This window comes from Schistocerca nitens, chromosome 1, assembly GCF_023898315.1.
Source record: "Schistocerca nitens isolate TAMUIC-IGC-003100 chromosome 1, iqSchNite1.1, whole genome shotgun sequence".
NCBI lineage: Eukaryota > Metazoa > Arthropoda > Insecta > Orthoptera > Acrididae > Schistocerca > Schistocerca nitens.
The window spans coordinates 952,487,259-952,559,347 of record NC_064614.1 but is presented as its reverse complement, the minus strand read 5'-3'; the positions used below and the strand labels follow the sequence as shown (position 1 = coordinate 952,559,347).

Here is a 72,089-nt window from a genome sequence, read left to right as displayed (position 1 = left end):
AACTTTATGGAAACATTTGTAAGGATGTGCACAAGAGAGATGACGAAGAACTCATTGAAAGAAACACATCTTAATTTGACATGAGAGGGCACCATTTCTTAATTGCGTACCGTGTGTACGTTCTAGATTACAAGCGTTGCTCCTACTGACGACCATCTGCATAGACGATAGCATGGAATCGTACAAGAGATACCATTTCACAATTTATTGTTCGCAGCGGTTTTCGAACGGCGGACCATGGAACGTTCAGTTGTCGTGACGCAGATCGTGCACTGCTTGAAGATAGCACATTGCATTCAGTATTGTCAGCCATGGCAACACTAACTTCTCCAATAATTCCTGTAGCAATTGGCTGTCGGCCCCTTCCGGGAGCAATCCCAAATCGCCAATTAATTCGAACTTCCGAATCACGTTCTTCAACCCCTGTGTGGGAAGGGGGCCTCTCCGTATCCAATTAATGCGTCGATACTCGCGAAGACCATCCACACTATTGCTGTAGTTTTGATAAAAGGGCTTTACCAGTAAGGCCCTGCTCTCGTGGTCCAGAGCCGTGTTAGATTGTCTGCAGCTGTAATAATACACAGTGATGCTTGTGTTTCATCTCTACTTCGCCGTAACAGTAACGACAAGTCATCAAAAAACACTGCAAATTCTGCAACACACAGTCTGATCAGCATTCCTGTCAAGTTGGGTATCCATACGGTAAACAATTTTCCGCCTGCACGGTTGGCGGCTATCGCTGAATCAGCCACTTTTCTATTACATCGGTTTTTTGTCCCATACCAGTTTAAACTCAGTGTTAAAACCATTAAAAATAACCAGTCTCTGAAATAACCAATTTTCCACTAATAAACGTATAAATCCAACGAATACGGAAAAGTTATGACTTCCTCAGTTTGAAGACACATAGAATGAAGTATTAAGTTAAATAGGCAAATAAAATAAAATTTAGTCCGACCACCATTCGCTGCTTTTCTCGAAAAGTGCTAAACACAAAAAGTCACAGGTATTCTCGAATTGATTCTGATTTTATAAAACTCTGCTCAAACATAATGTTGCAATCTGGTATCATACCAATATTTGGGCATTATGAACGGTCAGAGCAAAAAGGTGAAAACTGAGGTTGAAGAACGCTGTTTTTCGTGTTAATTCGTCCGTTTTCAAGGGCTACGAGCAGATAAGGGCATGTTATGTAGATGCAGGCAGAAGATCAGCTACTTTCTATTGTTATCTTATATTTTGAATGAATTCTTGTTGCATTACTGTTGCTGTAATAATTCGACGTCTTGTTTTTATTTCTTAGAAATGGCAGACAAATCTTTAATCTTTTAAAGTAAATGGAGCATTGTGCTTCATTGCTACACCACTTCATAAAAATGTATCCAGGCTAGGGTTGGTACCATTCTGCAATACAACGACGACAGCGAGAAATTACCGTATAGACCAGGCGACACCAAGTCTTGCACACTGCAGTGCACGCGTACCTTAAGCCACGGCACACGGCAACACCTCATCAATGTCTCAGAAATGCCGCACCACACTACTGGCCATTCAAATTGCTACACCAAGAAGAAATGCAGATGATAAACTGGTATTCATTGCACAAATATATTATATTAGAACTGACATGTGATTACATTTTCACACAATTTGGGTGCATAGATCCTGAGAAATCAGTACGCAGAACAACCACCTCTGCCCGTAATAACGGCCTTGATACGCCTGGGCATTGAGTCAAACAGAGCTTGGATGGCGTGTACAGGTACAACTGCACATGCAGCCTCAACACGATACCACAGTTCATCAAGAATAGTTCAAATGGCTCTGAGCACTATGGGACTCAACTGCTGTGGTTATCAGTCCCCTAGAACTTAGAACTACTTAAACCTAACTAACCTAAGGACATCACACACATCCATGCCCGAGGCAGGAATCGAACCTGCGACCGTAGCAGTCCCACGGTTCCGGACTGCGCGCCTAGAACCGCGAGACCACCGCGGCCGGCATCAAGAATAGTGACTGGCGTATTGTGACGAGCCAGTTGCTCGGCCACCGTTGACCAGACGTTTTCAGTTGGTGAGAGATCTGGAGAATGTGCTGGCCAGGACAGCAGTCGAACATTTTCTGTATCCAGAAAGGTCCCTACAGGACCTGCAACATGCGGTCGTGCATTATCCTGCTGAAATGTAGGGTTTCGCAGGGATCGAATGAAGGGTAGAGCCACGGGTCGTAACACATCTGAAATGTAATGTCCACTGTTCAAAGTGCCGTCAATGCGAACAAGAGGTGACCGAGACGTATAACCAATGGCACCCCATACCATTACGCCGGGTGATACGCCAGTATGGCGATGACGAATACACGCTTCCAATGTGCGTTCACCGCGATGTCGCCAAACACCGATGCGACCATCATGATGCTGTACACAGAACCTGGATTCATCCGAAAAGATGACGTTTTGCCATTCGTACACACAGGTCCGTCTTTGAGTACACCATCGCAGGCGCTCCTGTCTGTGATGCAGCGTCAAGTGTAACCGCAGCCATGTTCTCCGAGCTGATAGTCCATGCTGCCTCAAACGTCGTAGAACTGTTCGTGCAGATGGTTGTTGTCTTGCAAACGTTCCCATCTGTTGACTCAGGGATCGAGACGTGGCTGTACGACCCGTTACAGCCATGCGGATAAGATGCCTGTCATCTCGATCGCTAGTGATAGGAGGCCGTTGGGATGCAGCACGGCGTTCCGTATTACCCTCTTGAACCCACCGATTCCATATTCTGCTAACAGTCATTGGATCTCGACCAACGCGAGCAGCAATGTCGCGATACGATAAACCGCAATCGCAATAGGCTACAATCCGACCTTTATCAAAGTCGGAAACGTGATGGTACGCGCTTCTCCTCCTTACACGAGGCATCACAACAACGTTTCACCAGGCAACGCCGGTCAGCTGTTGCTTGTGTATGAGAAATCGGTTGGAAACTTCCATGTCAGCACGTTGCAGATGTCGGCACCTGCGCCAACCTTGTGTGATTGCTCTGAAAAGCTAATCATTTGTATATCACAGCATCTTCTTCCTGTCGGCTAAATTTCGCGTCTGTAGCGCGTCATCTTCGTGGTGTAGCAATTTTAATGGCCAGTAATGAAATTCTTCTGCCATGTGCTAGTTCCTAGTTTCTCTCGGCGTTGTTATTTAAATAGTTCCGGTCGCTTATCCCATTTTAAAATTTCAACCAATGCAAAATTTTCAATTAAAACTTGCCTCTTTTTTAAGGAGTGGATCGGTAGAGTGACAACTTCAAGGTGGTTCATTGAACCGTTTGCCAGACACTTTACTGTGAATTGCAGAGTAATCACGTAGATGTAGATGTAAAAAAAGAAAAATTTTAGCACTGCTGCTATGGCTAATTGATATCTCTGTTTTTCTACTGGTTTATTAGTAAAAAATAAAAAAACACCAGCTATAACCAAGACCAACCGGTTATTCAGAACTAAAATACCGATACCGGTTTAAACCGGTCGGTTTTTCCCATACCTACTCTAATTGCTCAAGTAGCAATGCATCAGTACACTCTTTACTTCGGCGAATCCATATAACGTCGCTTATAAGCTCAATTACTACCATGGAATAATTAATTCCCATGGACTTAAAGTAGCTTGCGCACACCTTTTATCACACCCTCAGTAACGAGTTGAAAAACAATATATACGAGGATAGGAACTTTAATAGTGGCAACTATTTATTTACAGATCGTACAGAATAGATACGTGTTTCAAAGTTTTACCGACCTTCGAAGTAGTCCCCAGCATTGTGTATAACCCGTTGCCAGCGATGTGGAAGTCGTTAGGTACTGTTGGCAGTGCCAGTTCTGTTGACAGTTTGAGCAGCGCGGTCAATTGCCTGACGAATTTGTAGCAATTCTGAAGCGAATGCCGTGAAGTGTTTCCTTCAGTTTAGAAATCGTTGAACTCACGAGGGCTTAAGTCAGGGGAGTGCAGTAGGTGGTATAGCCCTTAGCAGCCCCAACAGTCAAACAAATCAGTAACACCTTGCACTGTACGTGCTTCAGCATTGTCCTGCAAAGTGATGGTCAGGTCCTGCAGAAAGTGTCATCACTTCCGTCTCTGGTCATAGGTTGTGTTCCAAAAATGAGCAGCATAGAGACAGAAGTGATGACACGTTCTGCAGGACCTGACCATCATTTTGCAGGACAATCCTCAACCATGTTCAGTGCAAGCTGTTACTGATTTGTTTGACTGATGGGGCTGCTAAGTGCTATAGTCTATACCATCTACAGCACTTCCCTGACTTAAGCCCTCGTAAGTTCAACTCGATTTCTAAACTGAAGGAAATACTTCACGGCATTCGCTTCAGAACTGCTACAAATTCGTCGGACAATAGACCGCACCGCTCGAACTGTCAACACAACTGGCACTGCTAAGAGCTACCCTACGACTTCCACATAGCTGGCAACGGGTCATACACAATGCTGGTGACTACTATGAAGATCAGTAAAATTTTTAACACGTATCTATTTTGCACGAACTGTAAATAAATATGATTAACTTCTCATTGTTGGGATTCACGGTCATAAGATATTTCTTACAAGACGTCATAGTCGCCATTGACTGTATAAAATATTTATTGTTACTATTGCCATAAGGCCGAAATTGCAATCAGGCATATGGGATGTTACTGCACTAATTACTGAAGACTAAAGAGTGCATAATATACACCCTGTGCTTCACTTTTGTATTTTCGTATTTAGGTAACTTTTGCAGTGTGACTAGAAAATGGCCATAAGGCCGAAATTGCAATAGTAACAATAAATATTTTATACAGTGAACGGCGACTATGGTGTGTTTTAAGAAATGTAAATAAATAGTTGCCACTATTAAAGTTCAAAATGGTTCAAATGGCTCTAAGCACTATGGGGCTTAACATCTGAGGTCATCAGACCCCTAGACTTAGAACTACTTAAACCTAACTAACCTAAGGACACCACACACATCCGTGCCCGAGGCAGGATTCGAACCTACGACCGTAGCAGCAGCGCGGTTCCGGACTGAAGCGCCTAGAACCGCTCGGCCACAGCGGCCGGCTATTAAAGTTTTAAAGTTTTATAAAGTATTAAAGTGTCTAGCACAGTATCGAATAAGAACAAAAAAGACGCTCAAAGTCACCTTCAATAATTGATTAACATAGGATTTCCCACTGGGAGGTACCTACCACAGAATTTAAGACAGATGTCTGTAATATTATCACTGATATCATTTTCCCGCGTGCAATTTGGGAATCAAACAAGCTATGTTTGTGAAAAGTGATTCGGGTGCTGGGAAACTACTACCATTTATGATAATGTGCTTTCGGTACATTCGAAAAGTCGATTATCTTCGCGAATTTTCATAGTTCCTCGGTTCCACTGATTCTTGTTTAAGAGTAACTATAGGGAGCAATCCAACGAAAACGAGACAGATGGAAAAAATTAAGTAAACTGTTTATTATTTCAAAAGTAATTGCTATAACTGTTAATGCAAGTGTCCCACTGTGAGACAAGACAGTCATTCATTGTCTTCATGGAAAAATGTTTGCGGTTGCCTACAAAAATATGATGGTACCCGGGCGTGTACCTCTTCGTCCGAGGTAAATTGACGGCCGCAAATGTCTTCTTCAGCGCTCCAAAAATATGAAAATCTCGTGGGAAGAGATCACGATTGCATGGAGGATGTGTAAGGGCTTGCTAGAGAAACTTCTACAGCGCAGCCGAAACAACAGGCTCGCCAGCTCCGGAAGTGCAAGAGCCCGCTGCTAATTGACTTTCTGAAACACGGCGCCAGAATTAACGCTAGGCGGTACGTGGACGCTTTGGAAAAACTAAAGCGCGTCATCAAGTCCAATCGCCCAGGACAGTTGACGGACGGCATAATTCTGTTGGAGCATGATGCGTACCCACATGTTTTTGCCGGGAAGCCCTTACACACCCTCGATGCCGCTCGGGTCTCTCCCCATTCGACTGCCATATTTTTGGAGCCCTGAAGAAAGATATTGGTGACCATCGATTTGCTACGGACGGAGAAGTGCATGTCTGAGTACAATCATGGTTCCGTAGGCTAGCTCAAACGTTTTTCCCCGAAGGCATTGACCGTCTTGTCTCACATTGGGATATGTGTATTAACAATTTTGGCGATTACTTTTGCAATAATAAACAGTTAATTTATTTTTTCTGACTGTCTCGTTTTCGTTTGACTGCCCTTATAAGAATCACTGTAAAGAAGTTTCTACTACGACAAAACTTATTCATATATGTCACGGTTTCTCATTTTTTCACATTTTATCCATTTATTTATTTGTTTTTAACGTACAGAAACGTTCTCAGTATTCTACCACGACTCCATTAGTCCCAGCGGTAATGTTCACTACCACACAAATTTGTAGTTTACTTTCTATTTGAATGAGGAACAGTTCGTTATCAAGTTCGCCACTTTTTAAGATTCAGTTTTCACGGGTCTGTTCTAGTTTATCAGTTGGACAGACTATGATTTAACAGTAAGTATAACAAGAGTGGTTGTGTATGAACATATGGGAGTTATATATTTGTGGTTCAAATGGTTCAAATGGCTCTGAGCACTATGGGACGTAACATCTATGGTCATCAGTCCCCTAGAACTTAGAACTACTTAAACCTAACTAACCTAAGGACAGCACACAACACCCAGCCATCACGAGGCAGAGAAAATCCCTGACCCCGCCGGGAATCGAACCCGGGAACCCGGACGTGGGAAGCGAGAACTATATATTTGTGGGTAATGCAAACAAGTGGCATAAATAAGTCGCTGGGAGTGAGTGAATCATTATCATTTTGTATGCTTCCACCTCCTCTATGACAACAATTTTAGTCATTTTTCCCATATTCTTCTCTTTAAATATCTGTAAGTGTGCTGATAACCTCGGTGATGAGTGGCCGTAAGCCATTTAAATTTAAGCTGCAGCTCTGTTTCTGGATGAATGTTACAAAAAAATTAGTCAGCCCTTGCGAACAGCCAGGAAACATTTGTAACACAATCTCGGAAGACAGGAGTGTCTGCAGTATACTCGCCATAAGGATGTAAAAGAAAGGTCAACACTTGGTCACCGAGAATGTCGCAATAAACATCCTAGTTCATGTTCAAGGTAACCTGTATGAGTGGTTCCAACTCATGGCACGAAAAACATCCACAAAACATCACAGAACCACCTTCAGCCCGTATTATACTGTCTGCACATTGCAGGTTAAACGCTCGATGGGACTGTCGGTGTGGTCAACACCTTACCGACAATTCATGATCACACTACACGCATCTAGTCAGCTGCTGTTTTATTGGGGCACTGCAGACATACAGCTTTAAGCGTAGCTGTGAGCAATGGACTTTTGTGAGATGCCTGACTTCAAATGTACATTGGATGCAATTCCTCTGCAGCGTTCGTCGACAGCTAGTTGAAATGGCGTCGCATTCACTTACAGCAGGAACTCCCGTGAGGCTTGAAACCAACTGTCCTCGATACGTAAGATGTGACACCCGTCTCCAGTCCCTGTCGGTTAGGACCTTTTTCAACCTCCGTTCTCAGGCGTTTAAGTATTACACCATTTCTTGTACACACATTGTACAATCTGCTTTTGTGCAACACCAAATTGGACAACTCAATCCACGGTGTCGTCATTGGCATGTCCGAACACGATAGCTTCTTTCTGCTATACCATCTCGTCTCCATGTCTATCCGTCTTTAGGCGCTGATTCCATTCAATGGACTGTCAAATACACACTAGCTGACTGTAATGTCTCGGAAGGACGACGGTTCAATCCCACGTCCGGCCATCCTGATTTAGGTCTTCCGTGATTTCCCTAAATCGCTCCAGGCAAATGCCGGGATGGTTCCTTTGAAAGGGCACGGCCGACTTCCTTCCCTAATCCTAAGAGACCGATAACCTCGCTGTTTGGTCTCTTCTCTCAAACAACCAACCAACCAACCTGTAATGTCTTACGTCCGCAGTGGAACGTCACATGGCTGCCTGGTACCGGTTCTACCCCACCTACAGCGCTCCAAAGCAACTAGAGTGCTGTTTTAAAGAGGAGGGGGGGGGGAGGGGGACTTAAGTTTTGTCCTGTGAGCTTACATTCATATAAACTCAATATCTCTCCATCTTATCCACCCCAGCAAAATGACACCCCTCAAACTCTGAACCACAAGTACGTTTCTGCTCCCATTTCCAGCTCTTTAGAAGGTCTCCTCCTCACCATACTGGATAAGTTCTCCTGGCAGATTGAATATGGAGAAGTATGTTTCACTTTTGGAAAAATTTTTATTTGAAAGGCTGTGGATGTTTTGAGATCCACTCCACGGTATATACTTTTCAGACAAATTTCAGCGATCTGGCAGCGGAGGTGAACAGTTCTGGCGTTTCCCTTAACACTGTACTGAAAACCTTGCAGGAAACTGGTGTACTGACCTGATTTTAACTTTTGTCTGGGTCAATATGTCCTATAATATGAAAAATTTGGGGAACTAGTGTGTGTGTGTGTGTGTGTGTGTGTGTGTGTGTGTGTGTGTGTGTGTGTGGCGAATGAAGGGAGAGACGATAGATATTAGAGTTTGCTGTCCTTTTCTTAAGCCCTTTAGAGATACAACGAAAAACCTAAACCTGGGTAGCTGGACAGTGATTTGAACTGCCATCACTCCCAAGGAAAGTCCAGTATCTCATCAATGGTTCATATTACTCGGAGTGCAATGAACCAATATATGTACAAAACACTCTCTGTAAATTATTATTACATTATTTCATATATTTTTTCTTTGCTTTGTTAATCTTTTCCATTTTTCTTTCTGTGGTTATCTATGCATTTTTATTATCATCTTCTAAACGCTGAGACCAGTTTGGGAGGTCGTACGAGCAAGAAGTGTGACGAGAGTTTCCTGAGAAAGCTCTAGAGTCATGTCAGATTCTGCTATTGGGCTTTATTCTGTTAGAAGAGCTTCATAGCAGTGTACCTTTCCTGGAAACAGAAATAATGCACTGACAGTGGATAAACCATATACATACACACACTCACTCACAGACACACACACACACACACACACACACACATATCCACTGTCAGTGTATTACTTCCAAAATAAAAGTTTCTATTTCAAGAGAAAATACTTTGCTATGAAACTTTTCTAACAGAATAAAATCCAACAGCAGACTGTGATATGAATTTAGAGCTATCCCTCTTCAGGAAACCTCCGTTATACTTCTTACAACTATGACCTCCCAAACTGCAGCCATCCTGATCTAGGTTTTCCGTGATTTCCCTAAATCGTTTCAGGCAAATGCCGGGATGGTTCCTTTGAAAGGGCACGGCCGATTTCCTTCCCAATCCTTCCCTAACCCGAGCTTGCGCTCCGTCTCTAATGACCTCGTTGTCGACGGGACGTTAAACACTAACCACCACCACCACCACCTCCCAAACTGGGCTCAGTAGAAGATGATAGTAAAAATGCAGAGATAGCCACAGAAAGAAAGAAATGGAAAAGATTACCAAGGAAAGAGAAAAATATATGACAACGTAATAATAATTTACAGAAAGTGTTTTCTTCATGGGACATATGAAGAGCCACTGCTAAGTTTTTTTATGAAGATATCATCGATTGTTAAAGACTAATTACGTTAATGTGGCCGGCCGTTGGTGGCCGAGCGGTTCTAGGCGCTTCAGTCTGGAGCCGCGCGACCGCTACGGTCGCAGGTTCGAATCCTGCCTCGGGCATGGATGTGTGTAATGTCCTTAGGTTAGTTAGGTTTAAGTAGTTCTAAGTTCTAGGGGACTGATGACCTGAGATGTTAAGTCCCATAGTGCTCAGAGCCATTTGAACCATTTGAACGTTAATGTGATTTAAAGAAGGTTACTGTACAGTACCATACTGTCTTACAGAATTGAGAATGAAGGAAGCTATCAACATCACAGCGATGACAACATTGTGATAGCCCCTTCACAAAGTACGAAAACTTACTGTGTTTCTGCTTTGTCCTTATCTCCTTCCAGGACAATTTCTTAATTGAATCTGCACACAATTTCTTGTGCTTAGCATTAATCTCATGGCGTAAAGTCCATGTTTCAGCAATACTGATCTAATCTGCAACATTGACTTGTTGGACTTCAACGAGTTTTATGTTGTTTTTGATGTCATTCCTTCCTCATTTCTTCAGTCATCCTCAAGTTTAACTACCCTTAGCACTGAGGTTGGGTGCCCACTTTGCACAGATTCCTTATCAGCTGAGTTTATATCTCTTGTTCTGAACAATGACAACTGTTTTTCTTACAGTTTCGTCGATGATATAGAATGTCTGAAGTTTACAAAGTATTAGGCACATCCTCTTCAACCTTACCAATATATGAATTTAATGTGCCTCGCCATGTGCTTTTAATGTATGCATGTGAATGTACATGGAGATGGAGATAGCAGAGAAGACAGTTAGGGTAACCAATTTCTCCCAGTGATGTCAAGACATTACCTACTCTAGGAAATGCATGGGAATGACATTTACAGAACATAGATGACGGAGACTCAGGCAAATACAAGAAGATTATTTTATATTTGTGATTCTGTTGTTAAAAACTGTAGCAGTTCCCAGTCAAGTACTGAGCAAGCCAATGAGCAATGACTTTCAGGAACACGACAACAAGCCTAACAGTTTCAGCATCTGTCCATTTTGCAGCCACTGGATGGGTAATATCATCAAGTACTTAGAAAATAATCTTTGTTTAAGGCATTATTTAAACGAGTTTGCTAGTCTTGTATTTATAAAACTTTGCCTGTCGTAGCAGTGAGCAATTTAGTGGTCATACTGTTTCTATGCTTGGTTGTAGAACAATAGAGCTTTGTTCCATCACCAATAAACACAGTTAATTCACGGCCATTTCTATTTCAGTGTTATAAATATTTAAATTTCTATGAGAATAATTCTACTTGTGTTAAGACAATGATTTAAGGAACAAGTACCCAATAGACAAATTGGCGCTTCTAGCACTACAAAATGTGAATCTGTTCCTGTAATTTACATAATTTGATTCATATTTCCCATCTCATCATTGTTAAAATTATGAAAAATATTTTATGAACTCATTGTAAATGTGAAAATATATGTAAAATATACAACAATATTTTAATGTAAATCTTTAGTAGAAAAGTGGAAATTTTAATAAAAGTTTAATAGATGACATTTCTTGTAGTTTAAACAGCTGAATATTATGAAAACAGAGACGGGAAAAAATAAAATTAAGATTTATTGTCCTATTGATGAGCAGCTCATTAAAAACAGACCATAAGATAAGGAAGCAAATAGACATTAGTGTGTCCTTTTCAAAGGATCCAGTCTATCTTAAGCTTTACTTTGTTTATAAAATCCAAATGGTGTAATTCTGGATCACCAAATGTTAATCTGAACCTTTTTCCCTCCAAAATGCAGGTCTATTGCCTTCTTCACTCTACAACTTTGTTCCTCATTTTATAATTCACAAAAACTTGCATACTATAATAGTATATTTAACATATTACAATATAAAAGTGACAATATTTTTGGAAATAATTAATATTGGTTACATTTTATTTACCAATATTTTCAAACAATTATCTTATAATAAAAACTAAATATCATTTCTAATGAAAATTTAGGTAATATGGAAGGTGAACTACTATCTAATATTTTTAATGGGACACTTTTACTTTGTCAAAGTAGAACAAACTTCCTACATGTGATTTGAATGTGGAACTAATGCAGAGTCACTTACATTTCAGTAACATATTCCAACAATAGTGGTTAAATAGTAATGGCCATAGTACTTTTTAGTTGTTTTATTAAATAACAGATCATTACATGGATATTTTATGTCTTTTCTCTTAAAGAACAGAAATCATCAAAATTTTGCTGAACTATTTCCAGTACTCTAAAGTTCCTACAAATTTAGCACCTAGCCCTTTTTAGTTGTATGATCTTTATCTGCCAGTGGCAAAACTGTTCTGATAAGTAGGATTTTTTACATTATCGCTATTGTTTTGAATGAAGTTTTCATTTAGGAACTTCATGGTTCTGTCTTTTATCATTGCGATATTTTGTACCTTTTATAAATTTCTAGACATTATTTTGTTAACATGTTTCAGTAACTCATAGTTCAAATGAACAAAAATAAAGATGAGCAGTATGCTACAGCAACCAGCTATTGACAGGCTATTAAGAAATCATTGTACCTTCTTACTGGTGTCAAATTTCAAATATAAACTAAAAAATCCACTTAAGGTCTACAGTTCAATGAGATCCAGAAGGGCATACATAAACTTTATTGATAGTAGATTCTCAACTAATACACTTCACCTGGTGTAATCAGCTAATGATCTTGTCGTTACCTATCTTTGAGTGTAATTCATGTTACGACCTTTCACTACTTGTCCTACATTTTTGTAGTCTCATGTTGTGACAAACAACGACTAATCTGTTCTTTGAGAGCAACATGAAATACTATTTATTAAAATCACCTTCTCAGTTACCAAATATATTACACCATAATTGTGACCAACACCATTGCATACTATTAAATGTTATTAAACTGAACAACTAATTGTTTCTTTGTTAAGAGCTTACAAATTCTCTATAATGATCATCAGTTAAACATTCTTACTAAAATTGTGGACAATAGCTTTCATCTATTATTTGTATTTGCTACTGTGTATGAAGGGTAATATTGCTGTATCCATCTTCCAGAGAAATAGTTTACTCTGCCACTGTTGTAATCACTGAAAATTAGATGCAACATATGAGTGTCATTACCCATGCTCACAAAAAATCCTTTACAGAGTTTTAGAACAGAAAGTAGGCACTCTACACAGTAGAACTAGTGTACTTCACAAAAGAAGTTTAAAAAATGAGAAGATTTGATCACTATAAACCAAAAATCTTATTTGACTCCTGATACGGTATGCAGTTTTCATAAAGCTTCAGTTTACATTGTACCAAATAAATTAACAATTCTTCCTGGAACATACAGTATGTTGTCAACCATCATACTAGAAAGCGAATATAACAGTAAGATACAGAAACTGAAAAGATTGTGTAAAATTAAATCATGTGATACTGAGGGAATTAAACTTGTAAATGGGACACCAAAAGTGCTAAATGAGTTTTGCTATTTAGGCAGCAAAATAAATTACCACTGGCAGAAAAGGACAATATAAAATACAGACTGGCAATAGCAAAAAAAAAAAAAAGAAGAAAGGGTAAGTTCTGAAAAAGAGAATTTTGTTAAGTGATAGTAGAGAAGAATGCTGAAGATTACATGAGTAGATCGAACAACTAATGAAGAGGTATTGAATCAAATGAAGTAGTAAAATAGTAATGGAACAACTTGAATGAAAGAAGGGATTGACTGATAGGACATATCGTGAGGCATGAAGTATGTAAAAACAGAATACTAATCAAGAGAAAAATGTGTGCAACATTATTATCATTATTGCGAATTTGATGTCTTATATTGTAATATATAGGCTAAATGTTGTAAGATATTAAGGTAAACTGACTTGTCCTATATTGCAAGTACACAATTTGTACTTAATGTTATCAAATGGAACAAAATAAAAATCAGACGATCAATCAAGTCAATGATTGTCAATTCAGCGATAGAAGAAAGTATGAGGGTTAAAATTACAGTGGCACCTCATGGCTTGAATACAGTAAGCAGATTCACAAATCTAGGATGCAGTACTTATGCAAAGAGAATCGGCTTGCACAGGGTCAACCAGTGTGGAGAGCTGCAAAGAACCAGTCTTCTGCCTGAAGACCATAATAACACAGGCTTAATGAAGGTAACCTAATTGCACTGAGGGTCATGGAACATAGTACAGAAAGTGGTAAGTTATGTGTGATGTCTTCTCCATAAGGTAAAGGGTGGGATAGAAGGAAAGCTATAATTTTTATATACAATCTGCAGCTGTGTGGTATGTCCCATCCAGAAAATTAATCGAAGAAGCATACAGAAAGCAAAGCACCAAGAGAAATTTTATTTTGTGTTTCATTTCACAAACATGCTTCAACACTACAATTCGCAAAATGGCTTACAAATTAAGTAAGTGCTTTCTCATTTTTAAATGATTAAAACAGAATCCTGCATTTAAATTTCTAATAAGCTATAAGAAAAATAATAAACATACCTAAATGAACATATTTACTGGATACATAACGAAAAAGATTAAATGCCTCGCAAATGGTTCCTGAGGTCCCATACTTGAGTATTTAGTGAATACTTCCACTAGAAAAATCGCAATTTAACTGATAGACGTCACTTTCACCATAAGAGTCCTGTTAATTGTCATCATACTGATACAAATGTGCTTGATGTAATTAATATTCTCAGATTATCGTTACAATAATGACCCACAAGATCCTTACATTGCAAAGAACTAGTACACACTTGTAATATTTTCTAAAATTTCTACCTTAAGATATGTATATGACGGCAGCAGCTGCAAGTATTCCACACTGAAAAATAGCTACATTTATGGTTATTCCTCTCTTCAGTTATCAGTTTCTGCCTATTTTGCATGAACCTGCTTAGCTTTCCACTTAGGCTATACAGGATGGAGAAGAACAACTTGATAATCAGGTAAAAGCAGGGTAGGAGACATTAAATCAGCCAAAACCTGCCATTCATCAGCAATCAGAAATGCACCATTCTGGCCATAAAACGACAGTCAGTTAGTGATGAGTGAATGGAGATAACTGACCATCCATGGAGAGTTGATAACAAGAATTTTTGAGGCCATCACTATCATCCACAACCACCTTCAAAGTTTCTAAAGGGTGTTTCATTCTTTTCTTAGTTGATATCAACTTTGTAGCGATGATGAAGTCTAAAATTTGGAGTGTTTGCTGTAAAAATGTATTTTGAAAAAGAAAGACTTCAAAATTTAAATTTCTATTTTGTTCTTTACCATCACATTAGTCTGTGAGAAGTGCTATCGAGGCACTTATTTGTAGTCAAGCTTTGAAGGCTTAAGACCAATTTCATGTTCCTCAGACTACTCTGGAAAGATATGTTAAAAAAAGAAGTGAAACTTCTAACAACACTATTGTTAAAATAGCTGCAAATTTTGGAAATGTATTTGGAAATGTATTCATCAAAAAGAGGAACTTGGTCTCATTAACTAATAAAAACTGTGGAGGCCAGATTCCTTGGTCTAACAATAAAGACTTAGATAGCATAGCTTAACAGTTGTCACATTGGACATAGACTTGAAAATGAAATCACAGGCAAAAGTTGGGTCAAAAGATTTCCTCAGAGACTTCCCACTTTATCTTCTGTTCGCAAACCTAAAGCAATATCTGGTGCAAGAGCTATGGGCCTTAATGTAGTAGCTGTTGATTCGTTACTAACGAGTTTGCTTGTCAAGCACAAACTAATGGCTTCTTGGATATTTAATTGAGATGTAAAAGGCGATTCATGAAACCCCAAAAACTAATAAAAATCATAACTTGCAAGGGTTACTAACATCTTCAGAAAGAGTTGAAACTGTAATCTGCCTTATTTGTACAGTGACAAGTGGAGATTCTATGCCTGCAGAAGCTGTAAGAGTTGTGTTAGTATTGGTACCAGTTGGTTGGGCTTAGGTCCATAACAGTGGATGGATAACTGCAGGGTTCTTTTCTGCATGGCTGATAAAATTTGCGGTATTTTCTAAGCCATCAGAAGACTTCTTAGTTCTTCTTATATTAGATCGCCACTCAGCATATATCAGGAACTTCGAAGTTACAGACTACATGAAGGAGAGTTGTCTTTCGTTTCTATGTCTACAACAAATTGCTGTCACAGACTTCAGCCAGTTCATATTTCTTTTATGAAGCCATCAAGTCCTCATTATAGCAATGAGCTTCAAAAATAGTTCTGAAGCAACCGAGTGAATGTTTCAAATTTCAGCGCTGTTTGGATAAGCTTTTTTCAAAAGTGCAACAATTAAAACTGTTACTGAAAGTTTCAAAGCTACTGGGATATTGCCTACTAACCAATCTATATTAACTGATGCCAATTTCCTCCCAGCAGGCAAGATAACATCAGACTTGGCAGGCCTTCAAGTAAAGATGTGTTCATATATGGAGCTGAGCAACAGAAATTTCCTTCAGGTAGCACATTTGTGACAAAAAAGGATGTACCTAGCAGGAGGGATGATAAAGCTGGCGAAGTTTGAGACAACTGTAAGTACGCCACACTGGCTTATAAGGTCTGATATATTGAGGCTAATTATTTCAGTCCTGGGTGCTCTTGGGCGACAATTGACAACAGGTACACTTCATTTCAAGATATACTTGAAATTCAAATTCCTTTGTCAAAAGTTAATGAAAGTTCGAAAAGAATGAATTAGAAGTGGCGAAGATAGCTATCTTAGCTGATTCGGTAAACAAAAGAATAGTTAGAAGCCACTATTAAGGAAAAAGATGAAAAGAACTTTGCCACAGACTACAAATTAGTTAGAAAACTATCAAAGAAATGATATTAAGATTGGAAAAAATAAAGAAAGTGCTTAGAGATAAATGGAAAAAACAAGAAGGAAGAACCTAACACTAACAAAAGTGATTCTCAGGAGTGTTCTGACTGCAAATGTTTATATTGGGAGAAATTTACTCAGTCACTTGAAACTTGGGTTGTTTGTTCCATGTGCAAAGAATAGGCATACAAATCATCCATGTTACATTAATAATGGATTACGTTACTTATATAAGATGCAATTTGAGGCAGATAAACTTTGAGGCTGATAGCAAATACGATGAGGCTGGCTTAGAAAGTGAACTTTGAGAAGAGGCTTAAGAAAAGGGTACAACGTGCAAAAATCGAGCACAGACTTTATGTGTGGGATCCGATAGTAAATATGATAGGGTGGTGTGGCAATGAATTTTGAGAATAGGCTTAAGAAAAGGACACAATCAAGTTTTATATGCTTTTATAATTACTTATCTTTACCGCTGCATTCCGCCCCAAGCCTGGGGCAGCATGGCAAATGACGTACTCGTAATTTTCGTTTTTGAAAAAATCATTCTTTTGTTTTCTTATAATACTGTTCTATTTTTGGTATCGTTACATTATAATGAGGTCACTGAAAAATTATCAGGTCTCTTAATAAACCCTTTTCTATTTAGAAAAAAAAACATTTTCACATTATTATGTTCAAAAATTAATGTTATTTCGATACTTTTAGCCTAGTTTATTTAATACTTATGTTTTACCCAGTAAACATCACAGTAAGTTTGCATCTAAAGCAACAATCAATGGATACAATTTTAAGGTTCGATTATCAGTGACTCGGCTAAAATCATTGTCTTGAGATAAGTTACCTAATAACTATACTTTTAAACACAAAGAGTATTATCTGGAAGAAGTTACTTTAAATACACACACTTCTCTAAACTCATCACTTATTGGCTGTTGTTTTGTGGCCATAGTTCCATAATGGTGTATTTACGACTACTGGTCACTGCGAAAATTTTGTTCAATTCGTCATACCCACCCTGCTCTGACTTTATGATTAGGTTAATTGTCTATCACAACTGGTGGAGAATATATATATATATATATATATATATATATATATATATATATATATATATACACTCCTGGAAATTGAAATAAGAACACCGTGAATTCATTGTCCCAGTAAGGGGAAACTTTATTGACACATTCCTGGGGTCAGATACAGCACATGATCACACTGACAGAACCACAAGCACATACACACAGGCAACAGAGCATGCACAATGTCGGCACTAGTACAGTGTATATCCACCTTTCGCAGCAATGCAGGCTGCTATTCTCCCATGGAGACGATCGTAGAGATGCTGGATGTAGTCCTGTGGAACGGCTTGCCATGCCATTTCCACCTGGCGCCTCAGTTGGATCAGCGTTCGTGCTGGACGTGCAGACCGCGTGAGACGACGCTTCATCCAGTCCCAAACATGCTCAATGGGGGACAGATCCGGAGATCTTGCTGGCCAGGGTAGTTGACTTACACCTTCTAGAGCACGTTGGGTGGCACAGGATACATGCGGACGTGCATTGTCCTGTTGGAACAGCAAGTTCCCTTGCCGGTCTAGGAATGGTAGCACGATGGGTTCGATGACGGTTTGGATGTACCGTGCACTATTCAGTGTCCCCTCGACGATCACCAGTGGTGTACGGCCAGTGTAGGAGATCGCTCCCCACACCATGATGCCGGGTGTTGGCCCTGTGTGCCTCGGTCGTATGCAGTCCTGATTGTGGCGCTCACCTGCACGGCGCCAAACACGCATACGACCATCATTGGCACCAAGACAGAAGCGACTCTCATCGCTGAAGACGACACGTCTCCATTCGTCCCTCCATTCACGCCTGTCGCGACACCACTGGAGGCGGGCTGCACGATGTTGGGGCGTGAGCGGAAGACGGCCTAACGGTGTGCGGGACCGTAGCCCAGCTTCATGGAGACGGTTGCGAATGGTCCTCGCCGATACCCCAGGAGCAACAGTGTCCCTAATTTGCTGGGAAGTGGCGGTGCGGTCCCCTACGGCACTGCGTAGGATCCTACGGTCTTGGCGTGCATCCGTGCGTCGCTGCGGTCCGGTCCCAGGTCGACGGGCACGTGCACCTTCCGCCGACCACTGGCGACAACATCGATGTACTGTGGAGACCTCACGCCCCACGTGTTGAGCAATTCGGCGGTACGTCCACCCGGCCTCCCGCATGCCCACTATACGCCCTCGCTCAAAGTCCGTCAACTGCACATACGGTTCACGTCCACGCTGTCGCGGCATGCTACCAGTGTTAAAGACTGCGATGGAGCTCCGTATGCCACGGCAAACTGGCTGACACTGACGGCGGCGGTGCACAAATGCTGCGCAGCTAGCGCCATTCGACGGCCAACACCGCGGTTCCTGGTGTGTCCGCTGTGCCGTGCGTGTAATCATTGCTTGTACAGCCCTCTCGCAGTGTCCGGAGCAAGTATGGTGGGTCTGACACACCGGTGTCAATGTGTTCTTTTTTCCATTTCCAGGAGTATATATATATATATATATATATATATATATATATATATATATATATATATATACCGGGTGATCGAAAGTCAGTAACAATTTTGAAAACTTAATAAACCACGGAATAATGTAGATAGAGAGGTAAAAATTGACACACATGCTTGGAATGACATGAGGTGTTATTAGAATAAAACAAAGTTTACAAGATGTCCGACAGATGGCGCTGGACAGCAAAACGTCAGTGACTGCGCATGACAATCGTGTATAAAAGGAGCTGTAATGAGGGAGAGAATCAGATGTGGTAGTGAAGCGGAGGGCATTTGCGATGGGGCGTTTCAAAAGATGGCGGAAGATGACGCTTAGTTGAGTAACGTGTTGTGGACCGATGAAGCTCATTTCACGCCCCGAGGGTCTGTCAACGCCTCCAACTGCAGACTTTGGGCTAACGAAAATCATAGAACTGTCGTGGAAACTCCATTGCACGACGAGAAAGTCACGGTATGGGTCGGATTTACCACATCTACCGTTATCATGCCTTTTTTCTGCAAGGAAATGCGTGATTCTGGTTTTGTAACTTGCAGCGTGACGGGTGAGAGGTACGCCCATATGTTACAGAATCGCATCATCCCCAGCCTGGCTGATAAACACCTGCTGGAACGTACGATGTTTATGCAGGATGGCGCACCACCCCATATTGCTAGATGGGTGAAAGATCTCTTGCGCGCGTCGTTTGGTGATGATCGCGTGCCACTTTCGTCATGCTTGGCCTCCCAGGTCCCCAGGCCTCAGTCCATGTGATTACTGGCTATGCGGTTACCTGAAGTCGCAAGCGTATCGTGATCGGCCGACATCTCTAGGGATGCTGAAAGACAACATCCGACGCCAATGCCTCGCCATAACTCCGGACATGCTTTACAGTGCTGTTCACAACATTATTCCTCGACTAGAGCTATTGTTGAGGAATGATGGTGGACATATTGAGCATTTCCTGTAAAGAACGTCATCTGTGCTTTGTCTTACTTTGTTATGCTAATTATTGTTATTCTGATCAGATGAAGCGCCATCTGTCGGAAATTTTTTGAGCTTTACTATTTTTTTGATTCTGATAAAACCCCATGTCATTCCAAGTGTGTGTGTGAATTTGTACCTCTCTATCTACATTATTCCGTGATTTATTCAGTTTTCAAATTTATACTGACTTTTTGATCACCCGGTATATATATTACAGAATGGATTTATAAGGGGGGCCAAGGCTCATTGCTGCGTTTTAGTCAAGGAGCAAAGAAATCACTGCAGTATTAGTTCTCTTAAAATCTGATCAGATACAAAGTAAGGTAATTAACATTTCTGCTCATTACATTAATACACTACTGGCCATTAAAATTGCTGCACTAAGAAGAAATGCAGATGATAAACAGGTATTCATTGGACAAATATATTATACTAGAATTGACATGTGATTACATTTTCACGCAATTTGGGTGCATAGATCCTGAGAAATCAGTACCCAGAACAACCACCTCTGCCCGTAATAACGGCCTTGATACGCCTGGGCATTGAGTCAAACAGAGCTTGGAGGGCGTGTACAGATACAGCTGCCCATGCAGCGTCAACACGATACCACAGTTCATCAAGAGTAGTGACTGGCATATTGTGCCGAGCCAGTTGCTCGGCCACCGTTGACCAGACGTTTTCAATTGGTGAGAGATCTGAAGAATGTGCTAGCCAGGGCAGCAGTCGAACATTTTCTGTATCCAGAAAGGTCCGTACAGGACCTGCAACAAGCATTCGTGCATTATCCTGCTGAAATATAGGGTTTCGCAGGGATCGAATGAAGGGTAGAGCCACGGGTCATAACACATCTGATATCTAACGTCCACTGTTCAAAGTACCGTCAATGTAAACAACGGGTGACTGAGACGTGTAACCGATGCCACCCCATACCATCACGCCGGGTGATACGCCAGTATGGCGATGACGAATAGACGCTTCCAATGTGCGTTCACCATGATGTCGCCAAACACGGATGCGACCAGCACGATGCTGCAAACAGAACCTGGATTAATCCGAAAAAATGACGTTTTTGCCATTCGTGCACCCAGGTTCGTCGTTGAGTTCACCTTCGCAGGCGCTTCTGTCTGTGATGCAGTGTCGAGGGTAACCGCAGCCATGGTCTCTGAGTTGATAGTCCATGCTGCTGGAAACGTCGTCGAACTGTTCGTGCAGATGGTTGTTGTCTTGCAAACATCTCCATCTGTGGACTCAGGGATCGAGACGTGGCTGCACGATCCGTTACAGCCATGTGAATAAAATGCCTGTCATCTCGACTGTTAGTGATAGGAGGCCGTTGGGATCCAGCACAGCGTTCCGTATTACCCTCCTGAACCCACCGATTCCATATTCTGTTAACAGTTATTGGATCTCGACCAACGTGAGCACCTATGTCGCGATACGATAAACCGCAATCGCGATAGGCTACAATGCGGCCTTTATCAAAGTCGGAAACGTGATGTTACGCATTTCTCTTCCTTACACGAGGCATCACAACAACGTTTCACCAGGCAACGCCGGTCAACTGCTGTTTGTGTATGAGAAATCGGTTGGAAACTTTCCTCATGTCAGCACGTTGTAGGTGTAGCCACCGGCGCCCACCATGTGTGAATGCTCTGAAAAGCTAATCATTTGCATTTCACAGCATCTTCTTCCTGTCGGTTGAATTTCACGTCTGTAGTACGACATCTTCGTGGTGTAGCGGTTTTAATGGCCAGTAATGTAATAGATTACGTTACTCATGTAAGATACCCTTTGAGGCAGACATACTTTGAGGCAGTTGTTTTTTCATGCAGTCATAAATACTCAGTGCTAATCTATCCCTCTCTAAATGTGTGATATATTGAAGTCAAACTTTCTTTCATTAAAACTTCTTTGGGTGACCTTTCATAAGGAAAGAATGTTTCCAGTACTTCCATATTATTAATACAGTGGCAGTTTGGCCTCAGGAATGGCTAATAAGTTGCCAAGCTAATTTCTTTCTGTTCTTTGTAATAATATTTGGTTTAGATGAAAAATTCTGTTATTGTGTACCTCTTATAAGTTAACGAATATTTTGACTCTGTGAAAAATTGTTTATTGCAAAATAAATTACTGAATGATTTTTGTAGGTAAGAAACTAACACATTACACAGTATAAATAAAGCTTCACACTGTTGTGTAACAATATATATATATATATACTTTTATTTGGTACTTCCCTTAGGGTTCCTTATTTGCCCCATCCCTATCCCTGAGATATATCATTTACTTTGTACTTAGTGTACTGGGTAAACTCAAAAGCTAGTTTATCTAATGAAACTTGAAACGAAGTAGATAATTAATCCCTTGGAATCGGTTTGTCATCCATATATAGTTAGTTAACTTATAATTATAATAAAAGGAAAGATGCCCATGAATCAGAAATTCCATAAGGAAATCTATAATGTTAAAGTGCTACGTGGCGTCGATGTTGATTCAGACCACAGCATTTCAAAAATTAACATCAAACTGACACCTAAAAGAAAAAACAAACTTCAAAAGTTAAATACGTAGAGAACATATGGCCATAGTTATATTATTAGTAATCAGCTATATTACGAGAGATTAAGATTACCTTTATGTGACAATTTAGAAGCCACTGTCAATCGATTGAAAGCCTTAGCTGAAGAAGTAGCTCCGGTACGGAAACACATGGAACATGCTTGGTGGAATGAGGAATGTGATGTAGCAATTCAATGTAGACATGAGGCTTGGTTAAGTGACCAACAAAAGAGAAATGAAAGCTCCAGGGAGGAATTAATAATTGCTAGACAATCAACCTCCAAAGAAATTGGAAGGGTCAAAAGCAATTCTTAAGGATTCGCTAAAATCTATCGAGGATGCTTTCAATCGCCGCAAGACAAGAGATTACTATCAGACATTCAAATAGTACCATTCGAAATACACTCCACCTACTCTTATTATGAAGGATAGAGACAGAAAGGTAGCACATAACAATTATGACAATTCAATGATATTGGCTAAATATTTCAAACAGTTACTAAATAGTGCGGAACCTGAATATCATTTGGAATTTGACCCCTATCCAAGAAACAAAACGTATTTAGAAAAAGTTATTCCACCACATCCAGATGAAGTACAAGCAGCGATTAACTCACTTTCGAATTTTAAAGCAGCTGGTGAGAACCAACCAGTGGCAGATCTTTGGAAATATGAAAAAGTGCAAATTATTCTGAACTTACCCAAAGATCTTACTGGCATTTGGAATACTGAGAAATTACCAGAGGAATGGAATGTTGCAATGATCTATCCACTACACAAAAAAGGAGACAGATTGGATCCAAATAATCGTAGGGGTATATCTCTGCTGGATATTACTTACAAATTTTTTCCAAGGTTCTGTATTTCAGAATTCATGAACAACTTGATAGTGAACTAGGCGAATATCAAGGAGGCTGTCATCCAGGACGAAGGAGTCCTGATCAAATTATTAGTCTCGAATTGATAATGAAACATCAAAGGGTGAGGGACAAGAAACTAGTCATGATATATGTCGATTTTAAAAAAACCTATGATAGTATCCATCGTGAATCTCTACTGTCAATTCTTAAAGAATTTTGTTTACATCACAAACTTGTCAACCTCATTGCAGTCACCCTTCGAAATACTGAAGTTAGAGTAAGGTTCAGTAATGAATTCTCTCAATCTTTTGAGATTCATGCTGGCCTTCGACAAGGCAATGGATTGTCTCGATTATTGTTCGCTTGTGTGCTGGAGAAAATCATGCATGAATGGGACAAGATATGCCCACCATCTGTTAAGGTAGGAAGAAAGATACGACTTAACTGCCTTGCATTTGCAAATTATTTCACGCTGTTAGCAAACAATATTGATGAAGCAAAGGTTCATATAGAACAACTAGAACAATTAGCGATAAAGATCAGATTGCAAATTTCGTTTGAGAAAACAGAAATGGTACTTAGCTTCCCAGATGACACATCCCATATCATACTCCATAATGATCAAAAAATTAAAGTAGTAAAAAAGTTTAAATATCTTGGTGAGATTATTACCTGGAATGTTAATAAAAGAGCATCAGTAGATATTAGAACATTAAAATTTCAGCGAGCACAGAGAACTACATGGCCAACCTACAAAAAACGATCTCTCTCAATAAATGCTAAATTTCGACATTACTCCTCCATTGTTAAACCAGAAGCAACATATGTAAGTGAAACATTATTCAGACTAAATTCTCAAGCAACAACTGACAAATTGCAGAAAGTTGATAGAAGAATACTCCGAACAAATATCAGTAAGAAACACCAAGTTTATGATGAGTGGAGACTTTTGCCCAATCCAGTAGTGTAAAGAAAGTGAATCCATTATTAATACAATGCGGCCACATATCTCGCCTACCAAATGCTAGAATCCTGAAGCAACTTTTTGACTACTTCTGGGACAGTAAAACCAAAAACATCTGGTTTAAAGAAGTACAAAGTGATCTGTATAAACTGAACATCACCACACACCAAATTCAACACAGAGAATAGAAACTGCTTCTGGAGAGCAAATACACACAGCTGACATTCAGACCATCAGAATGGAAGAAGTATGTCATATCTGCAGAAGAACAAGCAGCCAGATCACAGTGAGTGAAGAAGTTTTGGGAAACGAAGAAATTGCTGACTGCTAAGACCTAAACTTAATCATTGTAGACTATGTTGTATTATGTTTGATTTTAGGGCTCCAATGTGGATGTAAACTAAGTAAATAAATAAATAAATAAAAAAGGAATGGTGATACCTCTCAAGGAAAGCTCCTTGCAAATAATAAAAAGACTTATATGTTGAAGTATATATACTTCCTCAGTATATTTGTTTTGCATGAACTGGACTTGCCCATGATGTTTAATGAGTAGCTGCATCTCCTCTGTACACAGAAGGTAGAGAAACAGTCTTTGTATGTGAAGCACTTGCTTGTCCTTCATTAAAAGGATTTATACCTCTGCCTAATTAATTTTCAGTAGGCTTCAGAAGGAGTTAAGGTGAGACAGTGACAACTATTCATCCTGGATACCAAATTGAAAGTTGTTCTCTCGAAAGACTGTTTTCCTATCTACAGATCCCTTTGAGTATGAACGTTCCTAAAATGAGTGACGATTAGGATACACTGAATTTTCAACAAGATCTTAGTGTTGTTATCTACCTCATTCATCAGTATTTAGGCTTTCCTTCACTTTTTTGGATCATGCCTAATAATAGGTTATAAATGCCACATGCTCTATTTGCTCACCACAATAAGGAATTTGAAATTAACATCTTATGAAGGAATTTAAAAGTTTACTTAGGATACACTGAGTTTTCAACAATATCTCATTGTTGTAATCTGCCTCATTCGACTTGATTTAGATTTTCCCCCACTTTCTTCAATCATGCCTAATAATAGGTTATAGACATCACATGCTCCATTTGCTCACCACTGTAAATAATTTCAAATTAACATCTCATGAAGGAATTTCAAAATTTGCTTGTACTCAGTTTCCACAGAACACAAGTCTTTATAGCAAGTTCACATCTGTTATTCCAATCTATATAAGATCATCTGTACCAAATTATGAGAGATATGCCAAAATCGAGATCCAGTGTTATATGGTGGACATTTTATTCATGTCATGGACATTCTACCTTATAATATTTTTCCTCCTTCCCTATCTTTCTCCTTCATTAGCTTGTATGTAAGACATTCACACTGCTAGTGCACTGGTGTCACTGATATTCATCAGTAAAATAATGATCTGCAGGTTGGTGTTTGTAGATATAAGCCCTTGTTAACTGACGATTAGCTATCCTGCTAGACAACAACACCACCATTTCGACTGAAACTACAAGTTTATTGTGACATATCAAAATTTATTTTTCTTCCCACAACACGTTCCGGAAATTGAAACTACTATCATGAGGTGGATTTATGTCAATTAATAATACATCTATGTGTTGTTTGCACGATTTCTGGGTGACCTGTGGCACAATAGAAGGCAAAAAGAAAAACACTATTTTAGTACAATATTTTTGCAATCTAAAGGTATTTACATTTATATGATTGTTCATCGTTGCAACCAGAAACTGCAAGAAATCTTTTGGACTTGTATTTGGTTTTTATCTGCTGCTACCACGGGTTAAACGAAGGTCGTACTTGTACACAATACATACGTGTCTTATTGAGATATATCCTCCTGATGATAGAGGTTCACGTCTAAATTGCGTAATGGAGACAAAAATTAGTTGTGACTGGTTATAGTAAACTTGTAGTTTCAATTGGTATTCATAACTCTAGCTGGAACCTGAGCGAAAAAAAAACCGGTACAATAATTTGGTAAAAATGACCTCTTAAAAATTGATAACAATGCCATTGGGTAGTCTATGTTAACATTGAAAGGACACTGTTCTTGTAAAGATTGAAACAACCTTCCTTATTAAGATAGATTGTATGCTGAAAGTGCATAACCTGTGGTCACTGAGAGCGATTGTTAATATCTGTTTACACATTTTATTTATATGTAAACAATATTTACGTTTCAGAAGGATTGACATACATCGTAACTTTTGTTCCGCGTTGTCAGAGCTGACCTTTCATTAAAAAGATTAGAAGTACGAGTGTATCATAAGCATTTTGGTAGCGTCCAAAAAAGGAAACCGAAATATACCGAAATGTCAGTACGTCCTAAAAAAAAAAAACTTGCCAGATTGATTGGAAGTTTGTGGCATTGCTGTTAAGAAGTTACGGACTGCATCTGTTAAGTTCCGAGAAAATATTGAGGAAAAGAGATCAAAAACGTTCTCAAAATTATAACACGTGCTCTTTTGCAGACTTTTCTTATTACTGACTACAGTAACTACTGTTCTAAACACCTGATTACCGTATAGCGTTCTCAAGTATGTTGGCCACATTTTCTGGAATTTTTCGTTTATATGGATCCCTGTTTTTCATAATGCTTTATTTTTCGTATCTACGTGAAAGCTGTTAATGAATTGCTTGTGAGAATCCGGTAAATACTATCAGAAACTGACCATTTATTTTTTTACTTTTGCTACCTGCCGCTAGATGGCTCTTGTGTTTGTCGTTGGTTTGTCTTCACTTGTACTCTTTGTTCCGGCACAGTTTTTGATCTATATATAACCAAATATTTCTGGAATTATTTGTTAATTGGCCAGTTTATAGTTTTCGTCTTATATTAAAATGTATAGTATATTTTAAATTACTCATTGCTCTTAAATGTTGTGTGCTTTTGTGTTATATATACCGTAAACGACTCCGTTGGTTAGTCCTGTTCCGCCCTGTGACCCCCTCTTATTCATCGAGGAATCCGACGAGAAGTGGAGGATTGGAATAGTGTGTAGATTGAGTGTGTAGTAAGAGGGGCGTAGTTGTTAAGGGTATTTTTTACAAACCGTAAGTCTCTAATTGATGTATCTTTTAATTAGAATAGAATTGGAAGGCTAAGATTTGTGTACATATTGTTTCTCATGCAAAGAATTGTGGAAATACGGTATGACGCATTGAAGGAGTGCCATCCCGTAAATCGCCATTTTGCCGAGTTTACCGGTGGTGTGTCCGATGTTTGCGTAATTTTAATAAGCGACTTCCACTCTCAAATTTTATTATCTAATTATGTATGTGTGCTTCTCGTAAGCGAGAATGTTGTCAGTGAATATGCACGCGTTATCAAATAAGCACCGAGACTTCACGTGATTCGTTTTCTTCGACCTTCACTTGTTTAAAGACGATTACTAAGAGCATTTAATGAGTGTTGCATTTGAAATTTATTAATGGCAGTGTAGTAAAGTTTTTAAAATTTTTCTTTGCTGTAAGTATATTCACAGCGTCACGTAAGTCTGCAAGTGGAAAAATGACATTCAGTTTCATGTTTCTACGTTGTAAGATTTCAGGCTGTTATGTGGTTTGTGATGGAGGGAGGGAAGGAGGTAGACTATTCCGACGCTCGTATAAAATTAAAGAATCTGCCCGTGGCTATTTTCGTCCAACTTATCAACTGATAACAGCTCTGTGAAATTTATCTAGTATCGGCTAGCACAGGTTTTAGTGGAATAAAGAGAAATTGGTATTTGCAATGGAAAAATTTGCTCTTGTCAACTAATGGAATTCCTTTTTGCATATTTAACTGCTCAGTATCAAACAGCTGAGGAATTGTCACTGTTAAACAGAATTTCAGTTTTTAAGTGGTTTTAGGACAGCAACAGGGAGTTATGTCCCACTGCCTGTACACTGTAGTAAAAGTTGTCATTTGGCGAGTGGTTGGGGGGGGGGGGGGATTAGAGTGATTAATTCCTCTTAATGGTTGTAAAGTTGTGAAATAGTTACCAGACAGAAGTACTTGCATTTTTGTAAGTTTCTGTTTGTGAAGGATACTTCATTTTAGATGGTATCAAATAAGTTAAGGTGGACCTTTATTTGTAACAGTATGCCCTAATGATGTAACAAAATTGTGTATACTGTTTTGGGAACTCTGTATGTGGGACAAGTTTGTCACATGTTTCACTTGGGGCAAGTGGGTTGCCCATAAGTCAGTTCGATAGTGCCAGGGTAGTGAAAGTGTCTGGCAAGTTATCTGCCTTTGAGTAATTTTAAGTGTGTGGTTTTATTGTGTAGTCTGGCAGTTTGTTTCGGGGAAACACAAATTTTCAAGTAGCTGCTGCAGAGATTGATGTGCACTAGTAAGATATTAAAATTTGCCAATGAAATTTGCATGAGATTTAGTTGTGGAATATCTAGCACAGGAGTTTAACACTTGTCACTAACTTTGATTTAGGGTGTCAGCTTGTAATAATTACTGAAAAAGATTAGGAACTGCCTCAAAGTTAAATCTTGAAGTATATGGGATAGAGGTAAAAGTATTTCTTCAATGGTGAAATGAGTCTTACTTCAGGTTAAAAAGTGTTGATAAAATCCAAAAACTGATTTGCGTAATCTCTTAATACAGATAGAAGCTAGAGTAATCTTCTAAACCTGGCACACAAGATAGTAGCTATAAAATGTTGCTGTATGTAAAATTATAAAGAATCTGTTTGAACGTATGCTGGAGATGTCGGTGAATTTAGTTCACTTACTACTTCTAATGAATATAGAATGTGGTACATGGTTATAGTGTGTGTGTGTGTGTGTGTGTGTGTGTGTGTGTGTGTGTGTGTGTGTGTGTGTGTGTTGCAAGGTATTGGTGGGACCATTGAGTGGCTTACTCCGTTGTGTATCCTTAGACTGAAATTTTCGAGTCTCATGTGCGTGTTTTTCTGGTCAATCCTGGTCCATCTGTTAATCAGACTGCATGTCCACCCTTATAGCTGAGTGGTCAGTACCACAATGTCGTGCCAAGGGCCTAGGTTAGATTCCCGGCTGGGTCGGAGATTTTCTCTGCGCAGGGATTGGGTGTTGTTACCATCTCATCCTCACTGACACGCAAGTTGCCGAAGGGGCGTCAAGACTTGCACCAGGTGAACGATCTACCTGACAGGAGGCCCTAGCCACATGAAATGTCATTTCTTCTGACTGCATGATATCTAGGTGTATTTATGTATGTGGAATAAGGTGCTAAGTTTCCAACTGGCCATTTGAGTTACGTCCTTAAGAAAGTTCATTTTGTGTAATGCCCTTGGGTAATCTGAAATGTACCTGTACCATGATGTGCTTTTCTCAGGATCATTAGATTAAGATACTCCTCATGTATTGACTGTTCAGTTTTTTCAGTTGTAACAGAAAAAGATTTTTTCCTCGTTCCTCTACTTCTCACAATTTAGGGATAGGGATCTGTTCTGGCTTCAGTTCCCTCTCAATTTTCTATTTTGACCCACTTTCCTCTGAATTTGTATTGTGAAGTCATCTTTCATTCTTTATTCAGTTTGTTCCAGATGTCCTTTCTACTTTTTCTGTTCTATCATTTACTGCAAAAAATACTCAATTATTTTCTGGTGTTTCCATTAGGAATACTGTTCAGCTTAGTCAAACCTTTGGCTACTCAGAATTTTTCAGTTGTCTGAACACTGCTAAAATGTTTGCTATTTCTAACTTAGGCTTCACTGCCTTTGAGTAAAACAGGTACCATCTGGCCACGGTGGCAGAGCGGTTCTAGGTACTTGTCAGGAACCGTGCGACTGCTACGGTCACAGGTTCGAATTCTGCCTCTGGCATGGATGTGTGTGATGTCCTTAGGGTAGTTAGGTTTAAGTAGTTCTAAGTCTAGAGGACTGACGACCTCAGATGTTAAGCCCTGTAGTGCTCAGAGCCATTTTTAGAACAGGTACTGCAGTCACGGTCTAACAGAATATTTATTTCTTTGTGTATTTTAATGTTGTGTATAGTCATGTAGTCTGTTTGATGTCCACAGTCTTATCTTGGTAATTTAGCTTCCGAGGTAATTAAAGTTCTGAACTTGTTCCAAAATCTGATCTTCTAACTGCTGATTTTGGGTAGATTTGGCAATTAAGAAGTAAGTGATTGGTTGTGGTTATGCACCCAGTTAACGGTGAAGTGGGAAGGGAGGAGGAGGATCATGGAAGACATTGTGTACTAGCTAAGTATTGAGACTAGATTTGTACCTCAGCTCATTTTGCATTGATTAGCAGACTGCTTAAAGTTAAACCATTGTGGTCTGAGAATGGCCAGTAATTTTTTTTATGGGTAAAACTTACAACGAAGCTTGTGAAGTTCGCAGAATTCCTGAATTTTTGTAAAACAGATCCTTTGTGGGACTAAGACTTTTCTGCAGGTCACAAAGGCACCAGTGTAACCCTTGGTGTAAACAGAGGGAAAATTAGTGGAAACAGATACTTCGTAACAGTGGATGGTTAGCATTAGTTTCAGGTAGAATTGTTCATTTGTAAAATTTAAGTTGCAGAGGGGAGTGAGTACATAACATTTTGAATATGAATCCGTCTCAGGGAAACAGTAAATGACAGTACAGTGTGTAAATTATAGGTGCCAACATCTGTAAATGTATGAATATACAAGGTGATTCTGTGATGCTAGACTTCTAGAATGGGCAAGGATAGATGTATCAGTTTGAGGTAAGAAACAAGTCGAAAATTCAAAGAGAAAGCAGTTCTAATCCCTCTGATAGTGGGAATGTAGGCTGGTACTGTTGTTGCAAAGATTGTGTGGTAAGAGGTGGTAGTAAGGAGGATAACAAAGTAGTAGTCCAGTAAACATCGGTTTTAAAATGCATGCACTTCATCTTTGCTACTTGAAAACCCATCTCTACTAGAGTGCTCAGAATTCTGAAGGTATGCATTTGAGCCCATGTGTAAGAGATTTTTACTGTTTCGTAGTACCACCTCCGAAAGTTGCCTATATTATAGTATAACCAACAGCAGTACCAGTAAACGTATTTTACTAGCTAGTTTCTGGTATAGGGACCCTTATCTCAAATTGATGCATTTATCCTTCTCCATCATTCTACACAGTTTGCTACATCACAGAATCACCATGTGTATACATAACATTCACAAGTGCTGCACCTATAACTTTAACACTATGTAGTGTTATTGGATGAAGTTTCTGTACATTGTTACTACTCAAAATACAGGGTGATTCAAAAAGAATCCCACAACTTTAAAAATGTGTATTTAATGAAAGAAACATAATATAACCTTCTGTTATACATAATTACAAAGAGTATTTAAAAAGGTTTTTTTCTTTTGTTTCCACTCAAAAACAAGTTCAGAGATGTCCAATATGGCCCCCTCCAGACACTCGAGCAATATCAACCCGATACTCCAACTCGTTTCACACTCTCTGTAGCATATCAGGCATAACAGTTTGGATAGCTGCTGTTATTTCTCGTTTCAAATCATCAATGGTGGCTGGGAGAGGTGGCCGAAACACCATATCCTTAACATACCCCCATAAGAAAAAATCGCAGGGGGTAAGATCAGGGCTTGTTGGAGGCCAGTGATGAAGTGCTCTGTCACGGGCTGCCTGGCGGCCGATCCATCGCCTCTGGTAGTTGACGTTCAGGTAGTTACGGACAGATAAGTGCCAATTTGGTGGCGCTCCATCCTGCTGAAATATGAATTGTGCTTCTTGTTCCAGCTGAGGGAACAGCCAATTCTCTAACATCTCCAGATACTGTAGTCCAGTTACAGTAGCACCTTCGAAGAAAAAGGGACCAAAAACTTTATTGGCTGAAATGGCACAGAAAACGTTCACCTTACGCGAGTCACGTTCACACTGAGTTGTTTCCCGCGGATTCTCAGTGCCCCATATACAGACATTGTGACGGTAGACTTTCCTGTTAATGTGGAAAGTTGCTTCATCACTAAAAACATTCTTTGAAACGAAAGATTCATCTGTTTCCATTTGAGCAAGGATAAAATCACAAATCGATTCTTTTAATCTTATCAGCTGCAGACAGTGCTTGAACCAATTTCAGACAATAAGGCATCATAACTAACCTTTTTCGTAGGACTCTCCATACAGTTGATTGTGGAATTTGCAGCTCTCTGCTAGCTCTGAAAGTCGATTTTCCTGGGCTGCGAACAAATGCTTGCTGGATGTGTGCTAAATTTTCATCACTCGTTCTCGGCCGTCCAGAACTTTTCCCTTTCCACAAACACCCATCCTCTGTAAACTGTTTATACCAACGTTTAATACACCACCTATCCGGAGGTTTAACACCATACTTCGTTTGAAATGCACGCTGAACAACTGTCGTCGATTCACTTCTGCCGTACTCAATAACACACAAAGCTTTGTTGAGCGGTCGCCATCTTACAAGGGAACCTCCCCATCGCACCCCCCCCTCAGATTTAGTTATAAGTTGGCACAGTGGATAGGCCTTGAAAAACTGAACAGATGAATCGAGAAAACAGGAAGAAGTTGTGTGGAACTATGAAAAAATAAGCAAAATATATATAGTCCATGTGCAAGATAGGCAACGTCTAGGACAATCTGCGTTGAGGAGCGCGGTGGTCCTGTGGTTAGCATGAGCAACTGCGGAACGAGAGGTTCCTGGTTCAAATCTTCCCAAGAGTGAAAATTTTTCTTTCGTTATTTTCGCAAAGTTATAATCTGTCCGTTCGTTCATTCATTGACGTCTCTGTTCACCGTAATAAGTTTAGTGTCTGTGTTTTGCGACCGCACCGCAAACCCGTGCGATTAGTAGCTGAAAGGACGTGCCTGTCCAATGGAAACCGAAAACATTTGATTGCAAGGTCATAGGTCAACCGATTCCTCCACAGGAAAACACGTCTGATATATTCTATACGACACTGGTGATGGCATGTGCTTCACATGACAGGAATATGTTGTCGACCCACCTAACATGCACACTTGGTGAATGGGTAAAAAGATTCTTCTACCTTGCCCAATTTAGGTTTTCTTGTGGATGTGATGATCATTTCCGAAAAAGTGTGAAAACATAAGAGTTTGTCACATAAACTGCAACAAATGAATGCAACAGTTTCACAGTCACACAGTTTTGTCTGTGCTCTGTCAAAACATAGGTTTTTAACGTTTTCAAATTTTTCCGTGTGTAAACCGTCAAATCCTGCATATGTCCAAACAAATCTGAATATGTCCTGGAATTTTGGAGAGCGAAGATGATTATATGTGAGTGCCTGAACTTTGATAATTGTCTGAAAATAAAAATTAAAATTTTCTCCCGAGGGAAGACTTGAACCAACGACCTATCGCTCCGCAGCTGCACACGTTAACCACGGGACCACGGCGCTCATGTGTTTACACCCACCTGGATGTTGCCTATCTTACACATGGACTACTCAGTTTGTATATTTTGCTTATTTTTTCATAGTTCCATACAACTTCTTCCTGTTTTCTCGATTGATGTGTGTTCAGTTTTTCAAGGCCTATCCGCTGTGCCAACTTATAACTAATTCTGAGGGGGGGGGGGTGCGATGGGGAGGTTCCCTTGTTAGCATCAACTGACGCTGATGCCTAGTCAACAGTGCCTCAAGCGAACAAATGTACAACTAAATGAAACTTTATAGCTCCCTTAATTCTCCGACAGATAGTGCTTAGCTCTGCCTTTCGTCGTTGCAGAGTTTTAAATTCCTAAAGTTGTGGTATTCTTTTTGAATCACCCTGTATTGTGTACCAACTCATCTCTACAAGGCCTACAAGTTTGTAGTGGGAATTTCTGAACACCCTTTATAAATGTGTAGCTCTTTAAAGCTAAAACTATTAATTTTTTGAAAGTCGTCAGCCTTGGACTTTCATTAAACATCCTTAAACTTCCCGTAATTTGTGTGGGTAGGAGGAAAAGCCATATATTTCACAATAGTTTTTTGTGGAAGAAGTCTTGGTGCTGGGAGCACAGTGCTTATCTCGTACCACACGTGAGCACTAGTCAACTGAGAACTGTCATTAACTTGTCTCTAATAGAGTAACATTTTTCACTATAAAATTATTCTTCACTAGCCAAGCTGCTAAATTCAGTGTTAAATGCAGGAACACACAGTCATTCTTTATTGGAAGCACTGTCTTAATGATCTAATACAGGATAGACTGAGTGTGTGTTTAGATTATCCAAAGATGCACACAAGAAAGATACCTAGTAGCAACCACCTCAACCAAGACATGACAGCCAGGCTACAAATGTACGACTGTATCGTCTTTAGTGGTAGAGAATGTATTGGCACTGAAAAATGTGAATCTTTAGTTTTTTGAAGGCCTATTCTTGTCAGAGTATACCCAGCTCAGGATATTAAGTTTTACAAAATAATAAAAATGAGAACTAACAGTTTATGTAAAGGGCTTAAAGTGTAGTGTTCGAAATTGCAGTGACCAGTTGCACACATAAAGGAACATCAGTTTTTGATGAGTTACTGTCAAGTAAATAATTTTTTCCTGTGATAAGATCATGCAGTCATCATAGTCTGGAATGAAGGGTGAATACTGTAACTTCGCGTTACATAACTACAGTTGCTAGTTTGCAATCGTCAGAAATGTTGTTCTGTATGAACAAGTGGTAAATATGTTAATGTGTGTTAAAGAAAGCTATAGTTGCCTAAGTTGTGATGAGTAGGTTAATGTCTTGGAATGTGACATTGCAGCAGAAAATAATTCTGCTTGGAATTGGATTTCCAAACTTCAGCTACATGTGCATTGTATTACTGGATTGACACACGCACATATTGTTCTGTGTTAAGGTAAAGTGAAGGCTGTTTGAACACTAGTGCTACACTGGGCATGATTTTAATTGAATTGGTACACTCCTAAGAGCTTGAACTAACCCACCCAGTTAATAGAGGTACTAAGTTTAATGTGAATCAAAGACGGTGCAACTCTTGTTAAACACATTACCAGAGATAGAAAGGAGTAATGAGTGAGTGACACCACTTGTGAAAGGTGACAGCTCATGTGGGAGATTAACCAAGGCAGCATGGCCATCACGTTGTTCACTAATTCAGTTCACAAAAATTTCAAACAAACTAATGCACATTTTTTGCCATTGTGATTTTCTATAATTTAACTGGTCCATTGTGGATTTGAAATGGACAGCATGTATAAGAAGGGCATGTATAATATTTTTTTTTTTTAAGCAGTGGCAGCTTGTTTTGTGAAGTTTCCAGTAGCTTACTTTCTACATCAAATTACATCTTTCACACTTGCAATTTTGGGATAAAAATGTTTTAGTAGTCCTTGAGAGAAACGGTGGTTCTCCATGAAGACTTGCAGTTCCTATTGCTGTTCTAAAACTGCTGTCAACTAAAACTGTGTTCTGGCAGTAACCAGTGCCTTTGTACTTAAAGAAGTGACATTAAATGCAGTACTTAAGCTGCAAAACATCTCACATTCATCGTAAACACAAAGGAGAGGATTTGGGTAACATTTGTGATAAGTAGGTAACAGGCAGCTGATACTACTTTCAGAATTAAATTCTTTAGAACAATCCATTCTTATTCATTGTGCTCTTTTTCAGTTTGAAAAATGGGACAGTAGTAGTGTGATGTAATCATGAAGTATGGCTTGTAAAGTTCATTGGACAAATTCTTTAGTATTCCCTTAAGTTGAAATAAAGTCCAGAGGCTGAGTTTCCTGTGATCAAGTTTCAAACTTTGATGCTGAAGATTTCACAGAATTGTTTTGGTTAGAATATATGAAACAATTTAGAGTATCTCATTCTAGTTTTTGCACCAAATGTCGTTACATATGTATCTCTGTGGTTACATACCATTATTAGGCTACTCCTGAAACAATTGGCAAGTTGCCATTGTACTTTCAGCTGTTATGGTAAAAATAACTATAGAATTAGTGTTACCTGATAATTTTACTTTGGTTGACATGACCTACACAAGAATCCTATCTGACAGACCTCAATTTTTATACGACATCCCTGAATTCCAGTAAATGCTGGTGTGGTTCCTATAATAAAACACTCTGTGAATATTGTCCTCTTCTTTGTAAAACTAGATCATTATATTTTGGAGGCTGTATAAAATTAGTTGTCCATTTGTATTTTTATAGTTAAGATATAGTTTTAAGGATCTTAGAAGTCTCACTTGTAACAAACTTTATTAAATATTTGAAAATGCAGTCAACATTGTGCAAATGTAGAGACAAGGCTATCTTACAGAGAAGTCTCTTACAGTCCACAGTGTGGTCAGCAAAATTTCACTGTTCCAATATATACTAAACATTAGACTACACAAAAAAATAACTCGACCCAAAAACCTGCCTGGGGAGGGGGAAGTGTACCATGCTCTAGTCTGGCCTGTAAATTGTAATACCATGACATTGAGTACATTTGAAAAAGTAGTAATGGAATAATACTACTCATGAAAGCTAATGGGGTAGCTTCCATTACTCACAGGAGAGGGAATCTCATAATTTTTCTGTGTGTGTGTCACCAACAAATTTTTCCGCGTCGATTGGGCTCTGCAGGTCAATGAGGAGTGTATAATGTTGCATTTTTGTGTAGCGCGCTGATAATTGCGTAAGTTGGCAGTATTGATCGGCGCGTAGATGGGAGGGGCGCTCTGGCGGTGGAGCCGCCTGGCGGGAGTGCGCAACGCGACGGGCGCGCCCGATCGATCCGGCGCAGTTCACGCGTAGGGCGAGAGCTCCCGGGCAGCGGCGCTCAGCTCTTCAGTAGTGTTCTACGCCACTCGGTGTCGCGACCAGTCCCAGGCTAGGCTGCCAGACCGGGTGGACAAATGTAGGCTGTTGTGTTGTGTGAACGGTCGTTGATTACTTAGTGGATTCAAGTGCCTGTGATATCCAGTATTAAGACTTTCTCGCAGCGTCATTGCGAATTTTCGTTCAGTAAGTTTTTTCAGAACATGCTTTGAAAGAGACAAGATTTTCGAATAATGGTACCGCGTTGTCTCAGTCCACTATTGCACACTAAGCGTTTGTAGTGCGGTTGTCGTTTAGCTGAACTGCATGTTTGGAACAAAATGCTTGTAGCTTAAGACACCGTAGCCATCCTGCTCTGGTTTCAGCTAATGCATTACTTTCTATCCAGCAGTCCGATAAACCCACCCTACACAAATGTCTGTGGACAAAGAGGAGTTGGTTCAGCGAGCGAAGCTTGCCGAGCAGGCCGAGCGGTACGATGACATGGCCGCTGCGATGAAGGCCGTTACGGAGACAGGCGTCGAGCTCTCCAACGAGGAAAGGAACCTTCTATCGGTCGCCTACAAGAATGTTGTGGGTGCCCGGCGTTCGTCATGGCGAGTTATATCGTCAATTGAACAGAAGACGGAAGGTTCAGAGAGGAAGCAGCAGATGGCAAAGGAGTACAGAGAAAAGGTCGAGAAGGAATTGAGAGAAATCTGCTACGACGTTCTCGTAAGTACAGCCTTTCATTTACTTATCCATACTATTTTGAAACTTTACAGTCCTGTCTTAACGTTGCGCTTATGATAGGATAGCTTAATGCTACAGCTAAAAATGCTCTCGTGCCGTTTGTGGAAATACTGAGTCAGGTTGACGTAATTGTCGTCAGAAAGGTAAGTTAAGCGTGACTTCGTTAATAATAAACTGTAAAGATTTGCGCGGGAATTGATTATTAAGTTAGTGTATTGGAAAAGCTTTAACGATTTTTATCGGATAACGGTCTAATGAAAACCCAGAGAATTGTTCCCTGAACGTAATGCATTTCCTCCGTAGGTTTCGCGTGCGGTTCCTTATTTGTCTCGGCGCGTGTCGGTCGCACGTTGCGGATGACGTAAGTGGCGATGGCGAAACAGGGTGAGGTATTCAGGCTGCGTCACTTGTTTCCTCTGGTTCCTTCACTTGTATCAACAGTGACGCCATGGGCGGTAAAGGAATTTCTACAGCGTCCGTGCCGCGACAAATGCCCCTAGAGGTTCCTAAAATGGAGAATTTCGTGTGTCGAAAATACGGCCTGTTGGTGACGCAGAGGCAGTAGTTTCCCTTCTTGATTTTTTGTTGGGTAAAACATTTTTTCCTTAAATGCGTGGAAATGTGACTGACTTCTAGTATGTTTCAAACTCTTTATCTTCTGGAGGGAAATCTTTAATTGTAGAAAAGGTTCCTATGTCTAAAAGATCAGAAATTATGCGCACTTGAAATTTTAGACCTTCTAACCTGGCCCACGCTTCTGAGCTAAGAGTCAGTGCACGGTACGTCTCTGACGAGTCTGGCAGTGTGAGGCACTCTCCAGGATTAGATGTACTCTGACGTCATCATCTGGGAATAAGCTCCGACCGGGAGAGGTTGCTGTTAGCTTGGCTCTGCTTCAGCTTTTTCACTAGCTTCGGAAAAATGAGGCAAATGTGCTAAACACTTCCTTTCCTTACGTCAACTAAATTAAATACGGAGCTCGCGAAGAGTCCAGTTTAAAGATTGTCCTCGTCACTTCACCAGCATTTTCGTGTCTTTGTGGAAAATTAGTTTTACAGGGCAGTTCAGAGTGTTTTCCGACCAATTCTGCGAATGAAGAGAAATGCTTTCGAAAATTGCAGTTTTGCTGGTGCAACAATGTGAAAACGCAATGCCGATAGTGGTGAGGTAGACAACATAGATTCGTATTGCCATAGTTAAATCTTTATTCCGTCGGTACTGTCTGGAGGAACCTAATTCAGTGTTCAGTTGCATGAAGTCTAGGCAGGAGCTGCTAGGTATATTGTACTAACCGCTCAAAGGGTTTTGGCAAGTACTTACGTTTAATGGGCGTTGTCAGTGTATTTGGGCAAACAATCGTTAAAATTATTGGTCCGTAGTCATGAAATTTCTGAAATTTGGGATGGTTTCCTCGTCGCGGCCATAAGTACGTAATTGTTTCGCTTCACCCATATCAGTGACGTAATCAGCTTGCAGTTAGATCTGTCGTTACGGGCTTAGAAGCAAATAAGCCTACAGAGCAGACAGACAATGGATTACGAAGAAAATTATTTGGTGCTTGCTACGGTATGCTAAGTTCACCGTCGACGCAGCCGATGTTGGATTTGCTTAGTAATAGCAAAAAATGTGTGCGTCGGTTAACTGCAGGAAAATTGGCGATCTGTCACGAAGCAGTGACAGATCTGCTCGCGTGATCATGGTTACGTTAACTATTTTTGTGCGCCGCGGAAGTATCTTACCTAATCTGAAATAATTTATCCTTTTCCGGTAGTAGTGCCTATAAAAACGTATTTGCATGTCTGAATCGCTCTACGAACCGCCACAGCTTTTTGCACTGATGTAGCCATTGTTAAAACTTACAGGTTTTACCTACACGATTTGGGTGCGCCGCTTCACCTGTCTTTATTGAAAGCTTGAATAACGTGAAGACTGAGTGCTGACTTTGTCCTGAGGTAGAGGAGTACAATCTCGATAAAACTTAGAAGATACAAATATGGCTACCATCCAAATAACTTTGGGAGAATGTCTTGCAGAAAATTTTGCTTGCTTATACGTTTGGGAAGTCATTGCACGGACTCGTCGTAACCTTTAAGTGGGACTTCAAAGTAGGTGGAACCTCTCCATTCCCAGGTGAACATTACGCCTTAGAAGGTGAACGCCAAAATTTTATAAATAAGTTATAATCTACAGTTTTTGGGAAATATTTTATCTTCGAACTTCGCCAATCTGTCGTCGGATTTAGTTCGTCACATAAGACTGCCTTTGACAGTAAAGTGCATAACTAGTGGTTATGTATATTGGCTGCTTTCGTTGAGGTGTGATGTAAATTGTCACCTTTCTATTATCTAACCCGAAAAATTATAACGCATACATGTACGAATATGCAGTATAAATTTTGTTCCAGTGAACCTGCCTCAATATTCTTGGTTGCAAATGGGCAGTGATAGATCGGTCTATCCAGAATCGGCTTGTTCAAATGACGCTAAAGACCATCCGCATCGGAATGGGATGAGGGGGGGGGGGGTTGCTGCATCCCAGACCGTGATCACCAGATTGCGTTAATTTCCCATGTTCAGCTTGCCTTTCATCAGCAATTACAGAGAACAAGCATTTAGTACAATGGGTAGCTCATCTCTGTAAGATTTCTTCCGAACTTACAGGTGCCATCCGTACAGATTATTTACGGGTAAGTACATGGTAAAATAAATTCTACGGAGATGGCAAATTACTGACTTGATATGACATGACGTAAAGAGTGATTTAAGTTGCGTGTCAGCTTAAGTGTTTATTCATTAGCAGCGTGCTGCTGACAGGAGTGATTTGTGGGAACAACGCACGTTTCGTCCATCTTCAACAGATACGTTTATCGATCTTCGTGAAGAAATACCAGGTACCATGCAGCCCTTAGGTACTGTTCTAGGCATTTTCTTAATATCTAGAACCAAGTTTTGTGTTCTACTGAAAAAGCAATTTGGCTGTTAATCACGCCCTCGAAATGCGTGCATTGGCCTGTTTACTACGCATTAGTAGTATGCTGTTAAGGCAACATGTCGCAAGTTTCGGCCTTAGTGTCACTGTCAGTGCCTTACTTTTGAAACATCGTGCAGAATTGACGTCAGGTGGAATTTCAATTCCGGAATTTTATAAAGTAAAAGCGCACTGCTGTTTGACAATGGACTGAATATAGCGTAAACTAACCTGTTACATTTGACTTGCAAAACAAATTTTAAAATCGTAAAACATTATAAATATTCTTCTGGGACTTTCAACCCGGAGGGTTCAAGGACGCGACGACAGGGCCAATCCGTGAAAACACGAAAGGCATGTGTAGTAGACTATATCGGAAGTATGTCAGATGCGTGTTAACGCAGAAGCGTGAGGCAACGACGCTGTGACAGGGTGTGCCGCGTGCAGTGGGCTGTCGCTGAGTCACCAGCACTGTTGCCAGGTGCCACCTGGGCGACAGCCGGCGCTGCATTCCGTTGTGCCGTAGCCATACCAGCTGTGACTCGCGTACCGCAACAAGCAGTCTTAGCTCATTCATTCAGCCCTATTAGATTGGTGTATCTATTTTCATGGTCCTACCATTGGCGGATGAAGTCGGCGCAACAGATCGCCCAGCAGTCGTGCGCATTGTCAAGAGATGTGACAAATTTACGTCCCTGTTCAGTGGGAATGATTTACATAGTTTAGGTAATATTTAATTTTGCGTCGTTACGTTGGTGTGTAGAGCATAAAATTGCACCAGTTTTACCTGTGTTAAGTTCGTACAATTCAGTTAGCTCACTAGCTTCTGGTTGTGTAAGTTTTACTTCTACCTCATAAGTGTTTCTATTTCATCCATAGGAAAGATTCTAGTAACACTGCCTGTGCTTACTGCCCAGAACAGACTTGTAAACTTATTTCTTTTACAGGGCCTGTTAGATAAGTACCTTATTCCAAAAGCAAGTAATGCTGAAAGCAAAGTATTTTACCTGAAGATGAAGGGAGATTATTACAGGTACCTTGCAGAAGTTGCCACAGGAGAAAACAGGAATAGTAAGTAATACTTTCTTGAGGAATATGAAAGACATAAAATTATCGGAGCAGTAGTTAAGGCACATTTCCAAAATTTTATATTTTGGAAGAGTCTTGGTCTTTTTATGGTTAATTGATGAATGTAACAGTTGATTTCTGCAAAGTTTATTAGTCTTCACAATTTTCTGTAGTGATAAGATGTTAGTTCACAAGACTGGAATACAAGGTGAACAGACATGATACATTGTCACAGTTCATGATTTCATTTGTAAACATGTTTAGAGTTCTCACTGCATGTTGAGAATTTGTAACTTTCATATAGTGTTAAAAAAAAAATTGCACCAGCTTTGAGTTGGACTGTTAGGTAGTAATACAGGGACATATTTGTAAGGGAACAAAATTAAAATTTAGGCACCACCTGCTTTTCTTTGAAAACATTTTAAGCATATGCAATTTGTACAGTTCTTGGAAAGTCACCTGTACAGGTAAGGTATAGTTCTGAGGAAACTGTTTCATAAACCTATTTTCATTTTGCTCCAATCATTTCTCAACATTACTTTAAGCAAATGTTGTCATAGTTTCATCAGTTAATATATGCTTTTTCATTGTACTTCTGTAATGTTTAACTTCTCCCAGATAACTATTACCATCTGCATAATAGCCACAGTGAATAAGACTTAAAACTGGACAAGTTTTTGTCACATACTTGTCACCATTTTTACAAATTCTTTCCAGCAGAACCAAGAAGTTTTGATGACTTTCACATAGGTCAGAAATTGATGTAACAAATTAATTCTTTTAAATTTGATATGGAATACTTCCCTTTGATAAGTGGAAAACTATTTCTTGCAGCTGTTGTGGATGACTCTCAAAAGGCATACCAGGATGCCTTTGAAATCAGCAAGGCCAAAATGCAGCCTACCCATCCAATCAGGCTGGGGCTGGCACTCAACTTTTCCGTGTTTTACTATGAAATCTTAAATTCGCCAGACAAAGCGTGTCAGTTGGCGAAACAGGTTGGTTTCTTTGACTTCAGGTGACGGACTTCTAGGTTGAAGGCAGTGCTGATGGCAGACTGGTTGCTTAGTTTCATGTTACAAAACTACTTAAATGTGTGAGAAAAGTTAATAAAATTGCTGGTCGACACAGTTCAGGGAAAATAAACTGCATCTAATCGCACATTTAAGTAAGTTTAATTTCCCGTGTGGTATCTTCGAAAAGTAATGCTCAAATGTTTTCTTTTGCCTTTTTATTAGCGGTAGTGGATGATTCGCAGAAAGCGTATCAAGAAGCATTTGATATTGCAAAATCAAAAATGCAGCCAACCCATCCAATACGTTTGGGCTTAGCGCTAAATTTCTCCGTATTCTATTATGAAATTATCAATTCTCCAGCGAGAGCGTGTCATCTTGCAAAACAGGTAGGCCCAAGATTGGGTTATGGAGGTTCCCATTTGTGTTGAAAGAAGAGTTGCTGATACCTCTTAACTAATGTAATCAGCATGCCCTATCAGGACTCCCAACGCTAACATATTGTGTGTTATGCAATAATTGTCTGGCCCTTCCATGATTTGCATGTTATCTGAATTACTCCTTGAGTTGTGGAGTTTACTAAAATGTATTTGATAGTGGAATGAAAATATAATGGATGTTAGTGAACAAAACATTGTGTAGACAAAACCTTAGAGTAGCAAACCAGTCTGCACAGCAGTGTTGCACTAATGTTTTGAAACGATTTACATAAAATTACTGGTGTTACATTGTCTAATATTACAAACTTTCTATAGTTCAATAACAAAAATAATTTTTCATATAGTGTAATTGGATAGATGAACTGCTCTAGTGGTGGCAAGAAAACGCAAATACAGGTTTTACATTAGTAAAACCTTTTTCTGCTGTTGCTGCTTGATTAGTTAATCTATACAGTTGCCTTATAAATGTAAAGTTGTCACTAATATGTCCTGTTTAATATTTACCTTCATCAAAAATAGTTAATGCTGCTTCGTATAGTCAACTAAATACTAACAGTTTTCAACAAATTGGCAAGGATTATTCCATTCTAAATACAATGCAGTACAACAGTGATGTCTGTAAATGATAGCCTTGTTGTGGTCCTAATACATTGTTGCAGTGTTGTTTTGTTAAATGTTGGATGTGTAATAGCCTTCTGACCATTACAGTATCTTTTACTATTTCTTCATGAAATTGTTTGTAAAAGATTCAGAGCATAGTTTTTACATATCTCTTGAATTAAGAACAATAAAATTTTGCACCATAATGGCCTTAATACAGCTGTGGTTTTAAGGTTTAGGAATGGTGCACATAAAAACAGTGGAATCAACAGCCTTCTTTAATACTGAAATGAGGGTTCGCTTTTCACTTACAATTTAAATGCTGATCATGTTACATGTACAAGAAATTTTAAGTAGTTTTACTAATAACAATCTTTGTAACAGGCATTCGACGATGCCATAGCTGAACTGGATACGCTAAACGAAGACAGCTACAAAGACTCTACCCTCATAATGCAGCTGCTGAGGGACAACCTCACTCTGTGGACCTCGGACACGCAAGGGGATGGGGATGAACCTCAAGAAGGGGGTGATAACTGATCTGGCCCTCCGCGAGAACCGTCAAATCCCTGTTCCAAGTAACTGTATTGAAATCCTTCCTATCTTCGTACCTGCTTCCATTCCAGTCCTTCCCAATTCCTGATCCTTTACCCTTCGATTTTGGTCAAATCGGTATATTATTATTATAAGGAAACATTCACACATCTACACGTGCAAACACAGTCTTCAGTCTACAAAGAAAAGGTTCGTTCACCTTTACAAGAATTTTGAACAAGCCTTTCAGTATGTGGCTTCCCTCTGTTTCTGAAAGAAATGCTAGTGCAGCATGCGAATGGTTTTAAGAAATCTACCTGAGTTGTGTTCCTAGCTGAACATGACATCAGAGCATAGTATCTTGCAGTAATAAAATTTTGGTTTCTCATAGGCTACATTATGTATGTTTGGAGTTGTGTTTTTGAAATATTTATTGTGGAAAAGTGCAGAAGATTAAATTTGCTGCAAGGACACTTAACATTGATGTAGAAAAGTGCATATTAGTTGTGGAAACGGATTTCATTCCAGAAGCAAAGTAACCCACAAAAATACTGTAACAGTGCAGTTGTAATTTGTATGTAATTTTTGTCTTGTCAGATTTGTCATGGCATTTTTTCTCTTTCTCATGCTGTGGAGACTCACAATGTTTTATTATTGCATTGAAACAATCCATTTAACAAGCCAAATTACTGAAAAATCAATGTGCGAAATAAAAATCATAAAATAAAATTGCAGCCTATTATTTATACTAGAATTTAAGGTAAAACTACATCACTTTTTATAAAATGCCTTTTTAAAAAATAGCCATCTGTTCATAAAATTAAAAACATTAAGTTACAATAAAAATTAAATTTATCTGCCAATATCAGTTTTGTCACTTTTTTAAATTGTTTATATTTAATTTGTTCATGTGCGAACTTAAATAAAACGGAGGTGTTAACAAGTTATTGCCTTCATTTCAGCTTAGACAAGATGTTACATCAATCTTGACCAACAGTTTTGAATGATAGTTTGCCATTGGAATTCATAGTTTGGCTTCCGAGATTGCTATTTTACTGCCTGCCCTCTTCATGAAACTTTAATTTAAAAGTAAATTTTGCAGTAAATTCCTTACTATCTACATGGACAACATTTCAAAACAGGAGTGTGAATGGATAGCTTAAATATTTGATTATGCAACACTTAGAAAGTTTGCTTAAATACATGTAATTGTAAGAGACAATGCACCATAACATTGCTGGTTGTAATGCTTGTTTCTCCTCCTGTTCAAGTGTGTGCATTCCCTGGAAAGTAGGAGTGAAGTGACGAAGACCTGTTAGCCTTGTGCAGATTTTTTTGGTGGGCTGCTTTAAAAACATGGCACTTGGATTTTATTTTTTAATATGCTGAATGTGCCTTTTAACTCCAGGGCCTAAAAGGTTGTTAGTTCTCATGTTTGAGTTAAGCCTACAGTGCTGCAGGAAAATACAGCTATTATGGAAAGTGAATATAGGCTCGGATAAGTGAGGTACAAAATTGAAAAATAAGTTGCTGAGAAAGTTAACATATACTGTGACATTTTGCTTCCTATTTTTGCACAATGTAGATTTCATATTGCTTGTGTAAGTCATCTTGATGTGGATGTGTTCCCATTCTGAAGTCTTTGTTCCCATATATAAACATGTTTCGTATGTTTTCAAAATTGCCCTACCTCCACCCAATTTTGCTTCAGTGTAACATATTGCTATGCATAGTAAATTGATGTTTATACTTCATAAATTAATACATTTCAAAGAGGTGGTGTTTGTAAATAAAAGTATAAAATTTAAAGAAGGTCCTTTTTTTATGAGAAACCTGTTCACCTGTAATCTCCAGTTATTGGTACCAGGCAATCTGGGAAAAATGATAGCTTGACATTAAAAATGAAGAGTGAAATGTTTCACACTTGTAGATATGGGGTAAGTTAACACTAAGTTCATTATAAAAGGTAGAAATTTGAATTGGAACACTTTCATAAATTTACTGCTGCAGTTTTCTGTGGAAGAGTGTAATGGTGTCCAGAGTACTTTTATACAAATTCACTTTGGAAACCTAGTGACCTTGGTGGAAAGTGCCCTTGTACAGTGGTCCTATGTAAGTACATAAATTACCAGAACTTTACAGGATGCATTAGTCTAATTATTTGTACAGGAAACTGGTATTTGGGTTTATGGAGTTTGTTAAATGAAAAACATTGTTTGGAATTGATTGAGCCTTTTCAGGAGTTTGCATGAATGTTAGGTCACTTGTCTGGGAACCCAAGATACTAATTTAGTGTTTGCACTGATAAATGTGAGCAGGATATTAATAATTTGTCAGTGGAACTTTAATGTCAGTAAAATTATGAAACTTCTGCTCCTGTTAGATCTCGGACCAATATTTGCTATTATACATGTTACTCATCTCAACAGTGGAATGTTAAGTAATTGCACTGACATTTGGACAGGTCACTCCAGTACTGTGGAGTTAAATTTCTGTTCACGATGCCTTTGCATTGAGCACTGTTGGGCAGGGGAAGAAGTGTTAACAAATTTACTTTTGAGGCTGAATTTACATCTTCCTTGTGAATAAGATCATTGTTTCCATCTTTCAACTGCCAGGATATCCAGTATCAGTTGACTTTATTACTGAACATAATTTTGAAATTTCTTTTCTGAAAGAAACAAGGGAATATGTAAATTATTTATGCAAAGTAAAAACTGAACAGATAATTTCAAATGTGAAGAAATTGAATTTGTTTAATAAAATATTGCTTTTTGCAACTATTTCTTGAGTCTGGTGGCTCTTCAGTAGCCCTTTGTTGTGGAAGACATTTACTGGGTTTAAATTCTGTGCTTAAGTCTTATAAAATCTCCCAAGAGAGAAGTGCTTAGTAATTTCATTACTGAAGATGAAATAGTCTATGCATTAACACTACACTGAAAACTTTTGCCACTCACTAACATGTTTACTCTGAATGGATTGAATCGGTTTTGTTAAGATGGTAGCAGCAGAACTTGGCTCACAAAGGTGCACACTCATGATAATGAATGACACCTGACCACCAGATGATTATCGAAAGGGCAAACGTTTGGTTGGCATTGTCGATAAGATGGTCTTTCTTGGCAGGCATTTTTTCATGTTCGGGCTAAGCTATGGCCAGTTCAGGGCACACAATACTGCTGATAGCATGTGATGTAATGGCAAACTAGTTTTTTCGGCATTTAAAGTGGAATTGTTTCTAGGTATAACTTGGAAAATCAGCAGTTGCAAGATGGTGCTCTTTAACATTGGCTTGTGATGTTTTAATGTGCAATGATCTTTCTATGTATTTAGAGTTCATGTAAATACATGGTCAGGCAGTGACAGGACTAAAAAAGGCAAAAATTGGACATGTAAACAAATTGGTGAAATTGCCAATAGTGTGTAGAATTTCCAATGGATGTTATTTCTTTGTTTATCATCTTCGGTTGATGGGTTTTGTGGGAAAAATTTAGACCTTAAGGTAAACTGGAAGAAAGGTGACCATCCTGCACCTGGCTCTTTTATTTTTTTTTTTACATGACCTCTTGTTATGCTAACAGAGGCTGCAAAATTTCTCATCTGAATATCTCATAGTACTACTGTATGTGGTGTTATGACAGGTGAAGTAAAGCTACAAAAAATGAACTTGTATAGATGGCATGTTTGGGTGCTTCTTCACATCGGAATCTTCAAACCTCATCTCGGGAGTCGCACAATATTCAGTTTTTAACAAATTGACACTGGTGCTTAGAATTGTTTCTTGCTGTTGGGCAGTGTGTGTACTAGAGCATTACTGCATCTTGTGGCACCACTGTTCCCGTTTCTTGTTATGTTATGAGGTGGTCTCATTCAAACTTCCTAGGCTACTATATTAATATTGTGACCTTTTATTTTGAAAGTCCATTCTTCTAAAATAAGGTATCACTTAAAGATAATTTTATGCTAAATCACAAGTTATGTGATCTTACTTGTTCTGAAATGTCTTGTGGAAGGGTCACACACAATTGTACCAACAGCTGTTTGTTGTGTGTGGCTGACAGGTAATACATCATATGTTAGTGTACAGGTGGTACCATAATGTGTACATGCTGCCGTGAATGGGAAACATTGAAACACATTGGTCAGTAGATGTTCACCATGTTTGGATCATTTAACAAATGACTGCATAAGGCTGCCTGTGGAGAAAAGTAGAGGTTCACACCTGATGCTGTGTACCAATTGTCTGCCACATCCTCCACTATGTTTAGCATAGTATTACATATTGCACATTAAATTTTCAAAGAAGAGCTGGTGAACAGGAATTGGGTACCATAACTTCCATCATTTTGGACTTGTTTTTTGCAGCTGTACAATCCTTCTGAGGATACGATGTATTGGGGTGGAGCAAGTGGCTACTGGTGACCTTGTCATAAACGTGTTACATATGTACCCTTCTAGAGAATGACGGCATATTCTTTTCTAAATGAGAGGCTTCCCATGGTACAGAACCATAGACTGCTTCCAGGTCTTCTAAAACATTGCATACTGCAGTTGTGCAGAATGAGACACTGTATTGCTTCTTGCAGTGTCCTTTGTAAAAAGTAATACTGTGTGCATCGTTATGTAGAATAATTTATCTGGCCTACCACTTGTCCTGTCTTGACCACTTGCAACAGTCGTACATAGGCCATGCCCCATAGGGCATAATTGAAACAGTTGGTTTGTATGTTGCAGGAAAGAATTTGATACAGGAAGGAAAACTCTGATGGTATAATGACAGCGGACAATGCAGAACATTTCCTGTTAACATCCAGCAAAATATTTTAGGTAGCAGATTTTTCGAATGTACATTCACTAGTGGCTCATCTAAGACGACTAACCAGGGCTTCTGCTGTAGTTAATAATTCATTGCACAGCTTTTTGTGGCTGAAAATGAGGCATATTGCCAAAAAAGATGTATTTGATCCTTTGTCACCCATGACTACAGGAATTACTGCTGACATTTTATTTAAATGCACTTTAGTAATAGTGAGTTAATGTTCTGTATGATGAGTGTGTAATAAGTAATCCATCAGATTCTTTTCTGAAAGTAAGTTGGTTTTATTCATGATTGCAATACACCATATTACCCACTCTTGGATACAAAGCATTACTTTCCAACACAATCTCTGTTCAGTGCGACAGCCTTACACCACCTTACAGGGAGGAACTATATGCCCACTTGGTACCACACAACTTATCGAAGTCTGAGCCAACGTCTTGCTGCATCAATAAGCTCTCCCTCATCCCCATACTGCTTCCTGTGGAGTGCTTCCTTCATTGGGCCAAACATACAAGTTAGAAAGTGTGAGATCAGGACTATAGGATGGCTGTGAAATAACAGCCCAGCTGTTGAGCTGCTCTCGGATGTGTTGACTTGTGAGGCCTTAGGGAAGGAGAAGTTTGTATTTCTGTGGCGATAAACACGCTGAAGTTGTTTCTTTAATTTCCCTAGGCTGGCATAATGCACTTCAGAGTTGAACATTGCACCATGAGGCAGGACATTAAACAAACCCTTCAAAGCCCCAGAAGACATTGTTGTGACTATATCAGCAGAGGGTGTGGCTTTGAACTTTTTCTTCTGAGGAGCGGTGGTGTGGTGCCACTCTGTGAAGGTGGTGGTGGTGGGTTTGTGGGGCACTCAAATATACGGTCATTAGCACCTGTATCAATCCCAATTTTTACACAGTCCATTTTCTTTTCACAATCCAATCTAGTCACAAATGATGAAATGATAGGGACAACACAAACACCCAGTCCCAGGGCAGAGAGAATCTCCAACCCGGCTGGGAATCGAATCCAGGACCTCGTGATCCAGTGACAGCAACGCTAATCCCTAGACCACAAGCTGCGGATGGTGCCACTCCATGGATTACACCATTTTGTTTCCAGTTCTGTGATGAACCCATATTAAATGGCCTGTGACGATGCTTGACAAACAATTCTCATGATCAGCCTTGTAACGTGCAAGCAGTCCTGCAGAGATGGTCCTTTCTCGTTCTTTATAGTCTTCTGTTAGTGGGAACCCAGTGGGCACACACTGGTGGATGAATGCCAGCACTACCAACAGAGATGTTCAGTTGATCAGTGAGATGTTTGATAGTGATCTGTCAGCCACCTTGACTGAGTGTGTCCACATGTTCCAACATTGTAGGAGTGTGTTACCATCCGGCACGCAGGAGATTGGACAGGTTTGCATGACCTTCTGATGGTGACAGACACTTTGCCCAATGACTCCCCATGCTCTTGTTTGCTGCCAGGTCTCGATAGGCATTCTGCAAGTACCTATCAATATCTGCAAATCTCTTGCTTCCACCAAAAGAAATTCAATATCAGCACTCTGCTTGAAGTGCAACTCTGTTACAGACACCCTTTTGAGGACTACTTACTATGTTGCCACCTATTGGACCTTTGTGAAACTAAAGAGGCTGAAGCCAGGAATATCCCATGATGCCCCACAACAAATACATTTTTTCAACAGAAATTAGCTCAGAAAGAAAATTATGTTGCTTGCTTGCTTACTGAACGCCTCTCATATATTGCAGTGTATTTCTGTGATACAAACTTCTATTAGAGATACGGAAAATGTTCACATGTGAAGCTGCATGATGGTTGACACACTATCCTAAACTGAAGTGATGAAGAAAATTGCTAGGGTTGTGGGGCATAGTGTATTTAGCAGTATGTGCTCTCAGATCTGCTGCTGAACTTTCCACCTCCTGTCAAAGCTAATGGTAGTGATCAGACAGCCCTACATTCCTCCCACTACAATGTGCTAGATTGTAATTTCAGTAGCCGACAATGTGGAGTATCTTGTTTGTATGCCTGTCTTTTTCTCAGTGTTTTCCCATTTAACATGAGATTACAAAATTGAAATTAAATTTGGAAAGTAACTGTTTACAAACATAATGCTGCTATATACCGTACACCAGACCATAGGGATGGGGATTGATCTCATTTGAAATTGTCAAGAAAATAACTGAATTCTTAAGTCTCATGGAGTGTCCAGTGGTCTTCTTATGATCAGGTATGCAAATCAAGTACTGTTTCTGTTTAAACTACTCAGGATCATACTTGTTGGGTTAGAACAGTTGTGGAATAGCCACTTTGGCTTTGAGCATCTTTAATTCCTGTGTCAAAAGCAAATAAAAATGATACGAAGCCACTTCCAGAAGTAGGAGGGGTAAAATATCAACAGTAGATGTACCGAAACTAATTTATTCAACTGTAGACTGTTTCTGAAGAGTACAAAGAAGAAAGAAGTCGTCCATGATGGTAGCTGATGTGACACTATGTAAATCAAGTGGTTTTTAAGTTTTCTATGCCTACCTTTACAAACAAATCAATTTCGAATTTTCAGTGCCCTCTCTACGTTGAAGCTGTTACAATAATTAATACGTAATCTTCATTGAATGCTGTTTTGTTGGCATTAGAATTTGATCACAGGAACCATTAAAAGGTATTAAGAAATCTCGAGTGTCGGAATTTGTGGACTTCCAATATTGACTGCTGCTTTGTTTTGTTGTATTTTATGCACTGCAGTTTTTCTAATTATTTGTAAGAAAAATATACAGTACTTTGACAACAATCTTTGGTGCATGTTCTTGTTAATGTAGTGGCTTGTCGTTTAAACAAATCCCTAAGCCAAGATACCTAGGTGCCTGAATATACTGAGTCCATATTTTACACTTAGTTTAAGTGGGTGTAGAGCAGAGGTAGGTAAGTAAATAAGTATAAAAATAAGTTACTACAAAGAAACTTTATCTAATTTTATTTCATATAAAGGGGTGACAAAATGTGGAAAGTCGACACATTTCCATGACTGAATATGCTGCAGAAAACCCATTGGCATTCAAAAGACTGGAATGCATAAATACAGGTCCTGTATGATTTTTAAGGATACTTGCATCATTCTTCCTGCTAGTGGTAAGTTCAAGTGACAATTATGGATGTTGATAAGGGGTAATGAACCCTTGTCTCCATAGTAGACCACAAAGGCTCAATAATATTTGAGATGTGATGGCCCAGGGAGATACAACAATTCTTCCTTGTGCTCATAAAAAGCAGTCCTGGACGATGTGAGCTGTGTGAATAGGCCCTGTCGTTTTGGAACAAAGCATTACCACTGGAGGACAAACACTGTACCATTGGATGGACCTTGCAGAGTAACCATTGGGCCCTTGGAATACCATGATATGGCTGTCCAAACCTTCAGGGAACACCACTGAGTGAGGTGGCACAGTGGGTCGCAGACTGGACCGGCATTCGAGAGGATGTTGGTTCAAACCCGCGTCAGGCCATTCTGGTTTAACTTTCTGTGATTTCCAAAAATCGCTTTAGTCAAATGCCAGGATGGTCCCCTCGAAAGGGCAAGGCTGGTTTCCTTTCTTATCGTTCCCTAATTCGAGCTTGTGTTCTGTCAGTAATGACCCTGTCGTCGACAGGATGTTAAACACTAGTCTCCTATTCCTTCGCTGAACCCATGCCATGCGACGTAACCTCGGCGAAAAGTTGGAAACTGTGGACAAGACTCGTCCTGCCATAGTCCAGGTTTTATGGCTTCGGTACCACATTTTCCTGTTACGCACATTTGCTTCACTGATGAGTGGTTTTGAAATTCTAGTTTTCCCCGCTTATCGCGTTCCCTTTTGGTGCTGAGATGGTTCGTGAGAGTGACATTCAGTTTTGCAGTGATTTGTTTTTCCGCTTTTCCAGTGTGCAGTATAAATCTTTGACACGGGGCATCTTGAAATACTAAACATTTCGGCTCCCTTGGAGTACCAACAACTTGCCCGCGTTCGAGTTCACTTCGCTCCGACGTAATGTACTCAGAACTATACGGAACACTTCTATGACTGGTGCTTGCAAGGTACTGAGACACCGTACAGGTGTCGTTCGTGGCCAAATACAGCAGCGCCGTCAAGAGGGTTGGCTAGCATTTGCATTTATGTTCAAGCACGCATTTGTTCTGTTTTTCCCAACCCCTGTATAGGGTGTTTCAGGAAGCACTTTACAACTTTGAAAATTCATATAAATTAATTCATAGTACCTACAGAGATTAATTTGTAGGGAAATACTTGAAGTTTGGTCTCGCGTAGTTCGCTAGAGCCGAATTGCACCGTAAGGAGCTCTAGCGGCAGTTGCGTTAAAGATGGCTGCCTTCACTGGACCCGAGCGTGCTAGCTGTGAGTTTTAGTTTGAAGAATCAAAGTCGGCGACAACAGTTTGGCTTAATTTCCGTACTAAGTACGCTAAAGATCCTCTTAGTAGGCGTACAACTTTGAGTGGCATGAATGTTATGTAGAAACAGTGTGCTTGGTAAGACATGGAAAATCATCAGGTCGCCCAAGCATATCTGACGACGTCGCTGAGCAAGTGAGACATTTTATCAACAGTCCAACGAAATCGACTCGACGTGCATCTCGTGAACTGCAAATCCCACATACGGCTGTATGGCGTGTGTTGAGAAACCGTGTGCATTTGAAACCGTACAGATTGACGATCGTACAAGCAATAAAAGACACTGATCGAAATGTTTACTTCATGCAAAATGGTGCACCACCCCAATACCTGGCTGACGTCCATAATTTTCTCAGTGACCGCTTCCCAGGTCAATGGATTGGCTGTGATGTGCCAATTGCATGGCCCCCACGTTCCCGGACCTGACACCACTCGATTTTTTTTAATGGGGTTCATCAATGCTATCTTGTTTGTACCTCCTGGTGCCGGCTTCTCTCCTGGACTTAGAGCAAGAATTTACGCCGCCACTGAACAAGTTACACCTGCAATGCTGCAGCGAGTTTGGAAGAAATTGACTTCCGATGGGATGTGAGCAGGTTCAAATGGTTCTGAGCACTATGGGACTTAACATCGTAGGTCATCTGTCCCCTAGAACTTAGAACTACTTAAACGTAACTAACCTAAGAACATCACACACATCCATGCCCGAGGCAGGATTCGAACCTGCGACCGTAGCAGTCCCGCGGTTCCGGACTGAAGCGCCTAGAACCGCACGGCCACCGCGGCCAGCCGATGTGTGCAGTATAACCAATGGAAGCCACATACAACATCTTTAGTTTAAGGGGAAAAAAAACTTGATGTGCTTCCCTACAAAATAACGCTAAACGCAGCTCTACATGTTCTTTCAATAAATTTATTTGAATTTTTGAAGTTGTAAAGCCCTTTTTGAAACACCCTGTATTTATGCCGACAAAATCATAAGCTGTGCTCTCTAACGAAAAAACGTCTTCACCTACAGAAAATGAGTAACATTTTGTCATTGTTAACCTCAGCTGCACAGGTTAACTTGCAAACACGATAAAAGTAGAAATATTTCATGCGAGGTGTATTTCAGATTTCGACATTGCATTAAATTTTCTGGGACACCCTGAAATGTAAGATCCATTACTTCCTTTTCGTTGTCATCAGTATGCAGTAGAAGTATTTTGTACAGCTCTCGTTTACTCAGCCAAACCGAATGATATAGCTTAGATGGAATGACTGCTTTTTTTCTCGCTTGTAGTTTGAAGTTGCAGGCTACCAGATCTCACGAATGCTACTGCTGTCGAGAGGTCACGCCTCGGGTTGCAAGGTGGCTTTAGCCGGACATGTCCGGCGTTTTTGGATATCGTCCGGCTAAATTTATACAAGTCCGGTTTTTGTTAGGATTTTTAACGATGACGTAAAAGAATGCGCAATTATGGCCTGTTCCAAACTAATAGCGCGAGAAAAAAGTGTAAAGAGATATACCGTAAGGATATATATTTATGCCAACCATTGCTATTCATATCTCTGTGTCATATGTTTTTCTTCATAGGCCGAACCAACACACAATTACAATGTAACGATCAGCGATGTCAACCCGCCCCGTTCTTTATAAAGTGGGTTCAAATGAGAAATATAAATCTTAACTACCGATTATCGTTATTTTTTGTAAGTCTAATTTAAATAAGCGAAGTTATTGAAACTCTATTCGTTTCACGTGCGAGAAGAATACATAATTGTTTATTTTGTGTAATGTAGTTTATTTTGACGTAATATTACGCTGGGTAACAAACATAAAGCTTCCAAAAGTTGTTTAAATTTTAGAACCATATTTTGAACTATTTTGCACCCCTGATTTCGAAAATGACATCCGTTTCACTTCATCATTCCAGGTTTTTGTGCTGTTTCGCTTTCAAAAAACTGCAGGCTTTCAACGACATGTGTTGAATTTTGTGACATGACTATCTACTTTGTTACTATTTTTTCTCAAAATTCGCTTCTTCAGAGGAAAAATCATTTTGCAAACACAAAAAGACAATATGAGATATTCAAGTTATTAAGTAAATACAATTAAACAAGATTTAACAGCGTACATTGTGTAGCAGAGATTAGTACACTTCAATTGCATGCGAAGCCATAAGTGTTCAAACTTCAGGACTTGCGTTTACTTTCTCTGGAACATCTAGAATTATCAGCGGCAAGGATGTCTCTCATCGAAGTCCAACAGTAATCAGTCACCGTGGCTGCATCCTAGCGTCCCACATACTTGGTCCCCATCTCGTGACGGAATCGCTCGCCCTGCTCGTCGTTCATAGCCCCACATCGCGGCAAACCAATCTGTATGTCAGAATAAGCGATACATTTTTACACTCTTGTTGTATCCAAGCTGTCTGAAAGCGGTCATCATTTTGGTAAAAAGTTTCACCTAGTTCGTCGTCTTCTTGTTTCCCAGAGAATTTTTCAGCACCAGAACAAAAACAGTCCTTGCTTACATTTCCAATTTGTTCATAGACTTTTCGAATTGCGTATATCGGATGCGAAAGATACCACCTTTCAACTTCTCCATGGTCATTCCTGGAAAAAATTGTCACAAGTAAGTGAAGCCTCCCCCATTTGTATCCAGAGCTTTGGTGAACTGTTTCATCAAGCCAAGCTTGATGTGCCACAGTGGGAAGAGTATCTTATATCTCTTTACCTGAGGGTTGTTGTTGACATTCTGAGATCTGCCAAACACCAAATCCTTCCATACAGCCTAGCCCTTTCGGTGACGTTGTGCTCTGTCCCACATGCACAGAAAACATGGGTACCTGGTGTATTCCGATTGTTGTCCCAACAGAATGTTCATCGTCTTCAGGTCTTCACAAATCAACCACCCATGCTGATACATAGTAACAAATTTTCTCCAACACATGCTCTACCGCTTGGTACTTCTCCTGCAGTGTAAGCGAATGGGAAAGGGATACAGAGGCGTACCGGCTGCCGTCGTGCAGCGATACGCATTTCAGAGATCGCTTGCTGCTGTCGAGGAACAATCTCCAATCGTTCGGTTCATACTTAGGCACTCCTAACTTGTGCACGAGCCCATCAATATTTGGGCAGTACACCAAGTCCTTTTCTTCTGAATGAAAGTTGAGGAACTCTTTAAGTCTGTTGCGATAGAAAGTGATTTGAACAATAATCTTCTTCTTCTCTTTCTTCACGTCTTCACATCGTCGTCATTAATGTCAGAAAGTTCTCTAAAAAGTGGTTCCTACTGGAATTTCCTCGCATTGAGTTGTAGGACGATGTGCCGATGCAAGATTAGGATACGTGCGGTTGTTCCGGTTCTTCTAGTGATCCAGGTCACATCAGCAGTGCAGAAGTATCAAGTCTGTAGCATGCTTTGTCAGCTCCTTCCACACCATGGGAATTTCAAATTTCAGTGAACTCTTCTTGCCCTTGATCCGCTGACGCAGATACTTGGTGCATGTCTTGCATACCATGTGTGGTGCCAAAGCTTTTTGTTGGTCACCAGTCGACATACCAAAATAAACTAGGTAAGCATGCACGCTTTATGGAACTTATGACTGTATTCCTCTTAGTAACCAGGGTGTATTCCCCACAGATATAGCAGAGTATATCAGGATTATTTTTGCAATGTCCGCATGCTGAAGCCATTGTATTGACCTGAAAATAAAAAAAAATGAGTTAATATATAACAATGTAAATTGTGGAATAATAAATTAATATTTGCTCAGGTTTGTGCTATATGTGTCATAATACACGAAAAGTCAATAGCTCAAAAGCCTGACCAGAATGACCAAAACCAGTGCCATTTCTGAACTCAGTACATCACAATTATTCAGAATCAGTAAAAACAACTTGTACCATTTCTTCATTGTTACCCAGTGTTGTCTAAGGGAGAAAGCTAAGCATTTAAGAAGACTGAGTACTTAATTGCTATCATTAATTGCCAAATTATAAGGCTATTTACTGATTGCTTTTTTTAAGTTTAAGGTTGATCTAACAAAAAAAACTGATTGTAATAGATTATTAATAAACTACTGAAAACACCCAGCTGCTCTATTTGTATCTCAAATACACAAGTCCAGCTTTCAAGGCAAAACATATGGTTAAATATAAAGGCCAATCCGATTGCTCTGTTTTTGGACATGGCAACCCAAGTCACACCTCAGTCTATTGGGCCATTCCGCCGAGTCTTGAGATTGTCCCCAGTCTACAAGAACCGCGGACTCATGGCGTCAGAAAAGTCAGTTTTAATAGTCATGCGGTACAAGGTCTTGATCGGCTGGAGACGTGTACTCTCATTTTTCATCACTAACAGACTATAACACCAGCTGAACCAATTTCGAAGCAATGCAGTTTACCTGTGAGATCTGCCTGATTCCGTATTATCTAGATGTGACACAAAAGAGGATGTTAGAAGGTCATTAAGTGATTGACACAAGAGCCAAATTTCGGAGGAATGGGGTTCCCATTGCACTTTTCGCTGATCTCAGACTTCTATTATTTTGGTTCTTTAAACCGGTTAGGGCAAATGCTGTGCAGGTTCTTTGAAAAAGGAACGGCCAAGTTGTTGTTTCGTCATGATTGTTTTCCAATTTATGGTAACACTGACGTTGGCAGTACAGTAAACCCTTCCTTCACTAACTGTTAGTGTAAAGCCGTTCTGAAGTAGAGCGGCGATGAAGGTGCAATGTACTATGTTTGTTAAAAATTTGATTTTTAAAAAAAATCGGTCGTCCCCACCCTAAGAGGTGCATTCAAGTTCTAAGGCCTCCGATTTTTTTTTCTCGTGACTGGAAAGAGATAGAAACATGCACATTGTTTTAAAATGAGGCCGCGTTCATTGTCAATATGTCCCAGAGATGGCAGCACCGTGTGGCAGATGGAATTTTACCGCCAGCGGCGAGAATGAGAACTGTTTTAAATACTTAAAATGGCGACGTTTTCCTTACTTGAACAGCGTGCAATCATTCGTTTTCTGAATTTGCGTGGTGTGAAACCAATTGAAATTCATCGACAGTTGAAGGAGACATGTGGTGATGGAGTTATGGATGTGTCGAAAGTGCGTTTGTGGGTGCGATGGTTTAATGAAGGCAGAACATCGTGTGACAACAAACCGAAACAACCTCGGGCTCACACAAGCCGGTCTGATGACATGATCGAGAAAGTGGAGAGAATTGTTTTGGGAGATCGCCGAATGACTGTTGAACAGATCGCCTCCAGAGTTGGCATTTCTGTGGGTTCTGTGCACACAATCCTGCATGACGACCTGAAAATGCGAAATGTGTCATCCAGGTGGGTGCCACGAATGCTGACGGATGACCACAGGGCTGCCCGTGTGGCATGTTGCCAAGCAATGTTGACGCGCAACGACAGCATGAATGGGACTTTCTTTTCGTCGGTTGTGACAATGGATGAGACGTGGATGCCATTTTTCAATCCAGAAACAAAGCGCCAGTGAGCTCAATGGAAGCACACAGATTCCCCGCCACCAAAAAAATTTCGGGTAACTGCCAGTGCTGAAAAAATGATGGTGTCCATGTTCTGGGACAGCGAGGGCGTAATCCTTACCCATTGCGTTCCAAAGGGCACTACGGTAACAGGTGCATCCTAAGAAAATGTTTTGAAGAACAAATTCCTTCCTGCACTGCAACAAAAACGTCCGGGAAGGGCTGCGCGTGTGCTCTTTCACCAAGACAACGCACCCGCACATCGAGCTAACGTTACGCAACAGTTTCTTCGTGATAACAACTTTGAAGTGATTCCTTATGCTCCCTACTCACCTGACCTGGCTCCTAGTGACTTTTGACTTTTTCCAACAATGAAAGACACTCTCCGTGGCCGCACATTCACCAGCCGTGCTGCTATTGCCTCAGCGATTTTCCAGTGGTCAAAACAGACTCCTAAAGAAGCCTTCGCCGCTGCCATGGAATCATGGCGTCAGCGTTGTGAAAAATGTGTACGTCTGCAGGGCGATTACGTCGAGAAGTAACGCCAGTTTCATCATTTCGGGTGAGTAGTTAATTAGAAAAAAAATCGGAGGCCTTAGAACTTGAATGCACCTCGTACTACGCCAGGTCTTCATTTCTTCATGTTATAATGAAAACCCAGTGTAATTTATTCCACCTTTTCGGTAGTCTTTGTGCCGAATTAAATTCAGTGCTTCAGATAGTGTCTCCCTTTCTTGTGACAAGGCTTTTTTCCAGTCTTCTGTCTTCTTTTGCATTATGTGTTGAGACATTATCATTTCGTGTTTTACACGCTATTATTTGTCTGAGTTTTTTGATCACCCTGCTTCCATGTTGGGAATCTACAGAAGGCGGAAGGCATCCAGTCGCTAGTTTTATAATACTTGCGAAATGCATACTAGAGAAATGAAGTCAGCCTACAAAGGAGATTGCTAGCAAAACTCTCGTGCGACCTATCTTAGAACATTGCTCAGTGGTATCGGACCCATACCAAATTGAACTAACAAGGGATATTGAACATATACAGAGGAAACAGTACAAATTGTCGTAGTTTCGTTTGACCTATGGGAGAGTGTCACGGGGATGCTAAAGGCACTGAACTGGTAGACACTGAAAGATAGACACAAACTATCCCAAGAAAACCTACTCAAAAAGATTCTAGAATCAACTTGAAATGATGAACCTAGGAATATACTTACAGCGCTTCCGTAGAGACTGCAAGGAGAAGATCAGATTAATTACAGCTCATGCGGGAGCGCTTAAGGTTATTCTTCCCTCGCTCCGTACGTGAATAGAATGGGGAAGAAGCCCTAATAACTTGTAGAGTGGTAAGTTCCTTCTGCGTTGCAGTTCACTGTGCTTTTCAGTGTGTTGATGTAAGAGGTAGATTATCTTATGGAGTATTCTGGTGTCCACAAATGGCCGAATATAGTGACATGCTCTTCTATGAAATTGTGTTATCGCACTGCCTTCTGAAGAAGTGGAATTGTTGTATGAAACTAACTCTGACTCTTATTTTTGGTTAGGTACTAATAGTAGAGAGGGGAAATTACCACAACATACCAGAAACAAAAACATTGCGCTGTTGAGATGGTTTCCTGAGACAGCATACATGGCCAGTCACATTAAAGTGGCCAACGCCCATGTTCAACGTCAACGTATACGGCGGGTGTCAGCACGAGCAGTGGAGGGTATATAAAGCGTGTTTGGGAACGTGGAAAAAAGGGCCAGTTATTGTCACAATTCAGAAACAAAATTATTTATCTGATGTCCAAGAGGGCATTATCATTGGCTTTCGGTTCAAGGATAGAAGCATTTCTGAAAGGGCTAAGTTTCTTAAATGTTAGCGTACCGCTATGGTTAAAGTGTACAAAGTACACAGTACATGGCAAGATGGCGCTTTCTAAAACCGGCGCGATGACCAGTATGGTGCTCTACCAGAGTGTATACGCCGCGGGAAATCCGGGAAAAACTCGGGAATTTTTTCATCCGGGAAAAACGCGGGAATTTTTAAGAATTCAGGGAATTTTTCGTTGTTTTAGTTTTCAGTTAATTTTTTTTAATTTTGACGCGTATGAACTGATATTCTAACAAAGAATATTGCTGTATCCTGCTACTGCAGGCTACTACTGCAGCAATAAAAAATAAAAAAAGAGAAAACTTATCGCCTTGCAGAACAATGAATTTATTGTTATCGGTTTGCGAAAGGAATTTGACTTTTATTAGTCTTTTCAGTTTATTTGAAACAAAGTGTTTCATTCCACACTGTTGGGTAGTTTCAACTGTTCTCTGAATTTCAAGTGCACGTTTTCAGCTTCAGGCACACACACATTATGCCACAATAAAGAATCAAACATGAGGTAATACAGTAATGGCACACCAAGCAAATTTACAACCCGAAAACTACACTGAAAAGCTTAATAACAGTTTGGGACCTACTTCATTGTGAATCTGGGCATACTAATGTGAACTTTAAGTCGAAATATGGTTCACGAAATTCCGATACTGTTGGACCATCCTGTTTTATGACGTAATGTAAGATCTCTTAATGCTTCCTACATCATTGTAGCTGCGCACGCGCAGTAACGACTGTTTTCTAGCGCTCTCTGGAAACTGCTGAAACGAACCTATTTCTAACAGGTAGCAGGAAAATACTACGAATGGTGGTTTGAAAAGCGTTACTATCAAAGCAATTTTCCTTTTACACAAGATGAACTATGTAACGCGTGAGAAAATGCGATGAATTTCTTAAACCACAGAGTGTTTGACTCTCATTTAGAGGTTAACACTTTGAGGACAAGCGACGTGGAAGAATTTTGAGCCCAGAAAACCAGACCTTTATGTCATTACTAAAGTTTTACTGGCACATTTGAGTGATGTACCTTAAAGCGTAACACACGCAAAGAAGACCAATATTGTAAGTGAAAACTTAGATTTTCTTGTAGCTTATTGATCTTCGAGACCAATATGAACCGTGAAAGCTTAGTTTTTCTTGTAGCTAAGTTATGTATATTAATTTAACCCATTAACATTTCCTATCTGTGTGTTCGCGCTCTTAACAGTGATATTACTATGGGGTGGCTACTTCACGTGCCATATGCTGTAAATGTCTGCTGTCATTGGCTATCGAGATCACTTGACATAAGCTATGCTTGACTTACAAAATGGCATCGCATTCTCGATTTCAATGCTTAGGAAACGAACATGCTGTGTTTGGTGGAATTTGAATTTATACTTTCGTAATGCGGAAACATGCAGCGTATCTAACTACGAAAATATGTAGAGTACACGTTGCTGACATCAAAGATCTTTCGAAAACGCGTTTTTCCCTGAAGTGCCGGACAGTTCTACGCCGTGTATAAAATCTTAACCATTCAAAGGGTTGATAACTTTTACAGTTCCGAGGGAAAGTATACTGTCACTTAAAACGGAAACAGCGTATTTTCACCCGAAAAAAAACCTGCATTTTTAACTGGAATTTTTTTTTTTTACATGTCCGAGTATACACCGTGACTACGAACCATGTATGACAAGGATGAACAACGGCTGCGAACATGTGTATGGACGAATATACATACTGTTTTTGAGTAGCTGGCCTCCCAAGTCTGACAAGGGGCTACCAGCAATGTCTCCACAACAACTGTACGGCGAACTTAGCTGCTTTTGGGCCTCGACAGCAGGCACCTGGTTCATGCATCCACACTGACTATTGTTCATCGACGACAAAGGCTGGAATTTACACGGAAGTATTGCAACTGGATGTCCATTGAATGGTGACAGGTGGCCTATTCAGATGAATCCATTGGTCAAGACGGCCGTTGACGTGCACGGCCTGAAATGTCTGGGAGCAAACACCTTGCAACAGTCGTCAGAAGGGTCCAGGTTGGAGAAGGAAATGTTATGGTTCAAATGGCTCTGAGCACTATGGGACTCAACTGCTGAGGTCATAAGTCCCCTAGAACTTAGAACTACTTAAACCTAACTAACCTAAGGACAACACACACATCCATGCCCGAGGTAGGATTCGAACCTGCGACCGTAGCGGTCGCGCGGTTCCAGACTGTAGCGCCAGAACCGCTCGGCCACCAGCGGCCGGCGAAATGTTATGGTCTGGGGAATGTTTTTATGGCATTCTCAGTGTGATCTCGTCATTCTGAAAGTCTCAGTGGATCAACAAAAAATGCGTCTGTCTTTGGGGATCATGTCCAACCTTATATGCATTATTTTCCTTGGTACAGTGGCATTTACCAGCAGGGCAAAGCAATGTACCACACAGCTCTTAGTGTACGTGTGTGGTTTGAAGAGCACCAGGATGAATATAGTACTTCCCTCGCCACCAAACTCGGTGGATTTAAACCAATTCGAGAATTTGTGGATCACTTCGATCGGGTTTTTAATGCTATGGATCCTGTGCCAAGAAACCTAGGACAGTCTGGGATCACAGCCGGCCTTTGTGGCCGAGCGGTTCTAGGCGCTTCAGTCCGGAACCACGCTGCTGCTACGGTCGCAGGTTCGAATCCTGCCTCGGGCATGGATGTGTGTGCTTGTACTTAGGTTAGTTAGGTTTAAGTAGTTCTATGTCTAGGGGACTCATGACCTCAGATGTTAAGTCCCATAGTCCTGAGAGCCATTTGAACCATTTTTTTGTGGGATCACCTTGATAGCGTTGTCCATGCCATGGATTATCTACTAAGAAATCTAGCACAGCTGGCAATGGCACTGTGGTCACCATGGCTTCACATCCCTGTCAGTACCATCCAGAACCCCAACGGTTCCATTACAACCCGTATCACAGTGGTTCACTCTGCAAAGTGTGGGTATTTAGTCTTTTCGTGGGTGGTCACATTAATGTGACTGGCCACTGTATTTTTAGCGCGCTCCAATCTGCTAGGTACTTCCTGTAGACCTGGAAGTAACGAATCTAAAAACCTCTATTGAAGTTATGCTCTTTTTCTTTACTGTTTTCCGAACTTCCACATCCTTGCTGTTTAGATCTGTACCGTGGTCACAGTTTTCCAGTTGCTCCCCCACATAATTTTTAAACGTGTTGCGTTCATGGTCTTAAATACATTATTCTACTGTCCTTCAGGTTTCACCCATGTACAGAATCACACGTCACTACATAAATTCAACAGAACGTCAAACGGGACTGGCACTCGTACTGTTTGGCTTACTGGTGTGGGAAACGAAACCATAAGACTGTCACACTTCGCTTCTTAGTTACAGGCTTTATTATCCCCAATTATTAATTGCCGAGTTAATTAGGCTCAATCGCTAATATGACTAATCCTGAATTGTGTAGTAGATCTGATCAGGGGAGGCAGAGCTAAAAAATAAATACCCTTACATTTTTAGACATGTGGGTGCACAAGGCAAATAAAAAACGTAATTTTTCGACAGGGAACCAAAGCTCAGAAATAATATGTTTTGGCACTATGGGCATCGAAGTTTGAAAACGGTACAATCAGCAATTCTTGACTCTGTGTCTTGTATCCCAAATTAGTTATGCATCCCATTAGCCATCAGTGTAAAATGAAAGCGCAGACTGCACCTGTGGAATGCGTAGTATATTGAGCAGGATGCTAAACTGATCATTTTCAGAACCCAAACCTGAAATTCATGGTGTGGATGCTGTGGGGAGACAACATTAGGAGTGGCTCAAATATGGTGATAGGTTGGTGTTAAACATTTCGGTAATAATCCCAAAAAGAGTGTCACCGTGCAGTATGTTACATAACGGGTTCAGAGACCTCCAGCTTGACTGCAGAGTATGTGTAGGTGGGATAGGGACAGGGGCACATGATAAAATAAGAGAAGCTGTGCGTTCAGTATTTCAGTCACAGTGTGGATTCATGCAATAAACTCTTCCTTTGATGTCACAGGAGTAGTGTATATAATAGTTATTTACATGTTCTGTACATCGTTTGAATGATTGTTTTATTGAATAATTTGGAATTAGTTTATGGTACATGTACACATGACTAGCGTTAATATTAATGAAATATAATTTTAGTCCTAATCTTGCAACCACACATAAAAATTAATTTCGTTTTCCTCCATAGTACCCCACAAAAGATACCGGTTTGAGATCTGGTGACTGTCATGGTGTAATGACACATTCCTATGCAGAGACATACAATATCTTAAAAGCTGCGCCAAAGATAAATTGAGAGGCATGTATATTATAATCTTTGTAAAGTTCACATTGGATTCTCTTTTGTTTGATACTCCAAGGAGCTAAGGGACACTTTTGATTGTTGCCTTGTGGAGGATGGACGTGATTTTTGGACTGTGCGAAAAGGCAGCCATATAGTTAGTAATTATGGTTTGTGCGACGAGCACAGCAAGTCTTATTGTGTTGTGAATAAAAAGTAGTGAAAAGTATCGAAGTGTTACGAAAATTATTTGTAGCGACGTAGCATTGTATTCCTTGGTTTCCACCGTCTTCGTGAAGTGAACCGATGCCGACTCATGATGGTACACACGGTCAACAAAGAGAAGAACATCGATGGCGACTAATGAATTAATATTGTGGCAGAAGGACTAATTCTACGTCTAAGGTGAGAACTCTGATTAAATCAACAATGACGTGGAATTTAAAATGTAAAATGTTTTTTATTTATTTCGCCACACTGGCGACCGCTGACAGGGACAGTGCTGGTGGAACAAAGAGTAAGTACTTCATTGTTGTACTACAAATGTACTTGTACTAATTACTGGTTCTCTGTTACATGACGCACATGGAAAATGACGAATAAGGTGAAACAATATTAACTGTATAAACGGATGGCACAATAACCGGAAGGAACAAGGACAAGGATTTATAAACCTAACGTAACGTGAGTGACGCAGCTCAGCCGGAAATAAGGTAGGAAAGCGCAAACGCATGCAGCAGCTGCACCTTGGCTTAGCTCCACTTAAAGCAGAACCTTTTCCTTTCCATATTAAAATCCTGGTAGTGTTTGTGGCAACACACAATTACACTCGGTAATTACTTTTTTATGTTCAACAATCGCAGAATTAGAAAACGTAGTGTGCCATCTTGTAAATTTCCGACGCGCAACAAATAACAATCGCGAGATATTTTTATTAATTCAACTGCGAGAGAATTTAAAAATTTAGATTAACAGTAAAGTACAGATAAAAATAATATCTTCACAATGGAATCGGAGAACTTTAATTTGACAAACGTTCTTGGACACGTCACCGATTCTGACAATAGTGACGTAAATGATGACGCAATTAGTTTTTCAGCACAACATAATGTAGAAGTAAATACAATTCAATTGCACTCCACAGGGATTAACAATAACGAACCACTTGCAAATGAAACCTTGTGCACAGTCGATGAAGCATCGATTACCAGATCGGATGAAAATATTTCGCGTGAAATCAGTGAACCTAGCCCGGTTTCGATTCAATCAGACCGTGGCAGAGAAACAATGGCAACAAATAATGGCATAAATACAAACACACAAGCTTCGTCAGTTACGCTTGAGGCATTATATAGTCTGATGTCAAACGTGAGCGAGAAACTGGCGAATCTAGAAATCAGCCACAACATGACAAACACAAAATTGTCAAACATGGAAATTGGGTTCCAACAGCAGTTTTCAAGTGTAAACACGCAATTTGAAAACATACACAGACATTTCGATCAACGCTTAAATAAACTCACCAATGAAATCGATCAAAAGATCGAAGACAAAGTCATCAAAACCGTCAATAGTGTATACAATGTATTGGCAAATGGCTTAGAAAAGAAATTGTCAGATCTTACAAACAAACAGGAACAGGAACAGTCAGAAATAGTAGAAACACACAATCAAACACAAACCGTACAAAAAGAAATACATGAAAACGTACAGGCTATTCAATTAAAATTAACAAGAGTACAGTCCGCATGTGAAGAAATACCTGACCAAGTTAATAAAGTTAACGAAGAAGTCGGTTTTCTGAAACAGGAGACTCGACGTATCAACGCGGACATTATCAAAATAAATGAATCTTTAGAAACCGGTAATGTAAATGGATCAATAACTGAACGGGAAATAAAACTTTTTGAAAAATTAGGTAATGAAATCAAAGTAGCCGAGGACAGAATACGTAAGGAAATCGCGGGTAGACTGAATGTTTCAAATGACTTGCCTACGTCAAGCAACAGGCAGCGCGACACTTATTCGCCCGTGCCAGATTACGATGTCAATAACGCAGAACATCACGCACCCAGTCCGGCGTATGTGCACGCACCGGCGCAGGCAAACAATGGCTATTCGCCAAACTCGGTGCTGCAACAGGCAGTAGGCGTGTCGCCTTGCATCTCGACGATTCTAGTCGATGAGAGCCTGTTGAAACATAGACAGTTTCCAGTTTTCTCCACAGAATCCAGAAAAACTCATCCAGTCGTATTCGTAAGAGCATTTAAAAATGTCTTACCAAGAAACTGGACTGAGGCACAGAAGATTAGATATGTAGTAGGCTTCACACAAGGCGACGCACTTTTGTGGGCCACAGACATGGCTGAACAGCGCGTCACCTACGAACAATTTGAACGAGCTTTCTTGGAGAAATATTGGTCTGCTGGGGTCCAAGAAAGACTGCGACGTGAGGTATTCAACCCACAACCGTTCAACCTAAAAAACGGCGGGTTGAGAAAGTATTTCGAAAGGTATTTGAATAAGACGCGCTATTGGAACAATCCAATACCGCACGTAGATGTTCTCAAAATTCTGAAAAACAGACTACCCGCGAACTTACGCGAGAAATTGGTAACCATACCGAAGAACGACCTTGAATACTTTCTTTCCGTGCTTGACTCAATTGATCTAATATACGAAGAAGAGCCGAGCACAAGTAATCGGAATGAATATTCCGGAACCAATCGACCGGCCGAAGTGGCCGTGCGGTTAAAGGCGCTGCAGTCTGGAACCGCAAGACCGCTACGGTCGCAGGTTCGAATCCTGCCTCGGGCATGGATGTTTGTGATGTCCTTAGGTTAGTTAGGTTTAAGTAGTTCTAAGTTCTAGGGGACTAATGACCTCCGAAGTTGAGTCCCATAGTGCTCAGAGCCATTTGAACCATTTGAACCGGAACCAATCAAAACAACGGTAACGGATATCATTTTAATAGCAGTGGACAAAACCCACACAGTTGGCATCCGTATGCGACAAGGCCAAATAATGGAACCTGGAATTACGGAAATCGGAGGAATTCGGCGCCACAGAGACGTGAAGACCGAAGGTATAGTACAGATTACGGTCCACGCCGGTATAGAAATGATAGAAATCACGTGAATGATTGGTCAGGCCCGCGTGATGAAAGGCGGCACACCAATGAAAATTACAATAGTTACGGTAATAGAAATGACCTACCAAGGAGAAACAGCGACGACCGGTCGCAAGAAAATGTTGCACGCAGCGGTCCGGAAACAAATTGGCGACAGAATAACCACTCAGTACATTTCGTAGAGGAAACGGACAGTAATGAAGCAACGCCGTTGTCTCCCCCGGTAAACAACAATCGGTCGCAATGAGCCCCCACCGGCCGACCGATTTGACAACAGGGGGCACAAACAAGCACACATTACATCTTGAACAATTATTTTTAAGATATGATCAGGATGCTACCGTAGAAGATGATCTATGTGAAGAAGAGATGAAAGCACCGGACAAGGTAAGTGACCTCGTGCAGGCTGTAATAACAACAAAAAGATAGGAAACGTTACAGTATTTAACATTGGACAGGAAGTACTATTACGTACCCACCCAAAATCCTCTAACATTAAGGCATTAAACAAAAAGTGGCAGTAGTTGTATGATGGCCCTTTCATTATAATAGACAAACCTCACACAGGATGTTATCTGTTAGGTAACACACGAACGGGCAAGGTGAAAGGGTTATACCCCCACAAGGACATCAAGGAATTTTTTCATTAAAGCTTATATGTTATTTTAGCAAAATTGAAATTGTACAACCTTGGATCACATAGTAAAATTGCTGTCATTAACCTAAGAAACTTGCGAACAACTGGGGGCATATGCCAGCTTAAAAACGCATATTTAACCAAACCTAATGAAACATGTGTTACTGTGAGTCTTAACACTATAAAATAAACCATACGGTAGTAGTCTAACTCAGTTATTTAAGAGAGGGGAACAAAGACAAATTAGCGCGAAGGTCAGAGTTTGTTCGCTTGAGACGAGCAACAAACCACACGTCGAAGTTGCAATCCAACGCTCAGCTCATGAGCACGCGATAGCTGCATGTCAAGACGAGGTCATTGGCCGCGCTGTAGGCAGCGAGCCGGGGAGAAATCTTCCCCCCTTCCATGTCCGATCAGCTGAGCGTATACAAAGCGCGAAGGCGCATGCGCGGTCGAGTCCAGGCGTCACGTGACTATTACACGATGGTGGCTATCACGAATAATGTTCACCAACAATGCAGAGTTTTCCCCGCGCCTACAGTCCAGTCGTGGTACGTAAGCGCGCATGCGCGGAACGTTTAAAAGTTTTGAGACCACTCTTACTATGAGACACAGAGACGAAAGTCATTCAAAAACAAGAAAGGAAAGGGTACACAAGTCTTGTAAATAGTAACTTAGAAAATTTAATTATAAGCTGGTATTACGTAATAAAAGTGAACATACAAGTACATACTGGTCATGGACGGTATTGTAATATTATATTATACTGAGTAAAATCTTAGCTTGTACGGAAGGAGAAAGAAAATAGAAAAAAAATAATAAATAATGCAGATATATAACCGGAAGAAAGGCTATGTACACGAGAACAACACACAATTACATATAGGGAAAAAGCAGCAAAGAGGAAAGAAAAGAGATAACACATACATTTACATTACACAGTAGCTAGCGATTTTCAGAATGAACAACAAGGTAAACGCGGGAATTTTTGTGACTAAGGAAAAGAATGACAAGCTTTAAAATAGGAAAATAATAAACAGATCTATGCAGCGTGAGTAATGAACTGAATCGCTCTCAAAACAAATACCTAGGATTTATAGAGAGAAACACATTAACGTTAGGAAACACCTAAAGCACTCAGCAAACAACTTTGTAGAATATATAAGCTATACACGAGGTTACATGTACGAAAGCTAAAGTGTAAAGGAGGAAAATATGGAATGATTGCGCATTAATGGACCGTAAGGCTGTTATGTAAGAAGAAATATTTAGTTGTAAGTATTATTAGTATAAGGGACGATGCTCAGCACACCCTGAATTATTTTGGGATATTGAGGGAATGGTGCAGGGTACCGAAAAAGGGCCCCACCAGCAAAGTTTATATTGTAGTGGTAGATATTTTTTGTGTATAAACGTATGTATGAATGTGTGAAAGGCGAAAGAAGCTCTGTACATGTACGGAACTTAAACAACGTAGAAGTGTATAAGGAAAATTAAACTGTAAGAGGCCGGCCGAAGTGGCCGTGCGGTTAAAGGCGCTGCAGTCTGGAACCGCAAGACCGCTACGGTCGCAGGTTCGAATCCTGCCTCGGGCATGGATGTTTGTGATGTCCTTAGGTTAGTTAGGTTTAACTAGTTCTAAGTTCTAGGGGACTAATGACCTCAGCAGTTGAGTCCCATAGTGCTCAGAGCCATTTGAACCAAACTGTAAGACAACATCGTATAAACAGGTATACCTAACGTCAAGAAACAACTTAATTAAAACCGTAAGACTCTACGAGTTTACGAGAAAATGCGAAAAACCTGATACAAAGTGCAACATTAGCGATGCTTCACTCATGTATGCAAAAGGAAGGTATGAATTACTTTACCCACTTGAAACATGAAAGGAAAAATCATGTCAAAATTATATCTTTCACACATATAACAATTTACAGTCACGAAGAATGAAAATGATATCGCCGCTATACGAGAAACAGGTAAGTAGTGTGATCGACGACCTGTAAGCAAAGGAATCGTCTATAAAATGAATTATGAACAAAAAACGTCATACAGAATATCATGCTGCACTGAAGCTATGAAAGTCGGATTATTCGTGTAAATAGATTTTCATGACAGCCGATGCATTAAAATGTCTGTATTTTTTCTCCCATGATAACACAAGACGCCTATAAGCGCACTTTAATTGAAGATGATACACGCACACAAGGGCGTGCCGCTATTATGAAACACTGTACATAGTAATAGTAGTTACACCCTGAACTTCAAAATTTTATGTTTATATGTCCATGTTAAGGTAGGAAGTTTTATTAGGGTTAATGATTTACAAGCACACCAGAATGTGCTTACGCCCAAAACACTGTACATATTAGGGTTATGCTGCATATAAATGATTATTTCGTGCATTTTCAGATTTTATACGCAAAAAACCGTAGCATACACGTAGTCGTCGCCACTACCCTAAGTATAAGGTAGAAAATTCCCTTCCCCAAGCTTCAGTGGAGCGGCTACAGGTGTATTCTCTGCATGCTGATGCATGTCGTTGCGTATGAAGAATACGTAACGGAGGTAAACCTTAACTTATACTCGAGTTCAACAAGGAAAACAAAGGACTTGTTCCTTCTAACTGATTAATGGTAAAAGGTGTGTGTGTCAGTAAAATCCAAGACGAAGAAGCCACTATGAGTGGTCAAAAATTTTTTCAATTTTAGTCGATAGGTTTTTCCTGTAGTTAATGTAAACAATGTATTGTATGTATTATATGTTATTCCATTGTATGTGATGTATTTTGTATTTCATGCCAAGTCCCGTGACTTACAAATTATGTTCATTGA

General features: G+C 40.0%; 1 protein-coding gene across 5 annotated transcripts; it reads left to right on the top strand.

Moving 5' to 3' along the window:
- The first annotated feature begins 27,387 nt into the window (after positions 1-27,387).
- Positions 27,388-45,285, top strand: LOC126194640 (14-3-3 protein zeta). 5 transcript variants are annotated; one of them, XM_049932823.1, is made up of 5 exons: positions 27,388-27,545; positions 37,591-37,916; positions 41,849-41,972; positions 43,208-43,371; positions 44,407-45,285. In XM_049932823.1, exons 2-5 carry the CDS (start codon positions 37,617-37,619, stop codon positions 44,560-44,562), a joined length of 744 nt encoding a protein of 247 aa, XP_049788780.1. In that variant the 5' UTR covers positions 27,388-27,545; positions 37,591-37,616; the 3' UTR covers positions 44,563-45,285. The 5 variants fall into 5 exon arrangements, with proteins under 5 accessions (XP_049788780.1, XP_049788773.1, XP_049788798.1 ...); XM_049932816.1 differs by lacking the exon at positions 43,208-43,371 and adding an exon at positions 42,804-42,967 and having other exon boundaries at positions 27,389-27,545; XM_049932841.1 differs by lacking the exon at positions 43,208-43,371 and adding an exon at positions 42,804-42,967 and having other exon boundaries at positions 27,394-27,545; positions 37,594-37,916.
- The last annotated feature ends 26,804 nt before the right edge of the window (positions 45,286-72,089 follow it).

Coding starts and splice junctions, on each gene's coding strand:
- LOC126194640 (XM_049932823.1), top strand. CDS start 37,617: ATGTCTGTGGACAAAGAGGAGTTGGTTCAGCGAGCGAAGCTTGCCGAG. Junction 41,973..43,207: donor CACAGGAGAAAACAGGAATA/GTAAGTAATACT, acceptor CCTTTTTATTAG/CGGTAGTGGATGATTCGCAG. Junction 43,372..44,406: donor CGTGTCATCTTGCAAAACAG/GTAGGCCCAAGA, acceptor TCTTTGTAACAG/GCATTCGACGATGCCATAGC.